Source organism: Hemiscyllium ocellatum, chromosome 11, assembly GCF_020745735.1.
Source record: "Hemiscyllium ocellatum isolate sHemOce1 chromosome 11, sHemOce1.pat.X.cur, whole genome shotgun sequence".
NCBI lineage: Eukaryota > Metazoa > Chordata > Chondrichthyes > Orectolobiformes > Hemiscylliidae > Hemiscyllium > Hemiscyllium ocellatum.
The window spans coordinates 28,584,246-28,656,334 of NC_083411.1; the positions used below are offsets into that span (position 1 = coordinate 28,584,246).

The window sequence follows — 72,089 nt, forward strand, 5'->3', positions numbered from 1 at the left end:
TTATGGAAACATCTTTGTAATTTTCCTTTATGAACTCTCCAGTACAATCACATCTTTCTGTAAAGTGGTAACTAGAACATTATGCACGACTGTACCTGTGACCTAATCGGTGTTTTACTGAGTTCTCAGCTAAGACAGCTGTTCTCTCTATAGTATTATCTTGACCACTTTGTACAATTGACCCATCATTTTCAGTGATCTGTGGACATGCATTCCTAAGTTCCTCTGCACCTCTACATTTTTCAGTGTTCTACCATTTATCGTGGTTTTTTTTTAGCCTTCTCCAAAGCCATTATCTCATGTTTCTCTGTCTGAAACTCTATTGGCCATTTTCCTTTTTGGTGGGTTAATTGATGTCTTCTTATAGTCTACAGCTTTATTTCTTACTTTTAGCCACCTACCTTTTTCCTTATTTCATCTGGAAACATCCTATCTCCTATCTGCAAATTTAAATCATTAAGATACATTACAAAAGTCAAGGAACCTTCACAACACATTAGATCACTGGAAATGGTCTTGGAATCACAAGAACACTTTCCCACAATCATTCTTTGCTTCTTTCTAACTTTAGATGCAACTTGACACATTTCCACAGAATTTTATTATTCTGACCATTACCTCATGTTGTGACTTTTTAAAAAGCCTTGCTAATGTCTATGTATTCTATACAAGATATGCTGTCCTCATTGATGCTCCTTATTAGCTTCTCAAAAAAATTCCTTCAACTATTCAGTAAACCTGCCTTTTACAAGGCTCTGATGGAGTGATCCATGCTCTCCTAAATGCTGATTAATATTATCCCTAATTTTTTCCTGCTTATTTGCCCACCACTGAGGTTAGGCTTATTGCAACTGGCTTTACTGCCATTATAAGTCTGTGTTTTATTTTTAAAAAAATGCCATGAGACTTTGGCGCTGTGAGTAGGCTAGCATTTATTGCCAATCTCTAATTGCCCTTGAGAAGAGGTGATGGTGATGAGCTACTTCCTTTCATATTTCTGTTGAAACACTAGGGGATGTACATGCAGAGATGTCAATTTTTAAAATAACTTTTCAATGCAGATCTGCATTTTGTCACTGAATTAGCTATTTGTTTTTGCAAGATGGTGTTTTACAACTGTAATAACAACAAAATCAGTTGATGGAAAAATAAACTATCAAGAAAGCAACTATTTTAATAGGCAGATTCTTGAAATCCAAAACTTTTTTTTTCCTCAGCATCTTATTAGAATGGGTGAGAATCAGTCTTGGAAATTCCAGATCCCTGTGCAAATCCATCATTGATAAAAATCATCAACTTTAGTGGAGCTCAAAACAATGAATTTGGGAATAAGTTTCTAACACTGAGATGGCTCTGTCAGATCTTGTTGCAGAAAATCTTCCCAACTTGTTAATATAGATTAGACAAAGTGTGTATTCGCAAATATTGATGATGCCTCTTTGGTTGGTGGCTGGAGTTAAGATTTAAAGAATCTTATATTATTAACAAATCTCCACTATTCTAGAAGTACCTGCAAGAAGAAAGAATTGTCAAGGACCTCTGCTGTTTCCTTCCTTGCTTTCCTACACAGCCTGGAATACATTTCATCTGGACCTAGCAACATATCCACTTCTGAAGATGCTAACCCCTAAATATTTTCTATTTATTCTCAGTATTTCTTGTTCCTCTTCTTTAATACAATGCTTAAGCAAGTTGTTCTGATTTTGGACTCTTGTTCTACTTCAGTCACTTTTAAGCAGTCTTTATATCTTGTGCTGTTTATCAGGATAATGCTTCTGGATCGTTAATGCCCCATAATCCCCTTGCATCATATGACTTGGTCAGTGTATTGGAGCTTTCATGTTTGCTTTTATAAATGGACCTTGCCTTGCCATCCGATTTTCATTATCATCGAAGCTTGGGTGAAAGTGATCCAGTTTCTTGAGATGACATAAATATGTTGTTCATGTCCGCAAGTATAATGCTTGATTATAAAATGCTGACCCTCCGTATATCCAATGCATCATCCTTAAACACTTCCACCAACTCCAACTAGACTCCACCACCAAGAATATCTTCCCCTCCCCACCCTTCTCTGCCTTTCACAAGGACCATTCCCTTTGACAGTCCTTGGTTTGCACCACTTTCCCCACCAACCCCCTGAACACCCAAGTACCTTCCCCGGCAACGGGAAAAGATGCAAAACCTGCCGTTTCACCACCCCGCTCACCTCCATCCAGGGCTGCAAACAGTTCTTCCAGGTGAGACGGAGGTTCACCTCCCTCTCTTCCAACCCAGTTTACTGCATCATGTGCTCCCAATGTGGTCTTCTCTACATCGGGGAGACCAAACTTAGGGAATGATTAGCTGAACATCTCAGTCGGGCCTGTGGGGCCGACCGGACCTCCCAGTCACCACCCAGTTTAATTCCCCTTTCCACTCCCTTTCTGACATGACCATCCTTGGTCTCCTCCATTGCCACAATGAACCAAACCGCAAATTGGAGAAAAAACATCTTCCAGCTGGGCAGCCTACATTCCGGAGGACTCAACATTGAGTTCTCCAATTTCAAATAACCTCCCCTCCCATCCCTGACTCCCTTTCCAGCTCCTACCCTTCCCTTCCACTCCTCCCTGCCACCAACCAGATTTATTCCCATTGACCAACCGGGTCACAGCCACTATCTGTCTCCACCTATCCCCACTTCACCACCCTGCTGCCACCACCCCCTTTATCTGCAACTCCCCCTACACACACCCTGAGTCCTGAAGAAGGGCTACTCCAAAAACCTCAACTTCTCCATCTTCTGATGCTGCCTGGCTTGCTATGTTCTTCTCGCCTCCTGCCTGTCTACCCTATATATTTTGAGCTTGCTTAGCAACCTGTTGGTGCTGTTGTACCAGAAGCATAAATGGAAGTTGCCAAAATCAAACTCTGATAATTCTGCAAGCTGCTTCATATGAGTTGTTCAATACATTGCCACAGGCCACATGTAAAAAACTCAGGAATCCCAGTGTGTTCCTCATTAGTGCATTGTCACTGATTTTGTGGGGTGTGATCTCTTAGCATATGCATGTGCACTTTGTCTTTCATTGAACAGTTGCACCAACAAAGTGTTTTTACAATCGTTGAGGGCTTTAATTCTTTGGCCAAAATATCCTGGAAAAATCTTGGTAACAAAGGATCAATATGTGTGGAGTACATTTACCTGGATTGTAGATGTGAGTAAGGTGTTTTTACAAAAACCATGCATGTAGTTAAGGTAGTTTGTAATTTCTGTTGAACAGCCTTAAAGTAGAACTATTAAGTTGAAGGCCTAATATTTCTTTAAAAAAAAACTGAATTGTTTGAATCTTGGTAGATCTTGAAATGAGTAAGGCAATTGTATGATTATGTATTATCAATGTAACCAGTTTCCATAATTTAGATTTACAAATGATTCGATTAGATGTGTTAAAAATTAATACATTCAGCAGGACATTAGATAGTTGTGTGATGACTGAGATCAAAATTAACTAGAATCCTGTTTGCATGAAACACATAGGCAGAGAATGAAAGTTTTTTTTGGGTCCATGCTGCTCCCCTTCCATGCAGTGTAATGCATTACTATGATAGACAATAACTGAATGAACTGTATAGCCTTCATTTGTATCTGTTATATCTTTCAGAATGAACTTGGCAAAGATGCACGTCCCTTTGAAAAGATTTCAAGTCTGCAAACTTTCGATTACCCTATGTACGGGTTTGACTGTTAAAGTTCTAAGCAGTGTCAGTTACATAAATGTTAGCCATCAGTTTATTTTGCTTGATGGTGATTTAATCCATGTCTTACTTTACTAATCTTGCAAGAAAAGGCTGGGTTTTCATTGGACTGGAGCTTGTCAATTTTCACCAAGTGGATCAGCTGTAAGCAGAAACATCAGAGGCAGTTAGTCCCAGTTCAACACACTTTATTTTCTCCCATTGCTTAATGAGTGTGAACGGGAAGTATAATTTTTTTGTGCCAATTGTGATTCAGGAGTAGTACTTTCTGTGATTTCAAGTCACATTGAGAAAACGTCTACCTGACACCCTAGCACAGTTCTGCAGAATATTGTGTTCCAGGTACACATGTAACTAAGGTCTCATCTTCTTTCTTCCTTAGCTGGATATGTAGGTTTTATAACATTGTTTTGAAATCACACCTCGAAATAGATGATCTAGTCACTCTCCCATTGCTGTTTGTAAGATCTTAATGTGTGCAGTTGGCTTTGCATTTCTTACACTGCAACTACAATTCAGAAGTACTTAATTGAAAGTGAAATATTTTGATATACCCTGAGGTTTGGAGGAATACTGCATATAAGAAAATTTTTATCCATCTTTTTCAGGAGAGCTGTGACTTTATAAAAGTTATGGTTAAGGTTGGGTTTGGTATTGTCTTATATAGAAGCCTGTTTCTTCTAGATTAATAAAATAAGAATTTTTGAGATTATGCAGATATATTCAGCCTTGAGAACAATTTTCTGAAACATTCTATCATTTCAGCAATTTTAAAGTTTGAACAGATGAGCTTTACTTAATTTTCAAAATTCATGCTGTAGTTTCCATGCTTTTCACTTTATCATAATTTACTAGTGGTATTTTCATATCTATATTTTTGGAGGACATAACTTTAAAAACTATTTTTAATTGCAAAAGGTGTTTTAAATTTATTTCACCTTGTCAATTATGTGGAAATCAGGGAAGAATGTTCACTGCATTCACTTGCACTGTCAACATCTAGATAAATGCAGGGACTAAATGGTAATGATCAGTCATTAATTATACAATGGTTTACAAACATTAAAATGAAGGGAAACAGTCAGTCAAATACATACGAGATCACAAAATTCAAGAGATTACTGGTTGATCCTATAACCTTATTTTTCTGCACTTTACATTTCTTATTGCTGATATAATTACTATAAGATCATAAGAAACAGACCAGAATTAGGCTACTTGGCCCATCGAATCTGCTCTGCCATTTGATCATGATTGATATGATTCTTAACCTCAATCACCTACCATCTCCCTGTAACCTCTGGTCCCCTGACTAATCAAGAACGTATCTATTTCTGTCTTAAACACACTCAATGGTTTGGCCTCCACAGCCTTCCGCTTTGATAAGTTCCACAGATTAAGCACCCTCTAGCTGACGAAAGTTTCCTCGTCTCACTTGTAACAGGTCATCCATTCATTCTGAGGTTTTGTCCTTTCACTAAGATACAAGCAGGCAATACTACAGATTCAGGTTTAACAATAAGAGATAAGTTTTTAGTCAAAAGAAACAAAAATTAGAATAAACCAACTATTTACACATATCAGATACCTAAAGATCTCTAAACTCAGTAAAAATACAATCCCATTAATTCCAACAATATCCCAATAAGGTATTCAAACACCACAGAGAATGCTTTTCTTGATCCTACATAAGGTTTGACTGAGCTGTTGCTTCAATTCCATGCCATGAGAATCTGGAAGCCTCTTCCTTGATTTGTCATAAAACTGAGCCTAGAATTATTCAGCTTGACATAACCATTTCAAAGCTTTAATCAAATACTCAAATAAAAACAAAATACTATGGATGCTAGAAATCTGAAATAAAACAGAAGTGCTGGAGAAACACAGTCAACCCAGTTGTGAAGACGTCATATTAGACTTGCAATGTTAACTCTGTTTCTCTCTCCATAGTTGCAACCAGATCTGCCAAGTTTCTCTACGACTTCATGTTTTTATTTTAACTAACATTTCTGCTCTGGATATTTTTAAACTAAACGCCTTGACTAAAGTAACCTGTTTTTATCAATTCTAAGCTATCTTCTCCCTTTCTCGGTAGCAATTGTATTACACATTTAGCTTCAGCTAAGTAGCCTGCAGAACTGTTCAACTGAATCAAAAAAACCCTTTTTGTTTCAAGCAATGGGTATTTCCCCCAAAAATCAATTGCTGGCTCTTCTTCTAAATGCCTAATGTATTATATGTTTACCTTGTTCATTTGCAAACTCTCCCAAAGTAAACAAATTCTCATTCTGCTCCAAAACTATCTTTCTCAGACATTTTTAAAAGGACATCACGATGGCTAATAAAATACTTACAAATTAATCATAAACTCCTTCAGGCACACAAAAATATCAAGCCAAAAGTTCAAAGTCAAAACTCCAATATCAGAAATAAACAATATTATAATATATACAAAACACACACTATAGATACGCTATTTCAAAAAAAAAATTGTTTGTTGATAGAGTTCCGGTTGGAATGCCATGCTTCTAGGAATTCTGTTTGGCTTGCACTAGGATGGATGTGTTGCCCCAGTCGAAGTGGTGTCCTTCCTTATCTATATGTAAGGATACTAGTGAGAGAGGGTCATATTGTTTTGTGGCTAGTTGATGTTCATAGATCCTTGTGGCTAGTCTTCTGCCTTTTTGTCCAAGGTAGTATTTGTTACACTTTTGCATGGTATTTTACCACCCCATTACCACCCCCTGAGAAAAAGAAAAGAAAATGACATCACCATTGGAAATGACATCACCAGTCAAAGAAAACCCAAACATATAAACAGAAAGCAGGAAACATCAGCAGTGCTTTGTCTGGAGGCTCACTGAATATATTACCTAGTATGGTGATGAAACATCTGAAAATGAACCTTTCAGCTCAGCGAGCAAACCTACATCCAGAACCTCAATCTGAGCTACAAATCTTCTCAAAACTCACTAGTATTGCACCTTGCTGAATGGGGTTTAACTAGATTTTAGCAATACACAAAATTCATAAGTAGGGTTAAGCAACCTCACTGGCCTTTAAATAGAATATTTTTACATTGGTTGAATGTCAGTTGTCTTTATTATGAAATAAAAGCACTGATTTTTAAAAAATTAGCTTCGATCTCTATTTATATATGTTTGTCCCAGTCATTTCTTTCACTATCAGTAAAATTTTAAAGTTAAAAGTGAAGGGTTCCTTTCATGTATGTGAGAATTCTTCAAAGTGTGGTTGCTTACCCTGCTTGATGTCTTCTACGTTGCTAGATGTCTGCAAGTCCATTTGACTTGGCACAGATGTTAGGAAAGAGAAAGTCAGTACTCGATGATTTGCCCGCTCTTTCATTAGCTTGCTTCGATGTTATCAGCAAGTCCCACTCACTAAAAATCCATCTCAATGTGAGGATGTTAAGTACTTGCTCATCAAGGTTATTAACAGTAACATCTAGCATTTAAAACACTTCGTAGTTTTAAAGATGGAAGATATTTGAAACAGCACATTGACTAGTACCTAAATGAGAATGAGTCAGTTTAATTATTGGAGTCGAGATCAAGGCTAAATGATCCCTCATGCCAGCATGAGTGCTAGATTCTCAACTGGAATCAGCTGCTGAAAAGCCATTTCTTTGTTTTTTTCATTTCCATTATATTTTTTCTTCTCATGTTTGTTGAAATTCCCAATTAGTATTCTGCAACAATGACAAATGGCTCATTACTCAAATAGTTAATGCTCCTTTGCTTCTATGTTGCCAACTCATGGAAGTCTCTTCTGATGTTTATCATTGTTAAACCCTTCAAAACCAACAGCATCTTCCAAATCTGTGATCTATACTACTTGGAAGGATAAGCCAGCAAATTATAGGAATATCACCATCTGTAAAATCCTGTCCAAGCCACAAATCATCTTGACGTAAAACTATATCACTGCTCCTTCACTTTTTTATTAGCTGATGGGATATGGAAAATGCCAGCTAGGTCGGCATATATTGTCCATCCTTAATTATCTTGGGATGGTGGTAGTGAGCTGTCTTCTTGAGCTGCTGCAGTCCCTGGCAGTGTAGGGAGATCCATGTAATCATGTGAGGAAGTGAACCCCAGGATTTTGACCCAGCAACAGTGGGGAAATAGCAAAATAATTCAAAATCATTACTATAGCTTTGAGACTAATTTACAAGTGGTTGTATCTTGGATCTGTGCTCCTTTCATTCTAGGTGGTTGTGGATTCGGAAGTTGGTTTTGGATAAACCTTGATGAGTTACTTTAGTGCATCTTGAAGATGATACATGCTGTTGCCACTGTGTTGGTGCTGAAGGATGTTGTGGGATCAAACTCTTGAAAATTCCCTTCCTAACAGCCCTATGGGTAGATCTAAGCTCAAGGACTTTCATTTATTTAAACATTCATGTGATGGATGTATCGCTGACTGGGCCAGCACTTGCTGTCTCTAGCTCCCCTTGAGAACATATAAACAAGGAAGAAGAGTAGGCTAACATGGCCTTTAAGCCTGTTCTGCCCCATCCAGATAATCTGATTTTATGCCCAACTCTGTTCCTACCTATCTCAGTAATCTGGAATTTATCTATGTCTTAAAAATATTGAAAGATTCTGTAACCACTTCCTTTTGAGGAAGGGAATTCAAAAGACACTCAGTCTTTTGAGGGGGAGAAAAGTTTCTTTGTTTCTGTTTAAAATGAGCACCCCCTTATTTTTAAACACACAAGGGGACATCCTTTCAATATTCACACTGTTAGGTACTCTTTGGATCTTGTGATTCAATTAAATTACCTCTGACTATTCTAACCTCCAGAAGATATTGGCCTAGTCTGTCCAGCCTTTACTTATAAGGCAAACTAATGTCCTTTGGGGAAGGAATCTGCCATCCCTACCCGGTCTGGCCTACATGTGACTCCAGATCCACAGTAATGTTGTTGACTCTGAACTACCTTCTGGACAAATTAGGGATGGCAGTAAATGCTGCCTAGCCAGTGGCACCCACAGCCCGTGAATGAATAAGGAAAACCACTCATTCTATTAGTCTATGGACTTCTCTGGACTGCTTCCAATGCATTAATATACTTCTTAAAGTATGGTGATAAGACTTCAAGTGTGGTCTCTCCAATGCCAGAAAGTGGGAGTAAACCTCTGCCATGCATGCGATGTAGGTTAAGAGAGTTACAGATATTTATTGAAGGAGTAGTGACTTATTTTCAAGAATGTGACTTGGAGAGATACTTGAATGTGGTGATGTTCCCATGTATTTGCTGATCATGTCCTTCTAAATGGAAGTGGTCAAGGGTTTGGAAGACGTTGTCTAAGGATCCTTGTTAAATTTACGCAGTGCCTCTTGTAGATGTTATATACTGTTGTTATTGTGCATTGGTGGTGGAGGGGGTGGATGTTTGTGGTTGTTGTACCAATCATTCACAGTGCTTTGTCCTGGATAGTGTTGGAACTGCACTCATCCAGGCAAATGGAGAGTTTTCCATCACACTTCTGACTCATAAGCCTTTCCACCATCGAAAGGCTTCGGGAATCAGGAGGAGAGTTACTCTCTGCAGGATTCTTAACCTCTGACCTGCTCTTGTAGCCAATATATTTATCTGGAAAGTCCAGTTAAGTTTCTTGTCACTGGTAACCCCCAGGATATTGAAGATGTGGTATTCAGTGATGGTAACACCATTGAATGTCAAGGAGTTTTGGTTAGATTCTCTACTGCTGGAGGTAGTCATTTCCTGGTGTTTGTGTAGCACAAATGTTACTCATCACTTTTTGACTCAAGCCTGGATATTGACCATTTGCTGCATTTGGAGACTGGTTCCTTCAGACTGCAGCAGTTCAAGGAGGCAATTCACGATCATCTTCTCAAGTGCAACGAGCTGAGCCACTTAATGCGAACAAATAAATAACAACCTCACACAATGCTGCTGGATGGACTTCCTTGGTTTTGACTCTGTTTTCTTGTTGCCGCACATTCCACACCATTGTTCCATACACAATTTCCCTTGAGATTTGAAAACCTTCATAATGATGTGCTAGTTTTCAGAAAATTGGTAATAGTCCTATGATATGCAGATAATAAAACATAGACCATGTAACAATCATAGAGTGAAAGACAATTTTGGTATTTGATTCATTTTAGATAAGTAGTGGAAGATGGATGAGCAAATAAAATAGCCCAAACTACTTATGTAGTCTGAAGCTGCTAGGAACTGACCAGTATTATTTTAATTTACTCAATTGAGCAAGTACTAAGGACAATAGTTCATTGTCAATAGTTCTCTTTTATACATATATATCAGGTGCCAATGATGTCATGGACCTAACTGTTATCTTTGTTAAAATAAGAGCAAAATATTGTGGAGACTGGAAACCTGAAATAACAACAGAAAATGCTGGAGGAATTTGGCAGCATTTGTGGAGAGAGAGAAACAGAGATAATCAAAAGTTTGAATAAAAAGACTCTTCGTAGAATAGAAATTTTAGAATCCCCACAGTGTGGAAACAGGCCATTCAGCCCAACAACTCCAAACTGACTCACCAAAGAACATCTCATCCAGACCCACGCTGTCACTGTAACCCTGCATTTCCCAATGCCAATCCACCAAACCTTACACACCCCTGGACACTATGGGCAATTTAGCATGGCCAGTCCACCTAACCTGCGCATCTTTGGACTGTGAGAGGAAACCTGAGCACCCAAAAAAAACCCCACACAGACATGGGGAGAATGTGAAAACTTCAAACAGACAGTCACCCGAGGCAGAAACTAAACCCAGGCTCCTGGCACTGAGCCAATACTGGTAACCACTGAGCCACCATGCTGAAATGGGATAGTGTGCTTTGTTTGCAAAGTGAGGACTTTGTGTTTTGATGTATGTTGTGCCATACTATGAGCTAAAGTGATGATCCTAATTCGACATCCAGCGTAATTCTTTGCAGTTCAGGATTATATAGTGGATGTTATGCAATTACAGAATTGCATCTAATGTTGGTTCCTATATTGTAAACTTTACAAGTGCAAATGTACAAAGAATTACACATTTTCTGTTTTTTCTTACAATCCAGATTGGGAAATGGCAGAGAGTTTCTAATCAGACCAACCCAGTAAAGTGGCTGATTCTTGCCTGAGGAGGCCCATAAAGGCAACATTTAATTAGCTGTATTTGATATTTCTCTGTGGGGGTCAGCTGGCACAGTCTCATCTGCAAACCTCTGCACCTTTCCCCAGTCACCACAACAGGATGTAGTTGCTATCACAATGTAACTGCTATTTGAGGGCCTCCTCTGGGATGCATGATTTTCTGTCATATCCAGGATAGGTTGGAAGTTGATGAAGGGATGAGGTCAATTCATACAATTTAGCTAGATTTCTTTCTGTTTGGACTGCTGTGAAATTAATCTTGATGGCATTTTGTCCTGCTGGAAATTTACAAGAAGTTGAAATCGGGCCTTCTGAGAAATTTCATTTTTCAATTTGTAAATACTCCTAATATTTAAGAATAGGCTTTATGTATTTCTAAACTGTGTACTTCAAAATAATTGTGTTCCATTCTCTATCCAACAGTTCTACTAACTTGTATTTACTGGACAAAACCATGGAGATAAAATTAGTGGTCCTCAGCCTGCTACTTGCTGTGGTAACAGCAGATCCTACAATGTTGAAAGGACATGGCTCCATTCTGGCAGACAGCACTATAAACCTGGCCCTTAATCTTTACAAGACAATAGCCAAAGATCGGAAGTTATCATCTCAGAACATCCTCTTTTCACCTGTGGTGGTGGCTTCCTCTTTGGGGGTGATGTCTCTGGGTGCCAAAGACAAAACAGCCAACCAGGTGAAGTCCCTTCTCAACATTAACATGCATGATGATGTCTTTCATCCGGGATTCTCAGAATTGTTTAATGAGGTCAGCAATGAAACAACCCGCAACACCACTTGGAAGATCGGCAGTCGCCTTTATGGACCAAGTTCAGTTAAATTCAGGGATGACTTTGTTCAGAAAAGCAAGACGCACTACAGACATGATCATTCCAAGATAAACTTCAGGGATAAGAGGAGTACAATCCAATCCATCAATGAATGGGCCTCTCAGACAACAGATGGAAAGCTAGGAGAAATCATAAAGGATATGTCTAATGTTGATGGTGCCTTATTTGTTAACGCCATGTACTTTAAACGTAAGTATTATATTTGGTATTAAAGATTTTGTATTAAATGGTGACAGTGTTTATATATAAATATTCAGTGACTGTGTACTTGACTACAAACTTACTTGTAATTAATTTTTTTTTCAGCACACTGGGACGAGAGGTTTCATGACACCTTGGTTGATAAAAGAGGTTTTATGGTGACTAGAACCCATACTATTTCTGTACCTATGATGCACCGTACAGGCAAGTGCTAGAAATTTGAAACATGTTTCTGAATCTCACAGCCTAGGACAGTCCTGGATTTGATCCATAAAGATTTCGTAACCTTGGTGACTTTATGGGTGTTTCATTTAGTACCACTGCTGTGAGTTAGAAACATTTCTCAGGGTCTTAGTGAGAGCAATTTCAACTAAAAATGTGCTTGTTTAGACAATAAAGGAGAAAAGGTGAAGCTTGACAGATATTCTTTAAAGTCTGATAGCTTTGGAATATTAGCTGAGAAAACTGACGTATGAATGATGGCTACCTGGGCAAGATATCAAAGTACACCAGACAGCTTTACCACCTCCAGTGACGTAACTGCTTGCAGTAAAGTGGAGAATACTTGCAAAATTAAAAAGATATGTGTATATTTGTGGAGAAGAAGTTTTGTATTTTCCATTAAATTTTTATATCAAGATACTCTAAAGTGCAACGAAATAGAGCATTAATCCAAATTATTCCAACTACTTTGTGTTAAAACCTGTCTTTTGTTTGGAATTGTAGATCTTATGTTATTTATCTACTGTGGTCTTTAATTACAATGATAATTTAGAGCTCTGCTTGTCATTTTTGATTCATGACTACCAATTAATTTTTCAGGTCTGTATAATTACTATGAAGATGAGGTGAATAAAATACAAATTCTTGAGATGCCTCTGGCTCACAAGTTTTCCAGCATGATTTTAATACTGTCTCGTCATGTGGAACCTCTGGAAAGAATAGAGAAGTTACTAACAAAGGAACAACTCAACAATTGGTTTAGCAAGATGCAGAAACGTGCTATTGGTGTCTCTCTTCCCAAAGTCAACGTTGAAGTCAGCCATGAGCTACAGGTAATATCTGTAAATTAATAGCTTTTGCATAACTAACTAAATTAATGAAAATTTGACTTTTGTAGATAATTTACGATTTTAAAAATATCATGTAAACTTAACATAAGAAATTAACATATTCAATTAAGGACAAATTTTACTCTCTAAATATCAACAATTCATCGCTAGGTGTATTTGTAAAATACTATGGGGCCTTGCTCACTGCTCAAAGATTATTCTGGAGAACAAGTTTCTTTTTTCCTTGAAACCCCCCCCCCCCCCCTTTTTTTAAATCTGTTTATGCCTTCTACACCCTCACTCACTTGCAGAAGGAGCTAATTGATGTCTTTATCACTAAGAATTATACATCTATTCAGCTACCTTTGCCACATGCTTCCTTCCCCTTGACAATTCTAAACTTTCAAGGTTCATTCTTTTATGTCTTATCTGAAAATTCTGTTCTATATTGCCTCATGACCTCTCCAAACTCAAGCTATTCAAGAAATTATTCCATAATCCTTCGTATAGTAAACTGGAGACCACAAGATGCTTCTTTCTGAACCTTAGACTAGCTAACATTTCAATTTTCCTTCTCAAAACTGACAAATAATTTCCCAAATCAAAAATAACTTGCTCTGTCTCGTCAAATCTTGTCTTTTCAAAGTTTGTGGACTGTTATCAAATCCATAAAATACCACCATTTCTGACAAATCCATGTTATATCTTCCAGTTGTACTTCACACTTTACTACAGATTAAAATGGCCCATATAAAAGTCATTAAGTGCATGCTGTTTCCTTGTTCTTCGTAACTTTAATGCTGCCTTTGATGTAGCAGCATCTTTGACCGACATGCCTCTTCTGTTGTCCAGCTCATTGCGACTGCTTTTACATGGTTCAACTCTTGTCTGTTCTGTCATAGACTGGGAATACAAAATATTTTTATTGCTTCCAGACTTTAATCACTGGAATTTCTAAAATATTTAGCAAAAAATATTCTGCCTTTTGGCAAAATTATCTGAAGAGAAATATGGTGACCTTTCTGAATCTCTTCATTATTTATGTGTTTTCAGATTACTTGTACAACATGCAGCCATGAATAAGTTGCAATTTCTTTCAATTAAAATTTTGAAACCCCAGAGTCACAGGCGCTGGCTCTAGCCACAAAGTATTTTTCTGGCAACTCAAAAACCTGTCATCTCCATTGCCCTCTTCCTTTTTATATCCTCCTTAAATCAACCTCGTTGGTCAAGAATTTAAACTGGCCAGAAATGGGAGTAAAATAAAATTAATAAACTATGGATAACATGATTAACAGAAAAGGATGATTTGAGGGATCCAATGGCCTAGCTTTTTCCTCATGTTCCAGTTATCCTACAAGGTAGTTTAGATTGACAATCAGGTCCACAGCATAAATTTGGTACTATGTTTATAATAAATTAGAATATCACTTTTTAAACACATTTTTAATAGAAAGCCTTGCAGCTATCAGATGTTGAGATCTATTTTGTTTATTTTAACTGGATAGTTAGTATACTTAATATTGGACGTATAGTTAGTATGTTTGCACTTGACACAATAATTGGAGTGTAGTGGACAGTGAAGAAGGTTACCTGAGAGTACAATGAGATCTTGATCAGATGGACCAATGGGCTGAGGGGTGGCAGATGGAGTTTAATTTAGATAAACTGTGAGGTGCTGCATTTTGGAAAAGCAAATCAGAGTAGAACTTAGACACTTTTTAGTAAGGTCATGGGGAGTGTTGCTGAACAAAGAGACCTTGGAATGCAGGTTCATAATTCCTTGAAAGTGAAATCACAGCTAGATAGGATAGTGAAGAAGACGTTTAGCGTGTTTGCTTTTATTGGTCAGAGCACTGAGTATAGGAGTTGGGAGGTTGTGTTGTGGCTGCATAGGACGTTGGTTAGGCAACCTTTGGAATATTGAGTGTAATTCTAGTCTCAAGGATGTTGTGAAACTTGAAAGGGTTCAGAAAAGATTAACAAGGATGTTGCCAGAGTTGGAGGGTTTGGACTATAGGGAAAGGATGAAAAGGCTCGGCTGTTTAACCTGGAGTGTTGGAGGCTGACAGGTGATCTTACAGAGGTTTATAAAATCATGAGGGGCATGAATATGGTAAATAGACAATGTCCTCTCCCTGGAGTGTGGGAGTCCAGACTAGAGGGCATTGGTTTTGGGTGGGAGGAGAAAGGTGTAAAAGGGACCTAATGGTAACTTTTTCACACAGTGGGTGTTACATGTATGGAATGAGTTGTCTGAGGAAGTGGTGGAAGCTGGTACAATTGTACCATTTAAAAGGATGGGTATATAAAAAGGAAGTGTTCAGAGGGATATGGGTCAAGTACTGGCAAATGGGACTAGATTAGTTTGGGATATCTGGTAGGCATGGATGAGTTGGACTGAAGGGTCTGTTTCCATGTTGTGCGTCTCTATGACTCTGTGGACTGAACTTTAGATTATTGATATGAAAAGTGAGTCTGCACATTCTAGCTTTTGTTCTTGAAGTCACTGACATAAATACATTTTTGTTATTATTAACTCAATGATATAGCTACCCCCATCTCTTCATTCAGCAACACTCCCAGGAGCCTACCATTAAGTGTATAAGTCCTGCTCTGATTTGCTTTTCCAAAATGCAGCAACTCGCATTTATCTGAATTCAACCCCATCTGTCACTCCTCAATCCATTGCCCCATCTAATCAAGATCCCATTGTACTCTGAGATAACCTCTGCTGTCCACTATACCTCCAATTTTGGTGTAATCTGCAAATGTACTAACTATACCTCCTATGTTCACATCTAAATCATTTATATAAATGATGAAAAGCAGTGGACCAGCACTGATTCTTGTGGCACACCACTGGTCACAGGCCTTCAGTCTGAAAAGCAACCCTCCACCATCACCCTCAGTCTTCTACATTTGAGCCAGTTCTGTATCCAAATGGCTAGTTCTCCCTGCATTCCATGAGATCTAACCTTTCTAACCAGTCTTCCATGAGGAACCTGGTCAAATGCCTTACTGAAGTCTATAGTAATCATGTCTACCACTCTACCCTCATCAATCCTCTTTGTTACCTCTTTAAAAAAACTCAGTCAAGTTTGTGAGACATGATTTTCCACACACAAAGCCCTGACAATCCCTAATCAGTCCTTGCCTTTCCAAATACATGTACATGCTGTCCCTCAAGATACCCTCCAACAACTGATGTGAGGCTCACCGGTCTATAGTTCCTTGGTTTTTCTTTATCACCTTTTTTTAACTAGTGGCATCATGTTAGTCAACCTCAGTCTTCCAGCACCTCATCTCTGACAATCGATAATACAAATATCTCAGCTTCCCACAGAGTTTGAGGGTACACCTGATAAGGTCCTGGGGATTTATCCACTTTTAGGCTTTTCAAGACATCCAGCACCTACTCTGTAATATGGACATTTTTGAAGATGTCACCATCTATTTAATGCTTCCTACGTTCAGTTTAATTACAGATATGTCGAGAACATAACCCGCTGGTTGACTGAATGCTTGCAGTGGAATAAAGTGAAGATTTTTAAAAAAGCATGTATGAATAAGATATTGTTCAGATAATGCTTTTACTTTATTTTCTAGTGACAAATTTATTTGTTTATTTGCAGCATAACTAGTTTTGCTTTGCTTATGGTTGTTTTTAATTTTTTGAAAATCTTCTTTCTTTGTTTCTTAGAAACATCTGCAAGAGCTTGGTCTGACTGAAGCTGTAGATAAGAACAAAGCTGATTTCTCTGGTATCACAGGGAAGAGGGATCTACACTTGTCCAACATGCTCCATGCTACTGCTATTGAATGGAATATTGAAGGAAATCCTTATGATACAGGCATACATTCCCATGAGGCAATGAAATCACCCAAGCTCTTCTATGCAGATCATCCCTACATCTTCCTAGTCCAAGACAAGAAAACCAACTCCATACTCCTTATTGGAAAGTTAGTTAAACCAAAAGGCAATGACCATGATGAGTTATAAACTTCAATTGAATAAGTACAGCAATATTCTGTATGTGTATTAATGACCTCACATTTAGATTACTTATGACATGGGGGTGGTGTAAGAATCATTCCTGTTATTGTGGTTCCACAATGTTGACCCTGTGGGGTAAAAAAGTGTTGATTGTGTTGAATTCTAATGCCTGTGATTATGGCAGTAGACAAACTGTCCCAACAAATGCATTTTGTTTTACAAAAAATAAGAATATTTAAAATCAAGACTACTAAATGCATCTTAGTGGCATCAGAGTTTAAGGAATTTACCAACTTATAATGATATATGATAAACCTATTTTCATAGGATCAATCATTGCACACATAATTCTATTACCTGTTCCTGTCATTTTGTTTTCATTTGAACAGCTTTGTAGATCCCTAAATATACTATTTGTAAGATCAAGAGAACCAAACATTATAATCTATATGATTCATATCTTCATTTCATGTAAATTAATTCATGAATATTTTAGTCATTCTCTTCTTCAACAACAGATACTACCTACGTGTGCATGAGTTTGTTTAGGAAGTGAGGTTGTTAATATCACCGTGGAAAGAATATTTTCCTTCTGTGGAACATAGTCTGTTTGTAAGTGAATACAATTCTTCAGCAGACAGTGTTACATCTATTTTTCCACATATTTTGGTAGGCTGGATCATTCAGAATAACCTTGTCTCATTTTTACCATTCTTAATAAAAGGAACAAAAAAGTTACTGGCCTGCCGTGTCTTTTCAAATTATAGAAATTGAATGCACCCTGTATATACCTTGGTTTAAGATAAGATAATTTAACATTCTAAGTAAAAGCTTTAAAGATATCAAGAAAGGGTGAAGTTTAATGGTCAGTGGCACTACTGTACACGGATGGAATGAGTTTTATTTCAGGAGCAGTGCATGCCCTAAGTGAACTTGTGGGAATTTTCAAAAGTATTGAATATATATAGAACTATAGAAACTTTATAGCATTGAAAGAGACAATTCAGCCCACTCTGTCCACATCAGTTGAAAAAGAGAAAAGAAAGACCTAGCTGCTTGTTTTAATTCCACCACCTGGTTCATTGCCTTACAGTTTATTACACATCAGGTGTAGATCTCATGATCTTTTAATTGAGTTAGGGTTTCTGCCTCAACGACCAAGCCAGACAATGAATTACAGATACAAAAACAAATTGCTGGGAAAAACTCAGCAGGTCTGGCAGCATTTGTGGAGAGGAATCAGAGTTAACATTTCCGGTTGAGCAAGGTTTCCTCAGAACGACAGATGCTCACTAACTTGTTCTTTGTGTCCATCAATTCCTTAACCATCACGTCAAATCTACACAATCTGGTAACTGACCTCTCATAGAGTCATAGAGATGTTCAGCACAGAAACAGATCCTTCAGTCCAACTCGTCCATGCAGACCAGATATTCCAACCCAATCTAGTCCCACCTGCCAGTACCCGTCCCATATCCCTCCAAACCCTTCCTATTCATGTACCTTTCAACCTCTCCCTATAGCTCAAACCTTCCAACCCTGGCAACATCCTTACAAATCTCCTCTGAACCCTTTCAAGCTTCACAACATCCTTCTGATAGGAAGGAGACCCAAATTGCATGCAACACTCCAAAAGTGGCCCAACCAATACATCTGCAACATGACCTCCCAACTCCTGTAGCCAATACTCTGACCAATTAGTGGAAATCAGTATTTCCTGCCAACTGTGTTTTGGCCCCTCATAATTTTGTACAATTTACTTGTCACCCCTCGGCCTATTTTGTTCTGAGGAAAACAACCATAGCTTATCCAATCTCTTAGCTGCAATTTTCAAATCCTGGCAACACTGTTGTAGATCTCCTCTGTCCTCTCTCTGGAGCAATTCTGCTCTTCCTGTGATGTGAAATTCTAGCTGTTGCTTAACCAGTATTTAATATAATCCCAACATTAGAGCCAGATTTTGTACTCTATACCCTTTTCAATAAAGCATTTCATTTTTTTAACCATATTAAGCACTTGCACTGTCACTGTCAGGGACCTGAAGACATTTCTACCAAGGTTGCTCATTTCCTCTAACCATCTCAATATTCTTTATTTGATTTGTATGCTTTATTTATCTTCACCAATTGCATAATCTCCCAAATTCTCCAGATTGAATTCCATTTGCCACTTTACTATCCACCCAACCAAACCATTGACATCATCCTACAGTCAACAGCCATCCTTTTCACCATGGCCAGTTTCTGCATCATCTGCAAATTTCCCAGTCATGTTTTCCATCTTTAAGTATATACCACAAATAGCAAGGATCTAACTTGTGGACTGCCACTGGAAACCACTTTCCATTTGTATAAGCGTTTTGCAATCATTACCCTTTGTTTCCTGTTGCTGACTCAATTTTGCATCCAATTCACCATATTCCTGTACCCCAAAGGATTTTATTTTTGTGACCAGTCTACCACATGTAACTAATATCTACAGCAATACTATCATCAATTCTCCTTGTTATTTTTTCAGAAATGTCAGCAGTCACAATTTTTCCCTATTAAAGCTTCACTATCCTGAAGTTGCTATCCATAGTAACTACACTGATGAGCCTGTAATTATTTTACTTAGCACTTGCACTCTTTTTAAGTAATAGTATAGCATTGCATCCTTCCAATCTTCAACACATCCGCACTGAGTGACGATCTTCCTTAAATCCTTCACTATTTCCTGAATTGCTTCCTTTAACAGCCTAGGATACAATCCATTTGGCTCTGGTAATTTATCCACTTTCATGGATATCTCTCCCTCTAGTATTTCCTCTCTCATACTCATTGTATTAAATATTTTACTCTCCTCAAACTAGAATGCCTGCATCATTGTCTCTGTCTTCAGCAAGGAGAGGAAATTACTCACTGAGAACCCTGCATAGATCTTCTGCATCAGTGATTACCACGTGCAACTTTGATAGACATACCCTTTCCTCAGTTTTTTTTATGCTTTTAAACAATAAAACATCTTTGGATTTTCATAGGTTTTACCTGCCAATGTTTTTTCACATCCTATCTTTGCTTCCTAATTTTTCTCTTTTAATTTCCCGCTAATGTTTTCATTACTCCCCAGATATTTCTTAATGAATTCAGAGGATGACGACTTCCTTGGCTGGATCAGTATGCACTGACCATCTCTAAATGCTCTTGAGAATGTGGTAGCTGTTTTCTTCAACTGCTGGACTCCACTTGGGTGAAGGTATCCAATAGTTCTGTGAGGGAGGATGTTTCAGGATTTTGACCCAGTGATTGACTTGGAGAGGAACTTTGAGGCTATGATGCTCCTATGTGTCTCCTTCCAAATGTAAGGATTGTGGGTTTGGAAGCTACAATCAAAAGAACATTAATAATTTCTGCAGTATATCTTGTAGATGGTACACCCTGCTGCTGTTAAGCAAAAGTAGGGGATTGAATGCATGTGGGTGTGTCAACCAAGTGGTTTCCTTTGCGCTGGATGATGTTGAGTTTCTTGTGTGGAGATGCACTGATCCCGGCCATTAGGAAGCATTCCATCATATTCCTGACTTGTATTTTATAAATGGTAGACCAGGTTTTGGGATTTAGGTGACTTACCACATAATTCTTAGCCTCTGACCAGCTCTTATAGCTGCAGTATTTATATTGGTAATCCAGTTCGGATTGCAGTCAATGGTGACTTCCAGGATGTTGATATGGCCGAATCCTACGCTGGGTTTGAATTCCATCACAGTATTGAATTTAAATTCAGTTTTAATAAATCTGGAATTACAAGTCTAATGATGATTATTTGACAATTGTTGGAAAAAATATCTGACTTTTCTGGAAGGAAACTTACCTGGTTTCGCCTACATGTGACTCCAGCTCCCTGAAACAGCCCAGCAAGCCATTCAGTTGCATCAACTAGAAAGGAAAAGAAAACCTGGATGCATCACCTGACACCAAGTAAGGTAATAGAAATGAGAACAGCGAACACAGATTTGGTAACCCTGCAAATTCTCCTTTGTGCTAAAATTGGATGAATGGTCTCACAGACTAGTCAGGCAACACCCTGACATAGTTAGACTAACCTGCATACAACAATCCAGGCAACACCATCATCATGTCTTGTTCCAGCAGGATGGACTCAGCAGAGGTGGGAGCAATGGTATACAGTCAGAAGGGAGCTGCTGTATGAGTTCTCTACATTGACTCTGGATCCCATGAAGTCTTATGGCATCAAATCAAACACAAGCAATGAAACCGCCTATTGATTGCCATGTACCATTTCCCATAATTAACAAGTCAGTACTCTTCCACATTATACAGCTTCTTTCAGGACACACTGGGGGTGGTAAAGATCTAATGTACTCTGGGTGCGGGACCCAGAGAGCTTGGAAGCACTATCAGAGATTGAGCTGGATGAGTTGTCAAAGACACATCTGCTAGATTGGGTCTGCAGCAGGTGGTGAGGGAAACAAATAAGAGGGAAAACATACTTGACTTCATCCTCACCAATCTGCCTGTCTCAGATGGATCTATCCAGTCAGTATTGCTGAGAGTGACCAGTGCAGAGTTATGGAGAAAATGATCTGCCTTCCCATTGAAAATACTCTCCAACATGTGTGGCTCTATCACCATACTAAATTGGACAGACTTCAAGCAGATCCAGCAACTCAATACTGGGCATCCATGAGTCAAATAGCACTCCAACACAATCTGCAATTACATAGCCCAGCACATTCCCCACTCTATCATCATGATGGCAGGTTTCAATATCAGTTCAAAGGAAAGACTACAGAAAGGCAGTAGAGTGCAGCAGTACCAGGCACACCTAAAAATATGACATCAAGCTGGTAAACTGACAAACTGGGATTAATTGTATGCCAAACAGGATAAGAAGTGATAGAGTCAAGTGATTCCTCAATCGCTCAGACTTCAACTGGTCAGTGCTGCTATATCCAGTCATGAATGGTTATGGCCTGGAGGACAAGAAATATCTCCACCCTCAGTGGTAGCCAACCACCAACCCAGTCTACTTTTGATCATCAGCAAAGTGATGGAACGTGTCACAATAGTGCTATCAAAAGCACTTGCTTAGCAATAACCAACTTACTGATGTTCAGTTCAGGTTCCAACAGGACAACTTCACTCCTGACCTCATTACAGTTTTGGGTAAAACATGGTCAAACTGCAGATTCCAAAAATTGAGAGATGAGAGTGACAAGCCTTTTCATCAATGCCGCATCTGACCACATGTGGCATCAAGGAACCCTACCAATCATAGAATCAATGGGAATTGGAGCAAAACTCAGCTGGTTAGAGTCACACCTTGCACAAATGAAGCTGGTTGTACAGCTTGAAGGTCAGACATCTCTGCAAGAATTCTTAGGGTACTACTCTCAGCCCAAAGATCTTCAGCTACTCCAGAAATGATCTTTCCTCAACCATAAGGTCACAAGTGGATATGTTCACTGACGACTACATTATCTCCAGCACCATTCACAACACATTCAGGCGGCACGGTGGCACAGTGGTTAGCACTGCTGCCTCACAGCACCAGGGACCTGGGTTCAATTCCCGCCTCAGGCGACTGACTGTGTGGAGTTTGCACGTTCTCCCCGTGTTTGCGTGGGTTTCCTCCGGGTGCTCCGGTTTCCTCCCACAATCCAAAGATGTGCGGGTCAGGTGAATTGGCCATGCTAAATTGCCCGTAGTGTTAGGTAAGGGGTATATGTAGGGGTATGGGTGGGTTGCGCTTCGGCGGGTCGGTGTGGACTTGTTGGGCCGAAGGGCCTGTTTCCACACTGTAAGTAATCTAATCTAAAACATCAGATGCTGAGGAACTTCATGCCCAAATGCAACAAGACCTGGACAATTTCCAGGCTTGGACCAACAAATGGCAGGTAATATTTGAACCATGTAAGTGCCAGGCAATGGCCATTTCCAATGAGAAAATCTAACCATTGCACCTTGAAATTCAATAGCATCATTATCACTTAATCCCCACTAACAACATCCTGGTGGTTACCACTGCAGTGAGTCACTCAATTCCTGACTCCCCAAAGCCTGTGTACCATCTACAAGGCAAAAATCAAGAGTGTCATGGGATACTCCTCACTTGGCTGGAGGACTGCAGTTCCAAAAACACTCAAGAAGCTTGATACCATTCAACTTAGTTGATTGCTTTGTTTGTAGATATGGTGGCATTCAGCCGCTCCATATCCAACATTCAGTAGCAGTAATGTGTACCATTTGCAAGGTACATTGTAGAGATTTGCCAAGATTCTTTATGCAGCACCTTCCAAACCCATGACCACTTCCATCTAGAAGGACAAGGCATTAGGTACACATGAACAGCACCACCTGCAAATTTTCTCTTCAAGCTACTGACCATCCAAATTTGGAAATACATCACTGTTCCTTCAGTGTCATTGGGTCAAAATCCTGGAACTCTCTCCCCAAAAGTATTAGGGTATACCTACACCAACTGGAACTCAGTAGTTCATGACAGCTCACCACCACATTCTCAAAGGTAACTGTGTTTGGGCAATGATTTCTGGCTCAACCTGTGACCTCCCCCACATTCCAAGCATGAATTCAGAAAAAAAGAATATTGCTATCACAAGCCACTTAATATTGGCACACTGTCCATTTGTGCTCTGGGTCAGTGAACTGTTGTAGATTGCATACTTTGCCTATTTACTTAGCTCATGTACCTTATATAAACTGGCCTTAATTAATTACCTTTTTAATTTGTGCATTAGATAGATGTTATGCACGAGGCCAGACCCTCTCAGACCAATGCAAGAAAGTAGTCTGGACCCTGGCTTTGCTAATTGTTTTAAGCAGGTGTAAAGTGGATATTCCAGGAGAAAATCAACTGGTCAAACCATTTAGTTTTAAACAAAACAGATTTTATTTACAAGGCTACTGAATGAAACACGAAGAACAGAAAACAGAATACTGAATAGCTTAATCTATCCGAAAGCCCAACAGATTGTCCCAACTTAATAATGCTGTTCCAAATACTTGTAACAATCCCCATAAACACCCATTGGCACAAAAGGTAAAATCAAACACAAGTTCTTACAGGAAAGACATCAGAGAGAGGGTACCAACCTGGACCTGCTTCTGGATCCGGCAGATTTTCCACACTACTGCTAAAAAGAAAACCAAAACCAGAGAAAGGCTGAGCTGGGAGAACTGGCCATTCCCTTTTCATTGTATAAGTGTTTTTTTTAGCTTGAAAGTCTTCTGCCTGTGGCAGACTCTGTAAGTTATTATCAAGTTGGTCCTAAAATACTTCAACCTCCAGACTTTTCAGAGTCTGTGTCATTTACAACCTCTCTGAAAAAAACAAGGGCTGCATAACTTTGTTAAAGGAACAGCTTTGTCACACCTCCCACTATCCAAAGATGGCTTCATTTTAAAACCCCATAAAAGGTTTTGTTAGTACTCTGAAACACACATACTTGCATTGACCAAATGCATGACTACATTCCATTTCAGTCTGTTGTACTCCTGCCATCGAACGCTTCCATACCTCATTCGAAATTTGACAATGCATCGGCAATCACGTTTTCTCGTCCTGCCACATGCACAATTTCAAATTGAATGACTGTAACAACAAGCCCCATTTTTGTCCTGATATTTCTCCACAAACATCAATGGGTTATGATTAGTGTATATGATTGTCTCAGATACTTTACTGGCAACAAACACTGATATGTTGCAATGCCAACACCAAACTCAAAGTCTCCTTCTCAACTATCAAATATTTCTGCTGATGAATGTTCAACTTCCTGGAGAAATACCCAATAGGTCTTTCTATCTTCTTGTCATCTTCTTGCAAGAGCACAGCACCAATACCCACATCACTTGCATCGATAGCCACCTTGAATGGCTTTGCATAATTAGACATGATTACTACCAGAGCAGTGGTGAACACAGTTTTCAGGCTGTCAAATGCCTTCTGATGGTCTGCTGTCCACTGAAATGTCCTCTCTCTCTTCAGCAATTCAGTAATTGAAGCAACCACACTGCTAAAATTTGGTATGAATTTTTCATAAAATCTACTCAATCCCAGGAACCTGAGTACTGCTCTTTTTGTTGATGGTATGAATATGGGAAACTCCCCAAATTATCTTTGTTTTTGCACCCTGTGGGTCCATTTGTTCATGTCTAATCCCATAGCCCAAGAAGGTGACTTGGGCTTTGGCAAATTCACTTTTAGCCAGGTTTATCACCAAGCCTGATGTTGATCGAAAAAGTCTGGTAAGTATTGCAAATGTTTATTCCATGCATGACTAAAAATCACCAGGTCATCAATATATATGGTACAGTTGAGTAATCCGACAATGACCTTATAGGTTAGTCTCTGAAATGTGGCTGGTGCATTTTTCATGCCAAATGGCATGAGTTTAAAATGATACAGTCCATGCGGTGTTAGGGAAGCCAAAATTGCCTTTGCTCTTTCTGACAAAAGTACCTGCCACTATCCTCTAAGCAAGTCCAATTTAGAAATTGAAGTTGCTTGACCCACCTTCTCAAGTCTTCCAAATATGGAATCGGATATGCATCAGTCTTTGTAACTGCCTTGATTTTGTGAAAATCCACACATAACTACTGGGTGCCATCTGGTTACTAAGGGTGAGCTCCAGTCACTGTAACTCACTTTGGCTATGTCGTCTTGGAACATGTGTTCAATCTCCTTTTGAAGCTGTGCCAAATTTAGACAATTATGCCTAGAAGGATGTTGCTTAATCAGAACAGCATCGCCTACACCTACATCATGCATAATTAAGTTAGTACTTCCCAGCTTATTTCCACTTATCTCCTTATGTGATAGTAACAGCTCTATCAGGTCATTTTGATTTTCCTCTGGAAGGTAACTCAATAATTTAACCCAATTTTTGACAACTTTCTAATTCTCCAAGTTAATTTGAGGAATGTCCAATTCAGAATCCTCTGAACTTGGTTCTTCCCTCTGTGCTGTAATCAATAACACATTTTCCTCTTCTCCTTCGCTGTCAAAATACCTTTTGAGCATTTTCACATGGCATACACTGTCAGATTTCTTTTTGTCTGGAGTCCCTGTCAAATAGTTCACCTCACTCAATTTCCTTTCAACTTGGTGAGGTCCATTAAACCTTGCTTTTGCAGGTTCACCTATCACTGGAATTAACCTTATCCCCAAAGCAAAATTGCAAATTTTTGGTTTTGTCTGCTTCCTTTTCATTTGTATGCTGTGATACTCTTAAATGCTATCTAGCCAACTCCTCAGCTCTGTTTAATCATTCCCTAAAATTTAACAAATAGTCCAAATATGTGGTCTCTGAATTCTGACTTACCAATTTCTTCTTAATCAGTCCTCTCACTTCATGCCCAAAAACTAATTCAAATGGACTGAATTTGGTGGATTCATTTGGTGCACCTCCGATTGTAAAAAACACAAATGGAATTTCCTTATCCCAATCACATGGATAGTTTTAAATACAAGCCCTCAACATGGTTTTGAATGTCTGATGCTACGTTTCTAGTGCTCCCTGCAATTATGAATGGAACGCAGTAGCTTTGAATTGTTTTGTTCCTAAGCTGTCCATAACTTCCTTGAATAATTTTGATGTGAAGTTGGACCCTTGATCTAACTGTATCTCTGCCAGTAGTCTGTATCTAGTGAAAAAATTTGTTAATCCTCTACAATCATTTTAGCTGTAATATTGTGTAACGAAAGTGCCATTGGAAATCTAGTTGACACATCTATAATTGTTAACAAGTACTGATTCCCACTTTTTGTTTGAGGTAGAGGACCTATGTAATCAATTAAAACACTTGAAAAAGGCTCAAATTCAGATATAGGTATTAAAGGTGCAGCTTTATTACTGCCTGTGGTTTTCCAATTACCTGACATGCAAATGTTAACTACATCCTTGTGCAGTCCAGGCCAGTAAAAATGTTTTTGCATTTTGGCTTGTGTTTTCCTCATTCCTAAATGACCCCAAGTGATAAGTAGCTCATGTGCTACTCACAACACCTCCTTCCTATATCCACTGGCAAAATGACTTGACAAATTTCTGCTCATTTCTCATCTGCCTGAATGTGAGATGATCTCCATTTCCTCATTTAGACATCATTTTAAAGATAATATTCAGGGATACATTCAGGTTCCTTTTTTGTGTATGGCTTTTGATACAATTGCTTCACCTTTTCATCTTGCCATTGTAACTCAGTTAATTTATCAGAGTTAAAGATGTCTGCATTGGCATCAATCTGCTCCTGGTTTGTGCCAACCATCTGATCAAACCAGCTCTCTGCTAATTCCACTTCAACTTTCTTATCTGTACTCTTTGATCTCTCCTGTTTCAGCTGGTGACTTTGTGACCTCGTTATCACAGTCAGGAAAAAGTCCTGCAATAATTCGGTTGCTCGATTGTATTCCTGGAGCTGAGTGTTTATCCAGTACTCCTACCACAAACTCTCCACTCTTCTTGGACACTGTAACCTCACTTCACATAATTGAGCGCATTTTGTCTCATTGTAAATTCCCATTACTAGTACCTGTTCTGGCAATAATCCTTCACAAGTACATCTCTCCTCATCTTTCAGCATCACAGACTGAGAAAATCCTGTCTCTCTTAATATTGTAACCTTTTTACCTGCTGCTCCTGTCCTATGTAAATAATCTTCACCATTGCAATCAGGTGGTTTAAGATCTGGCACTTCCTCCTTAACCAACCTCCAGCCAGCTTGTACATTCTGGTACAGCTGTTTAATCTCTACTGTGCTTTGTTATCACTCCAACAAAATTTACTGGCTTATCCTGTTTTCCTATATCTAGCTCCCCAGTGCTTCTCTTAACCCATCACTGATTTCATTTGGCCTACGTTATTGCATTGAAAATATCAGAGCTTTTTATCTTCTCTGTCCCCTTCAAGGGTTTCCTTTTTACTCAGTGATAAGTTATCTTTATGATTTTCATGACGACCTACCTTACCCTTTCCAAGTGAGGATTTTTCTTTTCCCCAATTTCTATTCCCTCACAAATTGAAATGGATTCTGGAAACCAAATTTGCTTTATGGATCTACTCATGATCATCAGCCATTTCAGCTGCTAGTCTTGCTGCTTTAACTCTCTGCTCTTACATGAGTTCTCATTACATCTGACAGTAAATTTTTGAACTCCTGTCTAAGTGCCAATTTCCAAAGTTCGAACTCTCTTCTGCTTTTAAGCATAATTCATTGTCTTTTGTCTCTAACTCAAGCTGCTTTATTTTCAACTGAATTTTAGCCATCTAAAGATTCTGATGGCGTTTCCAGTAAATTTAAATGCTGAGCTACTGCTATAACTATCTCTCCTTTCCTCATGCAAGGAGGCAACTCCAACTCCAGCTTGTCTGCTAATTCCAACAGCCTAGCCTTAATCACCTTTGGTAAAACCCCCAAGGTCAATTCTTCCACCTCCATAAAACTCTTGGTGACTGAAAGAACCATTGCTATCCCAAGTACTATTTAAACCAACCAAATTCAACCCCGGAACAAAAGACACCAATATCCACCACTGCCAGTTTAGAGTCCAGAAACTCTAATCCCAATTTGGAATTACACAACAAATTTCACAAAGAGCCCTCAATCTGTTATGGACTAGGCCAGACCCCCTCAAGACACTGCAAGAAAGTAGCCCAAACCCTAACTTTACTAGTTGTTTTAAGGAGGCATAAAGTGATTATTCCAGGAGAGAATCAGCTAGTCAAACCATTTAGTTTCAAACAAAACAGAATTTATTGGGCAGCACGGTGGTTAGCACTGCTGCCTCAAGGCGCCAGAGACCCGGGTTCAATTCCCGCCTCAGGTGACTGACTGTGTGGAGTTTGCACGTTCTCCCCGTGTCTGTGTGGGTTTCCTCCGGGTGCTCCAGTTTCCTCCCACAGTCCAAAGATGTGCAGGTCAGGTGAATTTGCCATGCTAAATTGCCCGTAGTGTTAGATATGGGGTAAATTTATGGGTGGGTTGCACTTCGGCGGGTTGGTATGGACTTGGTGGGCCGAAGGACCTGTTTCTACACTGTAAGTAATCTATTTACAAGATGACTGAATGAAACACAAACAACAAATAACTCAAGCAACCGAAAAACAACAGCAAACCATCCCAACATAGCGAAGCTGTTCCAAGCACTTGCAACAATCCCCATAAACACCTTTAGCACGAAAGGTAAAATCAAACTCAAGTTCTTACAGGATAGAAGTCAGAGAGAGTACCAGCCTGGATGTGATTCTGGGTCCAGCAGCATTTCCACACTACTGCATAAACAAAAGCCAAAACCAAAACCAAAGGAGAGCTGAGCTGGGAGAAATGGCCGCTCCCCTTTCATTGCACTAGTGTTTTTATTTCTTGAAAGCCTTTTGCCTGAGGCAGTCACTGTTAGCTATTATCAAACTGGCCCTAAAACCAGTCAACCTCCAGACTTTTCGGAATCTGTGTCACTTACAACCTCTCTGAAAAAAAACACCCAAGGACTGCATAACTTTGTTAAGGAGCAGATTTGTCGCATAGGCAATGATAAATTGTCAATGACTAAAGAAATCAACCATTCAGAACAGCAGGGTTTGTTTTTGATGTAGGAAAAGTTCAATAACTGATGAAGAGAGTGAATTTTCTTTTATTTTGCAATATTTGGTTTTCAACATAGGATTTTTTAAAATTAAGTCAATTCCAAGGACTCTGAAAGAGCAGTAAAACATTTTCTACAAATGCTAAATTGAATACAGACAAGTTACATGAATTCATGTGACAAAAAAACTAATCAAATCAGGGATTAATTATAGCTTGAGAATTCATCTGGTGCATCTAGTTTTTTTTAAAACACCACTCAGGAAAGTTGCCAAAGAGATCTGAACTCCTAATTTGGAGAATGAAAACAGTTAGGAGCTATAGATTAAAATGTATTCAATGTTGTTAATATTACATTTAGCAATTGTACTGTATTTATATAATTGCAACTCAGAAGAACTCCACTAAGGCAATTACTTATGTAAACATCTCAATAAGTGGCAATGAGACATCTGTGCAGTATACACATTTCTCCCACCCAAAGCCATTCCTCCATTTATCTTTCCATACACTGAGAAAATGCACGTTTTAAATGGCATAAAGCAACAAGTGCCTGACTGTTAAAGTTAAGCATCACAATACGGTCACCGAATTTTTTTAAAAGCAGCAACAACATAATTGCTGACAACTCAGAAACCAGTGACATTCTCAGACAAGAGACAGAGGAATATACTCTGCATGGTTGCCAAATCCATTTGAGCATTGGTGCAGCATCCGACTCTCAGTGCAATTTCACAAGCACCTAAGAAAGCAGTGTTATCTGAGTAGAAAGGCTAGCCCATGTTCTGCCTGTTGCCATATCCACGCCTATGTGTGTCCTTCCAGTCATCCTTGTCACGTGCGATTTTCAAGGCCTGTTCATCATCACTCTCGTTATCATTCTCTGCCTCTTGATCTTGATTGCCCTCTTCACCTGGAACAAGAAAGTTTCCAATATCAATTTGACATCTATCAACTACACCAACAAAAGTTAAATGAACCATACGACGTGGTTCAAATAAGTATAAAGTTGCAAAGTTTAGAATTCCATTGATGATCTGGACTGAGATAACTAAGCCAAGCCCACGTGCCTCTTGATAAGGGAAGACTTTCTAGAATTGGAATAATATCAAAAAGGCTCAGAAGAACTAGAACCTTGAAAGCAGAAGTGTGAGGAAGGTGACCCCAATATCCAGCAAAACTCTGGAAGTATCTCAACAGTGCTGGAAACAGCTGCACCCAACACATTTGTGGGAAAGGGTTGCAAGCATTACCAATTTAAGTGTTATTGGCTCCTGTTAAACTTCTGTCCTCTAATTCCTGAATGGCTCAATCACTACTTTGCCCAACATTGGCTGTTCCATATTCCTATGCTTCAGTGCAAGAATTTAATGTTCTCCTCAAAATAACATATCTAAATTCTTTGCTGCATGTTTTCAATTTCCTAATGTACACACACATGCCAAATGCTAAGAGCACACTAGTGAGGGTGCTGATCTATATGACTTATAATGGATATAATCTTACATAAATGGAAAAAATCCATAAACTTCAATGAATATTTGAATAATTAGGTTTGACCAAAAGAAATCATAGGATCTTTCACAAACACTGCCTCCTGTGCCAGAGGAGTCTCTCGGGTATGGTGAATTCAAAGCAGCAGTTGGTTGGCTAAAACATCCAATTTCTCAATCAATCAAAATATCAGGATGCAACCAGTGGGGTTCCAAGAGGATCTGTGTTAGAGAATCAATTATTCACATTCTTTATTAATAACTTGGATAATGGGTTAGAAACTCATAAAGCCAAATTTGCTGATGACAAGTTAGGTGGCACTATGTGCATATAGAATCATAGAGGATGGAAACAGACTCTTTGGTCCAACAGTCCACACCATGTTCCCAAATTAAACTAGTCTCACTTAAAATTACTAAGGCACATTGATAGATTAAGTGAACAGGTTAAATTGTGGCAAATGGAGTTCAATGGAAGCAAGTAAGAGGTTATCCACTTTGTACTGATAAAAGTACAAATACAAGACGAAGTTCAGAAGCGTAGATCTTTAAAATATCACAAACAGAAAATAATCAAAAAAATTAAAGGAATGCTGGCTTTTATATCTCAAGGATAGGGATACAAGGATGCAGAAGTTATGCTGTGGCTTTAAAACACCCTGCTAAACCCCACTTGGTGTACTGAACAGATCGGGGCACCACAATTTGCAAAGGATACACCGGCCTTGAAGGGAGTACAACATAGGTTTACAGACTATGTAAATTAGGCCCGTTTTCTCTGGAATTCAGAAGGGTAAGGGGGATCTGATTGAGCTACAGGGCTGAGAACTTTAAGATTTTGTGAAAAAGTGAGATTTTCAAGAAAAACGGAATAATTAAAGGTAATGCTACAAATATTGTTTCCTTGTAACAAGTAATTTTTAAACTTTATCTTCTAAGTTTCTGCTACTCATTTTAAAGTTAGATAGATTAAATTTATTCTGCTTAAAAGTACTTAGAGCAAGTTAACAGAAAATCTTGTGGTTAGATTGTAGTCACATTAGAAGTTTCCCTGGATAACACTCACTAGTATTGTGGACGCTTGTCTTTACAGAAGGAGCATGAAACAGACAGACCATTATGTTGAACTTGAAGAAGAAAATCTTGTTAAGAGATTAGGAAGTGTACACAGATATAAAATTTTGCAACACAAATATGCAAGGGCAAGAAAGGTGTAAGGAGAATGGGCATGTGGTGGGGAAAGAGTCTTGACGGAGGGGGAGATGTAAGGGATGTCTGCAGCTGGCAGACCTTGGTGTGGAGGCATATTATGGAATGTGGGCTCTTTAGAGAGGCACCTCTGACCCTCTTTCTGCCCAAGAATGGTAACTGCTAGGTTTCTCTTTGCTATGAATCTTTCCTGTCAGCCTCAAATGTAAAGTCACTCTTAAGTTGTTAATAACTGGTCACTTAAAGGCCTTAACTAATGTGAGGATGGGCATGCCATTCTGGACCTCAACCGCTTCACATAAAATCATGGACAGGCTTGGGACGCATGGAATTGCATCAGGAAAGACAACTGGGAAATTTTACCGCTCACTCCATCTGCAAATTTGCCAATGGGACACAATGAAATTCTAGCCAGAGGTTTTGATGTTACTATTCAACATGAAAGTCAGAAATCAATTGTGAAATGCAAAACTGTTAAATTACAGACTATTGAAATTTTTGGTTAATATATCTGTTGCATAATTAGGATCTAGTTGATAATTTTAACATTAACATTAAGACTAATTTTTTCAACTCAACTTTTGTTTCATTCTTAGGTGATAAAGAAGAAAAAAAACCTTGAATATGCAGTGTTACTGCATTATCACAAGGTAAATTGCGCAGAATCATTTGCAGGTCTTCAATATTTGTGGTTCTATAATATTTGAGATCAATAAAGCTCAACTGCTGGCATTTTAGAAAAGGCATTGCACCAAAAATTATGCATCAAAATGGAATGGATCAAATTATTCCGTATCAAAACACATGACAGGACTATTCCTACCTGGACAGCTTCTTGGAATACCCTGATCAGGCAGAGCACCCTGCTTCTTATGTTGTTCATACCAATCATCAACAGTCATAGTAGGAAGACTTGGGTAACCAGCACCAAACACCCTGGAGACAAATCAGAATATTTATGAATAACAATTATGAAAATACAGGTTCAACTGGAATTGTCATTAAGTGTACATCATTTTAAGTGGGCCTTTTTCAGCTGAAAGCCTTGTTCACACTAATGTGCAATATCCACTATATCTATTTGTGCAATATTGAAAATAAAATAAAACAAACAATGAACAAATATCACGACTTAGAGTTAATGCTTCCATATAGAATACTGCTGATTTGGTGGCCCTTAGCAGATTTCATACTTTACTATGCAACCCTGAATGTTTACCTTTTGCCACCAAAACTAAATAAAAATTTGAGTTATATTACATAGCATGTTAAAATTTCAAAGAAACAACTTTCAACCAAGAAAACTAGTTTGGAGGTGTGATATCAGATGCATTAGTCTATCATTATGCGGTTCCTTCCATTCTGTAGCAACTATTATCCAAAAGTAATTTTACATTGGTGTAATTGGGTAATAAACACTGGTTTAAGCCAGTGATGCCTACACTCCATGAATGAATTAAAAAAAACTTTATGAGCTGCGGTGTCTAGTATGCGTTAAGCAAACATTCATATTTCATCAATGTATACTGCACAGAAAGATGTCCTTTATGGCCTTTAAAAAAAAATCACTCATTTGTGGAAATTGCAAGTCCCTTGTTACACCAACACTGGGAACAAGGGACTTGCAATCAATGTTAAGAGGGCAGGCATTAAGAGTCACTCACATTGTACAGCTTTCGAGTTACTTGACTGGCCAGTTAAGGATGGCAGATTTCCTTTCCAAAAGGACAGGAGTTTTTTCAATAGTGGTTTCATGGTTAGCTTTTTATTCTAGTTTTGTTTTATTGAATTCAATTTCCCCATCTACAATGGTTGGATACAAACAATGTCTTCCAAACATGAGCCTCTTGCGTACCTGTTCAGTGACATTCGCTAGAATAATCCAAACACTCCTGTAGAGTATACTACTTTAAAAATTTATTTCATCTTCCCTTAAAAGATTAAATGGCCACAACCACTCCTGTGGTAAAGCATTAAAATTTCCATTTATCCTTTGCATAAATGAGGTTCTAATGTTTACCCCTTTGTGCAGAACACCATGGACCAGGTTAATAGGGGTGAATAGATTGATGTTAGGAAAGTGGATGTGCTGGAAATTTCGAGAAGCATCAAGATAGGTAAGTCCCCAGGGCCTGATCAAATATATTCAAGGTTACTACAGGAAGCGAGGAATGAGATTTCTGCGCCTTTGGCAATGATCACTTTTGCATCCTCACTTTCCACGGGAGTAGTACCGGATAATTGGAGGGAGGTGAATGTTGTTCCTCTGTTCACGAAAGGGAAAAGGAAAATTCCTGAGGATTACAGACTAGCCAGTCTTAGTCTGTGGTAAGGTACTGGAAAGGATTTAGGACTATTTGGAAAAACATAGTCTGCTTAAAAATAATCAGCACTGCTCTGAGAGGGGCAGGGTATGTCTCACAAATCGTTTTGAGTTCTTTGAAGATATGATAAGACAGTTGACAAAGGTGGAGTAGTGGATGTGGTGCATATGGATTTCAGTAAGGTATTTGATAAAGCTCCCTATGGTAGGCTTATTCATAAAGTTAGGAGGTATGGGATACAGGGAAATTTGGTTGTTTGGATACAGAATTGGTTGGCTGAAAGAAGACAGTGAGTGGCAGTGGATGGAAAGTATTCCGCCTGAGGTCGGTGACCAGTGGTGTCCTGCAGGGATCTGCTCTATGTAACTTTTATAAATGACTTGGATGAAGAAGTGGAAGGATGGGTTAATAAGTTTCTTGATGACACAAAGGTTGATAGTGTTGTAGATAGCCTCGAGGGCTGTTGCAGGCTACAACAAGACTGACAGGATGCAGAGCTGGGCTGAGAAGTGGCAGATGGAGTTCATCCTGGATAAATGCAAAGTGATTCATTTCGGAAAGTCGGATTTGAATGCTGAATACAGGGTTGAAGACAGGATTCTTGACAATGTGAAGGAACAGCAGGATCTTGGGGGCAACATACATAGATCCCGCAAAGTTGCCAACCAAGTTAAGAGGGTTGTTAAGACGGCAGATGGTGTTTTGGATTTCATTAACATGGGGGATTGAGTTTAAGAGCCGCAGGGTTTTGCTGCACCTCCATATGACCCTGGTTAGGTCACATTTGGAATATTGTGCCCAGTTCTGGTCGCCTCATTATAGATGCTTTACAGAGGGTACAGAGGACATTTATCAGGATGCTGCCTGGATTGCCGGCTTGTCTTTGAAGAAAGGTTGAGTGAGCTAGGGCTTTTCACACTGGAGAGGAGTAAGAAACAGGGGTGACTTGATAGAAGTGTACATGGTAGTAAGAGGCATAGAGAGAGTAGATAGGGTCATAATTTAAGATGATTGAAGGAAGGTATGGGGAGATGCCAGAGGAAGGTTCTTTACGCAGAGAGTAGTGGGTACGTGGAATGCAATGCCAATGGTGGTAGTAGAGTCAGAAATATTAGGGACATTTAAGTGACTGCTGGACATGCATATTGACGGCAGTAAATTGAGGGCTGTGTAGCTTAGGTTGATCTTGGATTAAGATAAATGCTCAACACAACATGGTGGGCTGAAGGGCCTGTACTGTGCTGCTCTATGTTTATGACACCTTGCCAATGATTGCTAAAAGTTAAGGAAGAGATCTTTTCAATGATTTAAAAAATATCCATCCTATATTTTCCTTAGCTATCTCCAGTCTCAAGAATGTAGCCCTGGCTGTTTAGTCTCTCTTTATAGTTTCCCATTCTGGCATCATCTTGTTAAACATATCATAAATGCTCACTTTGCCTTCTATGTCCTTAAAATGGAGTACCAAAAACTGCACTTGATATTTCAATTATGGTTTAACCAATCCATTGGCAAAATTAGGATTACATCCTTTTATTGGAATACTTTTAGGATCTATGCTCCTTTAAAAAGCAATCCAAAATACTGCTGGCTTGTTTTATTTAGTTATGTCTTAGAATCCCAATGTCTCTGCACGTTTGCATCTATTGACCACATGCTCACTTTTTGTTTTACCTCCCAAATTAAATTACCTGACATTAAATTATATCTGCCACATGTCTAAAAACCAAAAGAACTGTGGATGCTGTAAATCCGAAACAAAAACAAAAAGCTTAGTAAGCCTGGCAGCATCTGTGAAAAGAAATCAGAGTTAATGTTTTGGGTCTGGCAATGCTTCCTCAGAACTACCTCCTGAATTTCTGAGCCCTATTAAGCCAATTGATTTAGCCATGAACTGTTTGGAGGAGGGGTCACTGGAACTGCAACGTTAACTTTGATTTTTCTCCACAGATGCTGCCAGACCTGCTGAGCTTTTCCAGCAATTTCTATTTTTGCTCCTGCTGCATGTTTGCTCATTTTGCTAACTTGTACACCCTTGAGGTGCATTTTACAGTTCTCTTTACATTTCTTTTAAGATTCTTGCTTGACTTGGTCTGGACAAATATAGAAAACATAAAATTCAACACATGTATGTGAATGTCAATTCAGAACAAGACTGAGTTTGACTCTGCTGTCTCCTTTTAAGCAAGGAGGAAAAGGGAGGACTGCAGATGCTGGAGAACAGAGTCGAAGAGTGTATTAGTGTATTCACCCCATCCAAATTTTCTTCCTAAAAGAATAGTGCACATTACCATAACTCCAATATCCAACCCCACCCCCCACCCCCACTCCAAAGCGGCCATTCTTCACATTCTGAAGAGCAGGAGAATCAATGTTTCAGGCATTAGCCCTTCATCAGGAATGGTTTATGCCCGAAACATCGATTCTCCGGCTCCTGGGATTCTGCTTGACAGCTGTGGTTTTCTAGCACTACACTCAGTCTCCTTTCAAACAAATCTGATGGTGAATTCCTAATCACTTGTGAAGAACTGCTGCTTTGCTGAGATAAAGTAGCCGGTGGTGAGGGGAGGTGAGCGGACATTGAAGTTATGGTAATGTGTACTATTCTTTTAGGAATAAAATTTGTATGGGGTGAATAAAATGACAAGAAAAGAAAAAGCTATTCACAAAATTGTAAGCTTTTTGGTCACAGAATTTAGAGTAGAGATTAGATTTTCAATAGCACTCTGGTTTAGCACTTACTTGGCTTGGACTGCATCTTGAGTAAGGATAAACGGTTTCATGGGAGGTCTTTGTGGTCGAGTGGCCTGAGGCTGAAAAAGACCATTAGTTTTATGTGGGTAATCAGAATTGTCTATAAGTATCGTAAAATAAAATTTCAAATCCAAAGTCATTGCAAATACTCAAGTTCACAACTGTACTTATTTATAGCATGAAAGTAAGAAACTGCCTGTTAAAAATACTCTCAAAACACCAAAGTTTTGCCATTAAATTTTAAATGTCAAGTTTCCATTTTGTTAAAGAATGCTTAAGGATGCTTCCAGAAAGTGTAACGTTTGCAATGAATTTATTTTTCATTACAGTAAAACATACACCAACAGTTTCAAAAGCTTAGGTACATAAGAAATACATGCACGAGTGGGCCATTCCATCCTTCAAAACAAATTGGAGACAGTGCAGAAGCACCCTACAGGAGGGATGAGAAACATCAGTTACGAGGATAGACTGAAGAAATTGAGACTGTTCTCCTTACAGAAAAGGAGATCTGATAGAGCTTTTCAAAATTAAGAATGGGCTGGATACTGTAGATCAATCCATATAACAGAAACAATAATGAGAGAGCACAGACTTTAAGTGATTTGCAAAAGCAGCAAGATTAATACCAAAAAAAAGTTTTCATTCAGCAAGTATTTAGGATTTGAAAGGTATTACCTGGAAGTGTGGTGGAGACATGTTCAATTGAGGCATTCAATACAGCATTGGATGATTATTTAAATAATTGATAGGTTTGGAGAATGCAAGCTGTAAATACATTGCAAGGTTCTTTTATGGTCAAATAGACATAGTAAGTTGAAAGTTTACATCCATATGTTTTTAAACTTTGTGACATATATTACAAATAGGCAACCATGAACTCATTTCACGAATTCTGCATTTTCAGCTTTGTCACTGTGATACTGAGTAAATGACATATTATGCAATTGCCTATTTTGCATTAATCCTGACAGCCGTTATGCTCATGGAAATCTAGGAGAAGTTACAAGTGATAAATAAGATCATCTCAGAAAGAGAAAAACAAAACTAAAAAAAAACTAAGCCATCGACATAACATAGAATTAGTTTGCGGGGGGAAGGAGAGTACTTGAGTTCTTGTCACTACCAGTGCAAACAAATAGGCTAGCTTATAACCAGCCTAGCAGTGCAACTGGAACTTCGATATCTATGAGCTGTACCTATAGACACAATCCAAGATTCTGTTTCAGATCTTCTTTTCAAGGGCAACTACTTAAAGACAGGGAACTTTTAATTAAAAGCACCAATATCACAAAAACAGTTCCAGATCAGAATCACTCGTGTTATTGTCTTTAAAAAAAAGTCATATTTCGTCCTTTCGCAAGTCACTTTAAATATATGTTGTCTCATTCTTGATCCTTTCATAAGCAGACTCCCTAGCTATTTATTCCAGACCACTCATTTCTGAAAAGAGCTACTGGACAGTCCAGTAGAAGTTATGTCACTAAAGAAAATAGTTTCAACCTCTCCAATCTATCAAACTACCAGATTAAATGGAAGAAAGCCTTGTGACTCAAACAAATGGTGTAAAATATATTGCAAGAGCTACTACTTCTAGTCTTTGTTATGTAACATTTATTTACAAATAACCTTTAACACAATAGAATGTTTCAATGCACTTCATGAGAGGATTATCAGGCCAATAACCTGATACTGAGCCACATAAACTGATACTAAAATAGTCAAGCATCTGAAAGAAGCAAGTTAGACAGAAGGTTAGGCAGTTGAAAGTGTGACAGTTGCCCTTAGTAGTGTGATAGAAAGCAAGGATGCTCAAGAGAATGGAATTAGAGGAAAACAGATGTTATGAGATTGTTGGACTAGAGGAAGTCAGAGATGAGGTGGAGTAAGGCTCCTATTAGAAATAGGAGAAAGATTAAGTCACTTGGCACACACAGCTGGTTTGCCATGTAAAGTAACACTGACAGCAAGGATTCAATTCCCGCACTTGCCGAAGTTACGTTGAAGAACTTGCCTTCCCAAACTCATTGCGGGTGTGATGTCCCTCAGATTAAACTCACCATCTGTTGTCTCTCTAATGACAGAACAGCCCTATGGTCCTCTGGGACTAGTGACTTTACCTTTACCTACCCTGCCATTCAACAAGATCGTGGCTGATTTGTCCCAAGTCTCAACGTTTTTGTGCCATCTCATCATACAATTTGTAGTAGAGTAGAGGTGAAGACTATTTAGCCCTTCTCTAAATACTTTGTAATCTAGCCTTCACAATTTTATGGGGAGTACTGAATTGCAGATATTCATCCCCTCCAGAACAAATTCCTTCACACCTTAGTTTTAAATGAGTATACTCAATGCTTCACACTTATGCCAACCTCTTCTCCATCCACTCTGTCAAGCTCTCTCAGAATCTTTCATGTTTCAATACGATCACCTCTCATTACTCTAACTCTAATGAATAAAGGCCTAATTAGCTTAGATGATCTTGATAAGTTAGCCCTTCATCCCTGGAATCAGTCTTGTGAATCTGGCTTTCAACTACCAGAATATCCTTGCTTAAATACAGGAACCAGAACTTACAAAGCACTCCATGTGCAACCTCACTATCAGCCTGTGCAATTAGAGTCATCAAGTCATACAGCACAGAAACAAACCCTTTGGTCTAACTTGTCCACGCTGACCAGGCACCCTAACCTGAACTAGTTCTATTTGCCAGCATTTCACCCATATTCCTCTAAATCGCTCCTATTCATATGCCCATCTAGACCCCTTTTAAATGTTGTAATTGTATCCACCTCCACCACTTTCTTTGGCAAATTGTTCCACCCTCTGCATGAAAAGGTTACGCCTCAAGTCTTTTCTAATCTTTTACTCCTCACCTTAAACCTATGCCCTCTAGTTATGGACTCCCCCAGCCTAGGAAAAAGACCCAGGCAATTCACCCTATCTATGTCCCTCATAATTTTATTGCCTCTGTAAAGGTCACCCCTCAGCCCCCGTCACCCCTCAGCCCTCTACATCACAGGGAAACTGACCCAATAACTCAAACATCAGTCCCGGCAACCACAAGATGATTGGGTTCAAATAGTGGATTTCCTATCTGCTGGAAACATAATACAATCCAGAGACTTCTAGAATATTTCAAACAATGCCTCCACTATTTCTGCAGCCACTTTCTTTAAAATCCTCTCTGTTTCTTGTGATATAGACTCTTACTAGATATTTCCTCCCACTAGCAATCTTTGGCATGTTTACAGTGTCCATCTCTGTCCTAAAAGGCCTACCTCTTAGTCTTCGATTGGTGATTTGTGGTTCTGGTATCTCCAATCATCGAGAGCATTCTTTCTACATCTACTGTCTAATCTGTTGGAATATTACATATTTCTATGACATTCCCCTCCACTATTCTAAACTACAGTGATAGTCCTAAACTATCAATGATGTGGAGGTGTTAGCGTTAGACAGGGGTGGACAAAGTCAAAAATCACACGACACTGGGTTATAATCCAACTTGTCTGAGGAACAAGCAAGGGGTACGAAAGCTTGCAGTTTCAAAGAAACCTTTTGGACTTTAACCTGAGGTTGTATTATTTTTGGCTAAACAATCCAGTCTCTGTCCAGCATTTCAGTCCTGCCATCCCAGGGTTCAGTTGCACTTCCCAACAGCCAGAATATCCTTCCTCAAATATGGAGACCAAAGCAGGACACAATACTCCAGGTGTAGTCTTCCCAATACAGTTGGAGCAAGTCAACCCTGCTTGAATCATTTTGCTATGAAGGTCAACATACTATTTGCCTTGCACTTTCAACAAATGGTGTACTTGGACACAGAGGTCTCGTTGCATAACTTTTCCAAATCATCACCATTTAGCTATTAATCCATTACCAAAGTGGATAACCTCATACTTATCCATGTTATACTCCATCTATCATGTATTTGTCCACTAACCTAACTTGTTCAAATAACACTGAGGCTTCTTTGCATCTTCCTCTCAGAACATTTTCCCAGCCAGCTTTGCCATCTTCAAACAAACATCGAGCGATGACACATAGTTCCCCCATCTATTTAGTATATTATCAATAACCGGAGTTCAAGCACTGATCTCTATGATACCTCATTAGTCCCTGCCTGCCACTCAGCAAAAGACCTGCTTTTTCCTACTGTTTCCTGTCTCCCTGGTTCTCAGTCCATTTCAGTAACGAGCTACAAGCCCATTTGTTTTAATTTTGCAAGTTAATCTCTTATGTGGAACTTTTGATAACCTTCTGAAAAATTCAACTAAACGACATCTACAGGCTCCCACTTATCCACTCTACTAGTTACATCCTCAAAACATTCTAGCAGATTTGTTAAGACTTCCCCTTCATAGATTCACGCTGACTCTATTGCATGCCATCATTATTTTCCAAGAGCTTACATCTTTTACAACGGACTCAACATTTTTCCCACTACCAATGTCAAGCTAACCAATCTATAATTTGCTGTTTTCTTTCTGCCATCCTTCTTAAATAGTGGGGTCACATTAGCTGCCCTCCAACCCACAGGAATTATCCTAGAATCTTGGATGACCATTAGCACATTGCCTATTTCTAGGGACATTTCCTCAAGTATCCTGGCAGTTTCAGGCTATGGGCATTCATCGGTCTTTTATCCTCAATTCCAGTTTCAATTCCTGCTACCCCCGCCGACACCACAACCATGTGCTCCTCCATATTTTGGAAAGTTATTTGTGTCTTCCTCTGTGAATGCAAAACTATAGTATATAGTTAACTGGTTTGCCATCTTTGTTTCCCACTATAAATTCCTGTCTTTAAAAAAGCTGTAGGGGTCATATGCTTTTTAAAAAAATTTTCATATATTTATAGAAGCTTTTATTATTGGTCTGTCTATTCCCTGCAAGCTTACTCTTGTAGCATTTTCCACCTCTTAATCGGTTTCTTTGTTTCCTTTTGCTGGAATCTAAAATTGTCCTCAGGGCTGTGTTTTGGCTTATTTATGTGCGTCTTCCTTAGATTTAATATTAAGCCTAATTTTCTTTGTTAGCCATGGGCTGCTAAACTGAGATGAATAACTGTTGCACACCTTAAATGATCTTCATTGTTTGTCTATTTGTATTAGCTAAAATAAAAGTCGATGAATAATGACCCCCAACTTGTCATAGCGACTTTGCAAGTAACACCATCATAATTGCCTTTATTTAAATTCAAGACCTTATTGTCAGAAACAAGTCGCTCTTCATCTTAATGAAGAATTCTATCCTATTGTGGTCACTCTTCCCAAAGGCCCACACACAACTGAATTGTCAAGGATTTCTTCCTTCTTACAAAATACCCAGACAAGGAGAACTTCTTCTCTAATTGGTTTCTCTAAATATAGATTTATAAAACTATCCTGTACATATTCCAAGAATTCCTCCTCTACAATATTGCTACTCATTTGATTTATCTAACCTACATGCAGACTGAAGTCACTAAATTACAACCATATCTTTATTACTTGCATTTCTATTTCCTTCTTAATGTTTCCGCAATAGATTGGGAATCAAAATCCAACTCCTGTCATTTCTGCCCCTTGGTGTTTCTAAGGTCAACCCAGAGATTCTATTTCTCTGGAGTTAACATCCTTGCTCATAATCACATTAAATTTTCTTTTTAAATCAGCAATGCTACCCCACCTTTCCCTTTTGTCTCCTTTCTGGAAACTGCAAACTCCTGGATACTCAGTTCCCATTCCCTGTTACCCTAGAGTGACATCTCTGCAATTCCTACTATACTGTATCTAATTAGATCTATTTGTGACACTAATTCATCCATTTCATTGCAAACATCTGTGCATTAAGGCCTTGATCTTCCCTGGAATTATCTGCCTGTCACCTTATTTCTAATTCAGTGTTTTATTTTAGACCTTACTGTACATGCTAGAGCAAAAGTTGATCTCATGTAAAAGTTCTTCGCAGATCAAGATTTGAGAGTCAAGGTATTATCTGTACATAAACGTTATGATGAGAAAATGAATTTTTCTCATGCTATTATGTTTTGATGTACAATTCACACCAACGTTATGCTACGGACTTCTTAAAATTATTGTCGAATGAGCACTGTAATTAGTATAAACAGTGTGCTACAAAGTTTATCACACTATTTCCTATATGAGATAGGCCTATATGCATTTACTTCGCTACAATTACAGTGCAGTTGTTGACAATTTTTCATGGCTACAATGATCGGTGAGACTGTACGAGAATCAAATGTCTGACAATTTTATCAGAAATAAAAGCTTAACATATTAGTTTGAAAAACTAATACAACAGTAGACGAGAGAAAATGGTGGTAAATGGAAGAATTTGTCGTGCAAGTCAGAGTCAGGTGACAACCTTCCAATGCGTGCAGCTCAGTTCCCCTGTAGCATTGTGGAATTATTGTAATTCATACTGTTTCTCTTCTTTATTCGTTTAGAGATTACTTGGCTTCTGGTAATGAAACGGTACTTTGGACTGTAGCACGACTTTCAGCTCCTCAAAAGTAATATCCATGCAATAGTTGACCCCATAATTTTAACCTTAAAAAAGTCCAAAAATTCGACTTTTACATGAGTATGTACAGCATTTCTTGTCATCTGTCTCCTGAGGCTCCCACCCTTGCCATTTTAATTTAAACCCTTCCCAACCATACTCAGTTCCAGTCCTGGATAGGTACTACTCATCCAGCTTGTACTGATGTTACTTCTGTGAGAAACGGTCCCAATGTCTCAGAAATCTGAAATGCTCACCTTGCACCATCTCTCCGGCCACATATTCATTCAACATATTCTACTATTTCTATTCTAACTAGTACGTACAGTGACTGCAATCCTGAAATACTCTTTGAAGTCCCTTTTCTTAAAAAAATTAAGGCATCATCAATTGGATCCACCCCGTGAACTCCAAGTTCCTTGCCACTCTAGAACAGACGTTCTGAAATCTAGCATTAGGCAGGCAAAATAACCTTTAGGAATCTTTGTTTTTGTTTCAGCATCTACTATTGCAGAACAGTGAGGGCTAGCATCCCCAAACTATGCTAGCCTTAATACTATTTTTTCTTTTCTCCCAGGCACTTAATTAGTGTTTTTGGCCACGATGCCATGGTCAGTTAACTTATCCTTCCTGGTCTATGCCCTCATCCACACTGGGAGTAACAACACAAGAATTAACCATGTTATACTTGAGAAGATCCAAGTCTGTTCAGTAACATTCCTGTTACCTCAGTTCTTCTACACACAATGTCCGTAGTTGTGAAGTGTATAAAATGCAGAGATTAAAATAAATCACATACCCGTTTTGTTCCCTCCATTCTTTTCAAAATTTGAATTTCTTGCTCTATACTCTCAATCTCTTCTAGACTTGTGCTTATCCAATGCTGCAAATTCAGTAGATAGAATTTTCTCGTTTGCTCATCATCTGCCTTTCCACTGCAGATAACAGATTTAATCTCCTTCAATTGGGCTTCAGTTTCCTTCTTCATATTATACCTGTTTGGAATGCATTACAAAAACTTTCAAAGCACTGCTGGATAATCTGCTTTCAAGCCTCATTTATTCCAAAGTTGTTCCGTTAAGCATAAAGAAATGTATGAAACTCTCACCTTTCAATTTTAGCCTGTCTTTTACTTGCCATGGAGAGTAAACTGGATTGACTGCAGACACCAGGACTACTGGTAACATTTGACTCATTATGTTCTTCGTTGTTCTCTACTTTTTGAGGGATTTCAAATTTCATAATATTGTAATCTTTGCAACGCTTTAAGAAGTCCATGTAATAGACCTGGGCTTTCTGTACATGTTCCAGTCGCTTAGCAGAATTTCCTAATTTCATTGTGAGCGCTCCCAGGAGCACAGGCAATAACAGATATTTAACATCTGCAGTGGCTATTTCTTCCAGCTCTTCATTTCGACTGCAATTCAATGAAAGAAAATCTAAACATAAATTCAAATGCATTAAGCAAAAACTTTCAATTTTGATATTAAGTCAAAACTAAAAAAGTTAACTGATAATTTACCTTAGTGCTGAATGTAGAAATTTGCTGTGGTTGCCCACAAATAAGAAACTACATTTAAAGTTATCAATGGTGTTGAATCTGAATTGATGAGATCAGAGACCTAAATATCAGCTCTGTTTCTCTCTGTAGATTTTGCCTGACTTGCTGAGTGTTTTCATCATTTTTGTACTTCCCTACGATCTGGTTTAAAGGAACACTGACAAGATGTGTTTAGGAAGCTTCACATTTATATTTGACAGCGTTGCTGATGAAGACAATGCAAAAGTAAAAAAGCAATGCTGCTTCAGTGACCCAAATGGGAATTTTTGTTCCAAACTTAAATTGACAGAACTATTGCCAGGAATTGGAAGCCTCCTAAATTTGAAACTAATAAGCCAATTGATTTAGCCATGACCTTCTGAAGAAAGGTCACTGGACTCGAAGTGCTAACTCTACTTTCTCTCCACATGTACTGCCAGACCTGCTGAGCTTTCCCAGCAATTTCTAGTTTTCTTTCTCTACAAAGCCCTTCTCATCAAAATCTGTGACTGATGTCCAAGTTGAAAGGTGCTGCCCCAAAGATTAAATGTGATATAGTTATACTCAAAATGTTAAACTCAACCGCCAACATTGCCAGGCATGCTCTGCTCCAGGCAAAATTGATCCAGCGGTGGAGACACTATTAAAAGTAGCCCTGTGAGTTCTCAATTTAGATTTTGGATTACTCAAACATGGAAACAAAAGTAGTCATTCAGCCCATCAAGTCTGCCCCGGCATTCAATACAAATGCTCCTGATTGAACACTAATGCTTTTTATCCATTCCATCCCCATTACCCTGTAGGCCACTGAAAAGCATATCTCTTCTTCTCTGCTTTAAACATACTTAAAAGTCTGAGCGTTCACAGCCCACTGTGGTAGAGAATGCCAAAGGTTCTGGTAAAATAAATTCTCATCAGATGCAATGGCATCACATTTTTTTATATTGCGCCTTCCAGATCTAGAGTCCCCATCCAAAGGAAACATCTGACCTGCATGAATCCTGTTTACCCATTAGATACTTCCTAAATTTTAATTAGATCATCTTTCATTCTTCAAAACCTTAGACAATACAGGCCCAGTTTTCCCAATCTTTCTTTTGATAGTTTTGCCATCCTGGAACAAGTCTGGTGAACCTATGCTGCGCTCACTCTATGGCAATAAAAAATCTTACTTGAGATAAGGTGACCAAAACTGCTCACTACACACCAGGTGGGGTCTGACCAAGATCCTATATAATTGAAGCAAGACTACACTACTCCTGTTCTCAAATCCTCTTGCAATAAAAGGTCAACGTTCAAATTGTCTTTTGCTGCATTTGCATGTTTATTCCAGTAACTTATCAATAACAAACATTTACAACCTCTTATCATTTAGAAAATATTCTGTCCATCTGTTGCTCCAAAATGGGTAAGCTCACATTTCACAAAATTATATTCCATCTGCCATGTTTTGCCCATTACGCCTGTCCAAATCCTCCTGGAGTCAGTTACACTTTCCTCAAAACTTAAATTCACACTTAGCTATGTGTCATCCATAAAAGTGAAAATATTAATTTAGTCTCCAAGTAATTGATATATAGTGATCAATTGGGGCACAGGTATTGATGCACGCCCTACATCATAGGCTGCCAATGTGAGAATGAACGATTTATTCCTACTCTTTGGTTTTTCTCTATTAGCCAATTATAAATCCACGTTAATAAATCATCTCCCATCACAGGTGCTTTAATCTTTCAAACCAGCTTCCAGTGGGCAATTTTATCAAAAGCCTTCTGAAAATCCAAGTATAAATGCACATTGACCCTACTTTATAAATTATTTTAGAAACATCTTCAAAATCAAAACTCTAAGCTCAAACGCTATTTCCTATTTGCAAAACCATATCAATGATGCCCAATCAGATAATGATCATTAATTATCTTTTCATCATATTCCTTTATAATAGGTTCCAGTACTTTTTTCATTGGGCACCTGTGGTGCAGCAGTAGTGTTCCTTCTTCGTACCCAGGAGTCTGTGGTTCTAGTACCACCTGCTCCAGAGATGCGCAATAACATCATTGATCAGGTTAATTAGAAAATAACTAGATTCTAATATTTTTCCCTATTAGTGATGCAAGGCCAACAGATCTGTAGTTGCCTGTTTTTCATCTCACTCACTTCTTAAAAAGTGTAGTGATATTTGCTGTCTTCCAAACTGCAGGAAATGATTCTAGAATCTAAAGAATTTTGGGAGATAATCCCAATCAATTGACCACCTCAATAGCCACCTCCTTCAGTATTGTAGGATTATAGAAATCCTTGGAATTTATCAACTTTCAGACCTATTAAATTCTTCAGTACCATTTTTGTATTAACACTAATTTATTTTAACTTCTCGTTCTTCTTAGCCACTTGGATCTCTAGTTCTAGGAGATTTATTGTATCTTCATGAATGAAAACACTCAAAAGTAATGATTTAGCTTCTCCATTGTTTCTCTATTCTTCCAAAATGAATCCTCCTATCTGTTATAGACTCATTGCATTTTAGCCAATTTTTTTCCTTTTTTTAAACATACCAATAGGAGCTTTTTCAGACAATTTGTTTTTTTGCTAGATTCCATTCCTATTTTATTCACCCTTTCCTTATCAATTTCTTGGTCTTCTTTTGCTGTATTCTCAAAACTTCCCAAAATTATTGAAATTCTGACAATTTTGTAGGCCTTTTCTTTTGATCTTATACAATTCTGAACTTAATTTGTTAGCGACAGTTGACTTTCTTTGAGTTTGCGTGCCTTCAAGGAACATGTCTGCTGTCTGCCATGTAACAGTACTTTGACGACTGATGAAGGAGTGAGGCTCCAAAAGCTAGTGTACTTCCAATTAAACCTGTTGGACTATAACCTGGTATTGTGTGATTTTTAACTTTGTACACCCCAGTCCAACACTGACATCTCCAAATCATTGTCTCTGGCATTTTATGTGCGTTCCCAAACAGGAGGTAAAGGTGGCCATGTAATTTGAAGTCAAAAATCACTTTTGAAACCTTACCAACAAAAAAAACCAACTTCTTTTTCCACAAATGCTTCCTGATGAACTGAAATTTTTCATCAATTCCTGCTTTTACTTCCCTTTTCTACTATCTTCTCTCATGGAATGGTTACCCCCAAGTAGGCCAAATTAAGATCAGATTAACAGAAACTGAGAAACTATTGAGTTTATACACCATAATAATCTATAATTTTACATCTGGTAATAACCTTCAACCTTGATTATGAAGTCAGGAAATAAACCTTGATTCAATGCAGAGTATAGAACGGTATGCCACTAGATCAGATGTGTGAATATTAGCGTTTAGTGCAATGTTTGGCTGATTCAGAACCCCTCTGATTTCATGTCTGCTCACAAGGCAGGAATAACACAGACTGACAAGTTAGCTCTTTCCAAAAAGGAAGACAGCCGTTTCGACGTGTCTGTGGACTCGGAACTTTATTTCTCTGCGTAGATGGCACCACACCTGCTGAGTTTCTCCAGCATTTTCAGTTATTGAAACAACACCCCCTCGTCCAGACAACAGGCTGCAGGGCGACCTGTGTAACTGTAGTCTACTCGAGTCAATGATTAAAGATGGAAAAACGTGAGTAACATGAAAGCACTTAAGAGTGATACATGTTGTAATAAGGCATTGCTTGAACAGCCCAGGCTCCCATACTGCAGGCTCCTGCTGTTAATCTCTGGTTACCTGAAAAGGTCCAGTTGGTTGACCATTCGGGTGGCCTGCTCCAACAGCTCCACCCCTCGCCGCACTTTGCGTTGGTAGGTGTCCGAGTTGGACGGCTCGTTGCTGCTCTCGGCCTCCTCGTGCAGTTTCCAACCGCTCTCGAAGATGTCGGACAGTTTTCGGGACTCGGCCGGCTCTGCCTTAGAACACGTCGCGGACGCCTCTCCCTCTTTCTCAGACTCTGACATCCCCACCGCCGCCATCACTCAGAGACAGAAACGCTCCGCCGCGTCAGCCCGCTCTGTCCGGGGGAGGGAAAGAGAGCGGGGAAACGCCGCCACGCCACCCTGGCGGTGGGAGGACCGCCTTCACGTCTTCCAACCAACAGTGCCGAGCGACTGTGGCGCTGCCCTGGCGGTGGGAGGACCGCGTTCACTGTTTCCGTCTGAACGCGCCTCTCGCCCTCCGAAACTGGTTACCTGACCGCCACCAAGCGGTAGGAGGATGGCATTTCGATAATCTTCATTCCTGTCCCTTCCGTGCAGTTGCAGCGCTATCTCCTGGTCCAGCTTTGAGCATGAGTTCAGCAGACATTTGTTCGTCTCTTCTTGAGCGAGGGGGAAAAAGTCACCTTGAAAACACGTGTGAACAACAAATTTGGAAATGCTGGTGCATGCATTTATGAGAGAAAAATGAGCAACACGTAGGATGAATACTTCATCAGAAAAATAAATGTAAAACTGTGTTTCTGATTAACATTGGAATGCTTTTTAACTTTACGGCTAGCACGTTTATAACTTAAAATATATTATATTAATATCTGGAAACACATAAATTGAAGACTAAACTTAAATGCTAGCACGCTATTATCCCTTCCTCCGTGTTGTATGGCCCAGAATCGTAATTCTACTATGGAAAATGCGTCAAATTCACCCGAGGACTCCCATGAAAATTCAACAGTTAAAGAAATTCACTAACAACAAAATATCCTCTATTGTGTTGTGTTCAACAGCACAGAGACCATTCAATTTAGATGGCCAAACGCGCTTCCACATGGAATATTGCAGAATCCTAAAACCACTCTTCTGTAAAAAGACAGTTGTGTAGTGGTAATGTCATTGCACTGATAATTCAGTGCCCACAGGCTAATGTTCTTGGTTCAAATCCCACAAGGACAACTGGTGTTCAGTAAAATATTGAAAATGATTGAGTATATAATTAAAGATGTGTTGTTGCATTTGTAATAGAGCCTTGGCAAGCCCTCACCCAGAGTATTGAGTAGTTTTAGTCTTCTAATGAAGAGTGTACTTCTTATGGAGGGAATACATTAATATCCTAATTTGGAAAGAGGAACAGAGTTAACTAATCCCTGGAATGCCAGGATTATTTTAAGAGAACCATTTGAGGAAACTGGGCCTGTATTTTTTTAGACTTTCAAAGGATCTCATTGAAACTTACAAAATTCATGGAGGGTGTGACAGAATGAATGTGGTTAAGATGTTCCCTAGCTGGTGAGTCCAGCTTTAGGGTCACAGACTGGATTTTACTGACCCCTGTCAGGTGTATTTTCAATTGTTGGGGGGATGCGTTTCAATGGAATGGGTGCCTAGCCTGCCATCTTTCCAGTGCAACCAAATTCACCCTCCGTAACCGAGGGAGAATGTGAATATGGTTGAAAATAAGTGTGGCACCTATTTTATATTCACCAACTGCACCATGTTAATGTGAATGAAATAGATTTAAAATATATTTTTAGTTACACTTGATTTTGTTTGCTTGATAGGTTTCTGATTTAAACTATGGTGGAAAGAGACAAAATTTATTTTCCAGTTTGTTTTGGCACAATACATGACAAATTCACGAATCTCCAGCATCAAATTACTATTGCCATGTTTAAGAAATGAAAACTGCAAAAGGGAGAAAGAGAGAGAGAGAGAGAGCATAATTTGTTATGATGTGATTGCTAGTATGATTGCTGTGGTATATGTATCAGGCAGCCTTTGCTCCCTAGGCATTTCACTATATGTTGTGGTTCTGTTCGCCGAGCTGGGAATTTGTGTTGCAGACGTTTCGTCCCCTGTCTAGGTGACATCCTCAGTGCTTGGGAGCCTCCTGTGAAGTGCTTCTGTGATCTTTCCTCCGGCATTTGTAGTGGTTTGAATCTGCCGCTTCAGGTTGTAAGGTCAGTTAGGATGGCTAGGAATGTCTTATCTAGTGTAGTTATTTCTATACTGTAAAGGAAGCATTGTTTGCTAATTTTTGTTGAGGCACACTACAGCTAGTTCAGGAATTCAGCTTTTAGCTGGATTAAAAGCTAATTTATGCAGCTTTTAAGCAGAATTGTCAATTTGCCGCCTAGAAGCCATTTTGTTACATTATTTGCATTAAGAAAACATTTTATTGCTGCCTATGTTAGTAAGGACATGTATTAAATGGTTGTTTCAGACTACAACTAGTTACTTCAGCCTGTATTCAGATTTCAGATCCTTATCTCCCCCACGTTGGTCATTCCATGACCACACCAGAGGATGGGAGGGCATAGATTAGATCAGTCCAATTGAATGGATGCTAGAGACTTCCAGACTTCCTTCTCCTCTTGGGAGGAAGTAGGGGTAGGCAATCGCACCTCCTCATCTTCATTTGGATAGATTTGGGGGTGCATTGGGGAGGGGGGAACCAATGCTGTCAACAGAAGCTATTAACTTAGCAATAGTACATTTAACAATAGTAATACCAGCAAAGACACAAACTAAAATAATACCAATAAAGATGGTCAGATTTATCAACCAGTTTTACCATGTGCCAAAGCCCCAATCTCCCCTTCACACGCCTTCTGTCATTTGACTGATGAAGGTGCAGGTGTTATCTACATGTCTGGTAATATTCTCAATGACCTCAATCATGCATTTGTCTTTAACTATGGTGCAAACCCCATCCTCTTTTGTAAGAAGGTAATCGAGGGCGTACCGGTTTTGTTGGGAAAATAGGTGTAATTCTGAAAGAATGTCCTTAACTCCCGCTAAGGCCGAGGCCTTCTCGTTGTCCAAGAGGGTGAGACTGGAAATAAGATAATTTTGGGTTTGATGGCTAAAAATTCCTGCAGACCCTCCTAAGGAAAAAGTACTAAGAAATGCGTACCCCACAGACTGAGCTTTAGTGGTGTCTAAAGCCTGAGCCTCCAATGTGTGAAGAATTCAGGTGAAACTGAACATTTTGCAGGGAAATCCCATTCCCCAGGTAACTGGACAGGGAATAGTAGTTGGGAAAGGTGTCCTACAGATACAGCATGGGGAGTACTTATTTCATCAAGGGCAAGGAAGTTAGTTGCTTTGCCTTGGCTGAAAAAGTAATAACCAGGTTTAGTATAGATAATGGAGGGAGCTTCTCAATAAGAAGCAGGTCTGTCGTTGTGACTTCCCCGAACATATGGGTAGTCTATTGCTACAAAATATGGTTGGCCTGAGTGCTTAGGGTGAAAGCTGCTCAATAGAAAGAGGTGGGTTTTTTGGTAGAGATATGGTTATTTTGCCAGAATGGTTCTTTCCATCCCTCAATTGGGAATGGAGGTCCCGTTAGGGGTTTCATAGTGCAGGTGGGTGCCATTACCCATTCCACGAAGGACCTGAGTACCAGCAATAGCAGAGCCACACTCCTCCATGATATGCGAGGTCCTACAGGGGAGCAGTGGCAACTGTACATTTGATCATAGCGCAGGGAATAGTCTTAGTCATATTCATATTCACCATTGTAACAATTAGAATAGGCTACTCCAGACTTATTAGAGGAAGTCCATAAGCAGCTAGCAGGTGGGGATAAATAATAGTCAAAAGAAATATTATGTCCAATAAATGCCTTAGAAGCGTTCCATACCTCTTCGTTGGGATTTAGGAGGGGGAAAGGGGTCAAAGTGTCTTTTGCTGATGTAAGGACATAACAGACCACTTCATCCCGAACCAATATTTTATTATGACTCTGAAGAAAAAGATTGTTAATGAAAGGTAACATTTCTCCCTTTTCTCTTTTATGGCATGCAGATTTAGACCTATTTGAACGGGGGCAAGGCTTACCAGGACTGCCCATACCACAACTGAAATCAAACTGGTACACAACACCCTGACAGAGTAAGGACCATTTAGACTTGTTCTGTAACTGAACTGTCTGACAATCTTGATGCAGTTGACTATTGTGACAATCATTCTTGGTGATGTTCCATGCATCGAAGGAATCAGTCTCTTGGCACACAAGGACATTTTTCTGGCATAAATGATACACAGTCTCTGGTTGCTCAGGATCACACGGGTAAACAGTCCCTTCTTGATTACCAATGCTGGCGATGACAAGTCATTATAGCAGGGTAAGTTCGATCTTGATCCTAGTGGTCATTTCTGGAGCAAGGATTAGGATATCTAAAACAGAAGAAGAATTACTATTCAAAACGTGCAGCTATATCTTAGTAGACTGATTCCGGTTCCTCCCTCAGTTCCCCATCGTCTTCATCTCCATCATCTCCCCCTTGGAAGGGGCTCGTACGAAGACCTTGCAATGATGGAGATGTACCCATGCAGAGCGCCTGGTGACCTTAACAGCAGTTGTGGTGGTGAGGAGGGTCTAGAAGGGTCCTTCCCATTGAGGTTGGAAGCCGTGGCAATTCCAATTCTTGATGAGAACGGAAGAGCCTGTTTCAACAATGGGAACACTGTTGAGGGAGGGGATTTTCTTGTGAGCAGCACGACTTGGGAGTGAAGACCTGGCAAAATTTTAGTAAAGGAAAGGACAGAGGCGGACATGTCCTCAGTCATGTGGGGGAAGTGAATAGGGGAGGAAGCATCATTCCAAGGTGTGCGGAAAGCTCGACCATAGTTGATTTTGGCTGGGGACAAGCGAGTTTTACCATAAGGAGTGCAGCATAGGTGGAACAATACCAGAGGCAATAATCTAAAGACCTGTCTCAGAAGTCAATTTGGCAAGTTTAGTTTTCAGAGTCTGAATACAAAGCTCCATGAGCCCTGCAGCATGTGGGCGATAAGCACAATGAAGTTGGTGGCGGATGCCACCAACAGTTTTGGCAGTAGCATTAGAAGTGGCGTAACCTTCAACCCATCGAGAAAAAACATCAACAATGACCAAAACATAGTGTTGACGCTTTTGTAACTCAATGAAGTCGAGTTGGAGGGTTTGGAAGGGCCCTTCAGGGAGGAGTGTCTGGCCCACCAGGGAAGGCACACCATTGCCCGAGTTGTGTTCTTAGCAGGTGAGGCATCGAGCACTGACACTACGGACCATCTGCTGGAGGCGAGGTTACCACCAAGTGGTCAGAAGGAGGTCAGATATCGAGCGATCACCACAGTGTGTTGCATTGTGGAGGCAATCGACTACCCATGAAACAAGAGCATCAGACATATACGTCTGTCCAGCTGGAGTGGTCCATAGTTTAGTAACAGGATTACAATAACAGCCAGCTTTGGACCACAACTGTCTTTCACAATCAGAGGTGTCCTCTTGTAAGGTAACAACATCTTTAACGGTTAGTTTGTCCAAGGTTGACCCACTCTTGTCGGAGCTTTCAGTCTGGCTCATCATTATAGGCACAATCATAAGACGGTCATGACAGGCTTCGTTTGTAGTGTCATCAGCAGCGCAGTTACCAATGTCAACAGGGGATTGGCCAGTAGTATGGGCGGCATATTTGATAACAGAAACCGGTTTTGGGAGCAGGAGCGTGGTTAAAAGATCTGAGACAAGTTGGCGGTGGGAAATGGGAGTACCATATGATATCAAAATTCCTCTGCTTCTCCAGAGTTGTCCAAAATCATGCATGACCCCAAAAGCATATCGGGAGTCAGTGTAAATGTTAACACGAGATCCGTCCTGAGGATGCAGGCACGGATGAGGACAAAAAGCTCAGCTTGTTGGGTGGAAAAGGGAGTCTCAAAGGTAGCAGACTCCAGGACAGAGCTATGGTCATTAACTATCGCATAGCCTGAAAGGCGAGTACCTGTATGGTCAGTAGAGGAACTACCATCAGTGAACATATTAATATTGGGGTCTGAGATAGGGGTGTCAGAAAGATCCGGATGAATTTGGATGTCCTCATTGATGAGAAGAAAGCAATCATGGTCGGGAGTGAATAAGGGTGAAGGGGGATGTGGAAGGAAATCGGCAGGATTAATGGTGGTGCAGTACTTTGTCAGTTTGGGATTGTTCAGGAAGTAAACCTCATAAAGGTTTTGGCGAGCTGCAGTCAAATGCTGACTTCGCAATTGTCCTAACAGGGCGATCACCACATGAGAATTGTAGATAACAATGTCCTGTTGAGGTGTGAGGTTTTCTACAGACTGCAAACTAAGATAAATAGTGGTTAGGATTTGGGCGGAACGGGGATGTCCTAAAGCAACAGAGTCAAGTTTAGTAGAGAAATAAGCAACTGGGTGGTGTCAATCTCCTTGTAGTTGAGTGAGAACTGAGGAAGCACGGTCATCTAGAATGGTGCAGCATAGTTGGAAGGGTTTGTCATTGAGGGGTCTTCCCAAAGCTGGAGCTTGTGACAAGGCTTGCTTAAGTTCATTGAAGGCTTGCTTTGCCTCTGAGGAGAGGTCGAGGGTACCTTCATGGGTGGTAAATGGGGTTGACATCTTAACAAGGAGAACAGCATTGGGGATCCATTGTCGGCAGACATTGACCATGCGCAGCCACCAGCGTACCATTTTTATGGTTGTTTGGACTGGAAAGTTGACAATAGGAGTGATGCACTCTGTTCAAGAGAGCATGAGTCAGCAGACAGAATGAAACCTAGAAATTTTACTTGACATTGTACAATGGAAAGCTTATTGGGGAGACTACATGGCCCAAGGGTTTCTGATAGTTGAGGAGGAGGACGACGTAAGAGTGGTTGGATTCTTCATCCAGACTGGCAATAAGGAGGACAACTACATATTGTATCATTGCAGATCCACCTTGAGGGTTAGAGATCGCAATTGTTTCTACAAGGTCTGAGAGACAAGGTTGGAGTCTTGACATAGTCGAGTTCACGAGGCTGGTGTCCATTAAAGGTAGAGGCGAACAGGTGCTGACTACTATGAAGACGTAGAGAGTAAAAGGCATGTTGCAGGTCAACAACAGCGAAAAAATTAGCACATGTCTTGAAACAGTTAAAGGTGGATAAATCCCCAGGACCTGATCAAGTGTATCCGAGAACTCTGTGGGAAGCTAGAGAAGTGATTGCTGGACCTCCTGTATCATCAATAGTCACAGGTGAGGTGCCGGAACACTGGAGGTTGGCAAACATGGTGCCACTGTTTAAGAAGGGCGGTAAAGACAATCCAGGGAACTATAGACCAGTGAGCCTGACCTCAGTGGTGGGCAAGTTGTTGGAGGGAATCCTGAGGCACGTGATGTACATGTATTTGGAAAGGCAAGGACTGATTAGGGATAGTCAACATGGCTTTGTGAGTGGGAAATCATGTCTCACAAACTTGATTGAGTTTTTTGAAGAAGTAACAAAGAAGATTGATGAGGGCAGAGCAGTAGATGTGATCTATATGGACTTCACTAAGGCGTTCAACAAGGTTCCCCATGGGAGACTGATTAGCAAAGTTAGATCTCATGGAATGTAGGGAGAACTAACCAGTTGGATGCAGAACTGGCTCAAAGGTAGAAGACAGAGGGTAATGGTGCAGGGTTATTTTTCAGGCTGGAGGCCTGTGACCAGTGGAGTGCCACAAAGATCGGTGCTGGGTCCTCTACGTTTTGTCATTTACATAAATGATTTGGACGCAAGCATAAGAGGTACAGTCAGTAAGTTTGCAGATGACACCAAAATTGGAGATGTAGTGGACAGCGAAGAAGGTTACCTCAGATTACAACCGGATCTGGACCAGATGGGCCAATGGACTGAGAAGTGGCAGATGGAGTTTAATTCAGATAAATGCGAGGTGCTGCATTTTGGGAAAGCAAATCTCAGCAGGACTTATACACTTAATGGTAAGGTCCTAGGGAGTGTTGCTGAACAAAGAGACTTTGGAGTACAGGTTCATAGCTCCTTGAAAGTGGAGTCGCAGGTAGATAGGATAGTGAAGAAGGCATTTGGCATGCTTTCCTTTATTGGTCAGAGTATTGAGTACAGGAGTTGGGAGGTCATGTTGCGGCTGTACAGGGCATTGGTTAGGCCACTGTTGGAATATTGTGTGCAATTCTGGTCTCCTTCCTATTGGAAAGATGTTGTGAAACTTGAAAGGGTTCAGAAAAGTTTTAGAAGGACGTTGCCAGAGTTGGAGGATTTGAGCTACAGGGAGAGGCTGAACAGGCTGGAGCTGTTTTCCCTGGAGCATCGGAGGCTGAGGGGTGACCTTATAGAGGTTTACAAAATTATGTGGGGCATGGATAGGACAAATAGACAAAGTCCTTTCCCTGGGGTTGGGGAGTCCAGAACTAGAGGGCATAGGTTTAGGGTGAGAGGGGAAAGATATAAAAGACACCTAAGGGGCAACTTTTTCACACAGAAGGTGGTACGTGTATGGAATGAGCTGCCAGAGGATGTGGTGGAGGCTGGTGCAACTGCAACATTTAAGAGGCATTTGGATCGGTATATGAATAGGAAGGTTTTGGAGGGATATTGGCCAGGTGCTGGCAGGTGGGACTAGATTGGGTTGGGATATCTGGTTGGCATGGACAGGTTGGACTGAAGGGTCTGTTTCCATGCTGTACATCTCTATGACTCTATGATGGCACCGAGGTTAGAATATGAGCTGGATTTGGGACCAGGACATGAAGAGGCTGCACACTGGCTTTTAAGTCTTGAACCAGTCTATACTGATCTGGTTTGCCAGGTTTTGAGACAGCCATAATTGGAGTGTTACAGGGTGACTGGCAAGGGACCAGAATGCCTTGATGGAGAAAGTTAGAAATCACATAACACCAGGTTATAGTCCAATAGGTGGTTATGTCAATTTAGCTGATGAAGGAGCAGTGCTCTGAAAGCTAGTGCTTCCAAATGAACCTGTTGGACTACAACCTGGTGTTCTGTGATTTCTAACTTTGTACACCATAGTCCAACACTGGCATCTCCAAACCTTGATGGTGAAAGTCATTAATTAGAGCAGTAAGGCTCAGTATCGCTTATTGTTTCAGCAGGTATTGGCATTTGGATGGTAAATTAACATTTGGTTTTAGGGCAACCTGAATAGGTTCACAGTTTGTGAGTCCAATGTGGGAGGATGTTTCGGCCCATACATCAGGGTAGATTAAATCAAGGATATCCCAACTTTCATGGTGGCACAGTGTGGCATAGTGAGAGATATGAGTTAGATAGTAGAGGGTAGTCATCCCTCCTTGGAAGGTTTGCAGCTGATAACAGAGTGGATCAGCCCTTGTGACTACATGGTGGACCAAGGGGCCCAGGTCCTTAGCATAATGAGGTGGATTAACCTTCCGAGTGATGTGAGAGTCTGAGGTGTCTGCTTGTAACTACAGATGAGAGGTATTTGAATGAAATCTGCTTTGCTTTCTGGGCCGGTGACCCAAGCCAAGATCTGTATAGTCCATTCAATACCAATCAAGTCTCTAAAGAAGTCTTCAAGGGATTTATCTTGGCCTGTCCGATCATAAGCAAGGGTGATACAAGTTCCAGACCTTGGGGGTCAAGGACAAGTGATCACCATTGGGGTTCAGTGGACACATACAGTTGGCATTCAACTGAGTCAGAATCAAGTTGAACACCATCAGGGGAGCAGGTGAGTTTAACGTGGAAGGCACACAGCAGGTCTCATCCCTTAGATTGCAGGATAATGTGGTAGTGATCATAACGTGGTGGTCCAGGGAACAGCCTGGAAATAGACAGGGACTGGATAAGAAAGTGGATATTTGTGAGTTTCTCCTTGAAAGCCAGATAATGTCTTTGCCTCTTTGGAGATTGGGAGGTTCAGGTTGATTTCACAGAAGACATTGAGGCCTCTCTGTCACCTGTTTTCAACTTTAAGTAAGACTGTGGATTCCTGCTTCTAAGACACAGACTGAAAAGGAAAGTTACTTAATCATTGGGGAAAGGGGGCTATTTTGCGAAACATACTGACTCATCCTCTGCCTCTCGCTTGTGGCCTCTCTATTATTAGAGAGTCTCCCCCAGTTCTCAATGGGGTCCTGAGGGTAATTTCCATAAGTGCTTCCTTGGTTCCCCCCGTCGCCCCTTTAGGGCAGTTAGAGAACCAATGAAGAGGGTGCCCACAATTAAAGCAGCCTTGGGTTGGGCAGTCACAAGCCCAGTGATGTGGGTTGCCACAATTAAAACAGCTCTGAGGGAGCTGCCTGAGAGGGGCCCCTTGGCCACACCCACGACCGAGACCATGAATGGGTGCAGGGCCGCCACTGAAATGCACAGGTAGTTGTTAGAAGTCTCCTCCTAGTCAGCAAATCCTGACTTTATGCAGGTTGGAGCCTTGTCTTCGCTGTGATGTTTCCACAAAGCCTTAACAGAACGGTGGAGTTGATCAGGATTAGTGTCAACCCAGTCCAGGTTGTTTGTCTTGACTGCTGTGGCGACACAGGATGGCAAACAGTTTTGATAACATGAAGTTATGTTTAGCATTGACAGCATGGAACTTCCAAGCTCGATCCCCAGAATAAGACACATAGCATTCTAGAAAATTTTCAAGGAAATCTTCAGCAGACTCCTTACTATTAGTGTGAAGTTCGAGGATACGGGACAGATCAATAGGTTTTGCCAGTATGGTGGATGCAGCATCAAGGATATCATCCTGTCACTGCTGATCCTGAGCTACAGCATTGGAGAGGGCAGCGAAATCATTGTAACCAATGTGTTCAGTGAACCAGGCAGATTCAGTACAGGTAAGGATTTTTTTGAATACAGGCCAAAATGTCCTAGGCAGTGCCATCATAAACTTTAATTGTGGTGTTTAGAAAATCAACAAACCATTGAGGAGCCTTGTGACAGGGGTCTGGCGCATTACTGAGAATGGACATAATTTCATGGGGCTTCCAGGGACAATAGACAAGGGTGGTGGCATTTTGACTGGAAGCGTCAGCCTGTGGATTCAGCAGTTCTCTCATAGGGAACATATCTGGAGCGGGTATTTCATCTTCTGAGACCTTGGAAGAGGAGCTCAATGGGTTTTCTGATCGTTGAACAAGTTTTTTCTTAAAAGCTGGCGAGATTTTTTAAAATAAATATTTTATTGAAAACCTTTTTAAATCTTTTACAAAACATTTATATAAAAAAGAATAACACCATCAAAACAGAAAAAAAGACAGTACAATAAAGCCATAACACAGTGCTATTATTAATGAACAACCTACTGTTCTACTGGAAAAACATATCTACTTAATTTAAACTGAACTTCAAACATCTTAAAAAATGCTAACTTAAACTAAATTCAAATAAATTAAAAAATATCTCACTACTTTATTTTATCTCACTCATCACACCCAACAGAGGCTCCCATCCTTGGGAGCACCATCTACAGTACCTGTATTCTTTATCCCCAAATCTCCTCTTCCCGGGGCCCTATAGATACCCATACTGATTCCCACGGCTATACCACGGCCGTAATTAATGTTGCTGATAAGTCAGCATCAATTTAATTTAAAAAGGGCCGCCATATCTTGTAAAACCATTCTGTTTTGTGGTGCTCCATATTTGTGAGGTGGTCTTGGGGGAGATGTTCCAACACCAGCCTGTGCCACCCCATAGGACCTGGTGGTTTTTCTGACGTCCAATTCAGTAGAATGTTCTTCCTTGCACAATGTGCAAATTTCTTACCCAATCTCTTCCTGTGTTCCCCCAGAGAGGGCAAATTTGGCAACCCCAAAAGAAGAATTACCGGATCCACGTTAATTTCAATCCCCATGATGTCCTTTAGCTTCCTTACTATAGCACTCCAGTATCTCTGGATCCTACAACATGACCAGTAGCAGTGTGTGAGAGTGCTTATTCTAATGTTACATTTGGGGCACCTTGATGACACTCCACTCTTGAACTTAGCTAACCTCTCTGGTGCCATATGAGCCCTGTGTAAGATCTTTAATTGCTTGGCCTGCGCTCTGTTACATACTGAGATTTTTCTTACATTCCCCCAGATGTCTTCCCATACCTCCATGAAATATCCTCTCCTAACTCTCGATTCCATGTCCTACAGAGCCCTTCCATGTCCACCAGGGTGCGATCTTTCTGTAAATGCTATAAAGTACTGAGTGAAAGAGCACCAGTACACCAGAGTACTCTTTTCTCCATGTCTGATTTGTAACACTGGACCAGGAGCGTGGTCCTCCTTTGTATATAGTCCCTTATCTGGAAGTATCGGATTCAGTCCCTATTAGACAGTCCATATTTCTGACTTAACTGATTAAGTGACATCAGGACCTCCCGCTTGAATAAATCTCCCAGATAGAAGATACCCTTACTCTCCCATGCCTTAAAGCTGGAGTCCATTGCCCCAGGTTCAAATCCTTGGGCTCCCACCAATGGGGTAAATGGTGAAGTCATAGACCAATTGCCCTTGTCTTGCCTCATTATTCTACAGGTTGTCACCGTATTTAAAATAATTGGACTTTTACACTGCTGGGTCACGGATTTCATCTTGTCTATGAATAATAAATTAATTAAAGGACATCTCGACTGCGAGGCTTCAATGTCAAGCCAAATCGACTCTGAATTCCCCCTTACCCAGTCACCAACATATGTAAACAGGGCACTTATTTGGTATTTCTTCAAATCTGGAAGATCCACCCTTCCCTCAGCCTGCAGTTTAGTGAATTTTGTTAGAGGACTCCTGTGGCATCAAATAACGGTCCCTAGCCAACCATTAAGCCTCTGTAACACTTGTCTGGGTAACAACGGGAGTATTCTCATGGGGTACAGCAGTCGAGGAAGAACATTCATCTTATTTGGCCCAACCATGATAACGGTAACCGCTCCCACTGCTGCAAATCCTGTTTGATCCTCTCTAGTAGTTGTACATAGTTAGCTTTATATAGCTGGTTGAAGGAAGGGGTAATAAAAATTCCCAAATACAAAACATCTTTTGATGACCATCTAAAAGGGAATTGCATTCCATCCTTCAGATTAGGCACCTCCACTAATCCCTCCACCGGATGGCTTCCAATTTTGTAAAATTGATCTTGTAACCCGAGAAACCACCATATGAATCAATTGTTTGAATCAGTCGAGGAACAGACTTCTCTGGATTGGCCAAAAATAAAAGGATGTTGTCAGCATATAGGGTGATCTTATGCTCCCCCATTCCCACCTTAGGAGCTACTATTTCAGCATTCCTTCTGATAGCTTTGGCTAATGGTTCAAGCGCCAAGGTAAATAATAGTGGTGATAGAGGACCCCTGTCGACTACCTCTTCCAACATTAAAGTTATTTGACTTAATATTGTTTGTAATGACTGCCACCTTAGGATCATGATACATCTGGCAAAGGATCCCCCCAGACTAAAGCACTCTAGGACCTTAAATAGATATGGCCATTCTATCTGATCAAATGCCTTTTCTGCGTCTAGGGAGACCACCTAATCTGGAAACAATCTTTGCTGGCATACTGCACTGTGTTCAGGACTCTCCTGATATTGTTGGAGTAGCTACGGCCCATAATAAAGCCTGTCTGGTCTTCTTTTATAATATTGGGCAGGACCTTCTCCAACCTTAGAGACAGCATCTTAGATAAAATTTTGAAATCTACATTCAGCAGTGAAATTGGTCTGTACGAAGTCCATTCTTCGGGGTCTTTCCCCTTCTTTAAAATGAGGGAGATATCAGCCTTCTTAAGAGAAGGTGGCAGACAGTCCTATGTGTAAGAATAGTTACACATCCCCGGAAGTGGCTCCACTAACATGTTTATGAATTCATTATAGAATTCAATTGGGAATCCATTTGGCCCCGGTACTTTGCCACCCTGGAGATGCCTTGTTGCTTCCTGCACTGATATAGGGGCGTTCAATTTATATTGGGGAGGTCCAGATTTTCAAAAAAGGACTGAATTCCCATTGTTCACTCCACCCTCCGACCGATATAGCTCTGCAAAGTATTCCCTAAACCTAACATTGATCTTCTTCAATTCATGGCTAATCGTACCAGCCATCTCCCTGACAGACATAATAGATTGGAAAGCTTTTTTTCCTCCTAGTCAAATAAGCCAGATATCTACCAGGCTTATCTCAAATTCAAACAATCTTTGTTTGGCAAAGGAGACCTCTTTTTTAGCGACTTATGTGTGCAATCAGTCAAGAGCAGCCCAGAGAGCTGTGACCCACTGCAGCTTAACCAATGATTGCCATTCTAATATGTTTTCTCAGCTACCTTCAGCTGGGCATCCAGCATCAATCGCTGCTCCTCCCTCTGCCTCTATCTAGTCGTCGAATATGAATGATCAGGCCTTGTAAATATACCTTAGTGGCCTCCCAAAGGCCGGATAACTTGCCGTACCTGAGTTGATATCCCAAAAGGTCTTGAACTCTCTTGTAATATACTCGACAAATTTGCTATCCCCTAATAAAAATGGATCCATGCACCAGTGACGTACATCCATTCCACTAACCTTGATTTTAACATCTAAATACACTGGCGCATGATTTGAAACAACTATATTCCCAATTTTGCACACCAATGTTCTGTCCAAACCGTCAGTTGGCATAAAAAAAACGCCAATTCGTGTATGGTACTTGTGTGGGTTGGAATAGAACATGAAGTCTCTTCCATTGGGGAGGAGGTACCTCCACACATCCACTAGTCCCAACTCATCACACATTTCCACCAACTGTTTAGACTGCGCAGGCATACCTGCCAGGCCTTTCGGCACCCTGTCAATCTCTGGCTCTATTAGACAAGTAAAATCCTCCTATAATTTTTTTAAAATTAGATTAGATTCCCTACAGTGTGGAAACATGCCCTTCGGCCCAGCAAGTCCACACCGACCCTCTGAAGAGTAACCCACCCAGTCCCATTTCCCTCTGACTAATGCACCTAACACTATGGGCAATTTAGCATAGCCAATTTTACCTGACCTGCACATCTTTGGACTGTGGGAGGAAACTGGAGCACCCAGAGAAAACCGACATAGACATGGGGAGAAGGTGCAAACTCCACACAGACAGTCACCGAGGCTAGAATCGAATGTGGGACCTTGGTGCTGTGAGGCAGCAGTGCCAACCACTGAGCCACTGTGCCACCCCAAATAATTATATGGTGTACCCCAAGATTGATTAATTTAGCCACTGCATCAATTAGAAATTTAAGAGGGTGTGCTGGGGGACAATATACATTCAAAACGCCATACTCTTCTCCATGTATTAGGGCTTTAAGAATGATAAACGGTCCATGTTAATCCTTAATCTGCTCCATTACCTGGAAAGGAAGGTTCCTTCTTCCCAGTATAACCACTCCTCTACTCTTAGAGCTGAAGGATGAGAACAATACCTTGTCGTCGTTTGTTCTTGAGGAATCTGCGCACAGACGAACTTCGAAAAACAGAGGAGAACCATCTATACAATGTATTCAAGAAGAACGGATACTCAAAAAACACAGTGCACAGATTTCTCAAGAACAAACCACGACAAGCAGACAAAACACAGCCAGAAACCCTAACCACCTTACCATATATCAAAGAAGTTTCAGAAATGACAGCCAGACTACTGAGAGCCCTCGGAATCCTAGTAGCACACAAACCCACCAACACTCTCAAACAAAAACTAACAAACTTAAAATACCCAGTACAACCCATGCACAAAATCAATGTCGTCTATAAAATTCCATGCAAGGACTGCCACAAACACTACATAGGACAAACAGGATGAAAGTTAGCCACCAGGATACATGAACGCCAGTTAGCTACAAAAAGACACGACCCCTCTACCTCATAGCCCTACACACAGATGAAAAAACCCACCATTTCGACTGGGACAACACATCTATCCTGGGACAGGCTAAGCAAAGACATGCCAGAGAATTCCTAGGGGCCTGCCACTCCAATCACAACGCTATAAACAAGCACATAGATCTAGATGCCATCTATTTTCTGCCATCAGAAAACGAACAGGAAATGACATCACCACAAACCTCAGGAACCCCATCCAGGAGAAAGATATAAATAGAAAGCAGGAGACAACAGCTTCGCATGACTTGGAGGTTGCCACTGATGATGTTACCTAGCCAGGTAATGAAATGTCTGGATATCAAACCTACAGCTCAGCGAGCAAACCTACACCCTAAACCTCAACCTGAGGTACAAAGCTTCACAAACCTTGGGATTATTTTAGATATCGGTCGGTTGGGTATTATCTAGGGCTCCTTATTTTTACTGCTGTCCCTTTGATTTTGTATTGGGGTGGCTATATCTGTGGTTAAGATGGGGGGGAATGGGTATCATTGTTAGCTTTCAGAATGTAAATAACAGATTTTCCTCATTTGTGAATTGCCTGGGACTAGGAACCAGCCTCAGCTAGAGGAAGTTAAGATGGTAGTAAGGATTGGGAGGAGTGCCCCGTATGGGCAAAGGGAAAGATCTCGAGCAAATTGGGGGATATTTGGTAGTTTGCTTCAGTTAAGTGTAGTTTTTTTTAGTTGTAGTTGTTTTTATAGGAGTAGCTTTTAGTTCTCATAGAGTTAATATCTTTATAGCTCATCACACCTCAGATAAGCTCCCTCCTCCTGGGAAATCACAGGCTGCTCTGGACGACAATTGCTAGTGATTTGTTTAGGTGGACCACCTGGAATTAAAAAAGGGAGCCATTTTCCTGTTTAAAGAAAGTCTTATCAAGCCTTAGGAAGGAAAGGGTGGACATTGCCCTGCTGCAGGAGATGCATTTAACTGATAAGGAACATCTGAAACTGCAGCCGGGGCAGTGGTGGTGGGGAGGGGAGGAGTGGGGGGTTATGACAAGGTATTTTTCTCATCCTTCAGCTCTAAGAGTAGAGGAGTGGTTATACTGGGAAGAAGGAACCTTCCTTTCCAGGTAATGGAGCAGATTAAGGATTAACATGGACCGTTTATCATTCTTAAAGCCCTAATACATGGAGAAGAGTATGACGTTTTGAATGTATATTGTCCCCCAGCACACCCTCTTAAATTTCTAATTGATGCAGTGGCTAAATTAATCAATCTTGGGGTACACCATATAATTATTTGGGGTGGCACAGTGGCTCAGTGGATATCAAACCTACAGCTCAGCGAGCAAACCTACACCCTAAAATAATCCCAATTTTACAATTTTACAACAAAACTGTACATATAAAACCAATAATCACAAAAAAAAAGCAGAAGAGGGAAATAAAAAAGGGGGTAAGAAAAAAAATCCTCCAAGCCATTGTCCGCAATGATGCCCCATCCCACCCTGACTCAGGTCTTTCAATTCGAAGACTTCACAAAGTCCTTCGCTTTTTCTGCGGAGTCCAAGTTATATATTGTCCCCCCCATGGGCGAATCGCAACACGGCGGAGTACCTCAAGGAGTACTGAATATTCAGGTCCCTTTATTCTTTCTTGAGATCGTCAGATGTCCTTCTCTTCTTAATTAGGGCTTCTGAAAAGTCCTGAAAAAACATTATATTTGAACCTTTATACTTTAAAGCTTGTGAATTCATTCCCAGTCTTCTTGCTGTTTCAACTAATAATTGTTTGTCCTTACAACATAGGAACTGCACTTGGACCACGCGGGGGCACGGATCCGGCCCTGACCTGGGCGTTGAGATCCGGTGGGCCCGCTCCAAAGGTGCTGCTCTGGGAGCTTGAACACTGGCTGCAGGCACCCCCGATGCAGTAGGGGAGTGCCCTGTCTTCTGTACTCCTTTAGGCCCCTTTCCTTCATTCAACTTCATCCTGGCCTTAAAGCTGTCCCACACGATTCCAGCAGCTCCAAATAGTCAGTAAGTTTAAGTTAATACTTTTTACTCCTGGGAGTGGTAAAGGTCCACCTTGCCTGGGGGTATGGCACAGAGCCCAGCACAGCAGACCACTCAGACTGCCGCCATCTTGGATGTCCCCAATTGGTGAGATTTTGATTTTTGTCGACTGCGAGTGTTCTAAGCAACAGAGTTAGTAAACTGAGGAGGAGGCGGGGGAGCAACCGTGGCTATGGCAGCAGCATATGTCTGAGGACGAGGTGCAGCTACCGAGCTAACAGGAACCTGAGGAATTGGAAAAAGAGCGGCATTAGCGGGGGACAAATCCAGGTGGGAAAAATACAGGAGTCGGTGGCAGAGGAACAAGGGGAATTTGAGGGTTTAGGTGGAACAGCAGTTTGATAAGCAGGAGGTCGGACAGTCCATGGGGGAAGGGTGAGGGCAGGAGGTGTTTGGGGCTTTGGATTTGCTGATCCAGCAGGGCCTTGAATAACAGGGGATGCATTCAGGTTCACTTGATAGGTGGGGTTGGGGCAGGCGATGGCGGTGTGAGGCACAGATAGGAACATCAATCATAGGTCCAGGCAGCAGGTGTGGAGGGAGTCGTTAGGGCCGACTGCCTGCCCCTCTTCCGCGGTTACGTTAGAGCCCAGGTGTCTCTGGAAAAGGGCACGTGGTCTCCACCAACACCCTGGAGTTGTTCAGGGAGAGGTGGGCACCGCAGGGAGACGAGGGTAAAGCGGTAGATGTGGTGTATATGGATTTTAGTAAGACGTTTGATAAGGTTCCCCATGGTAGGCTACTGCAAAAAAATACGGAGGTATGGCATTGAGGGTGAGTTGGAGGTTTGGATTAGAAATTGGCTGGCTGGAAGAAGACAGAGGGTAGTAGTTGATGGTAAAGGTACATCTTGGAGTGCAGTTACTAGCGGTGTTCCGCAAGGATCTGTTTTGGGACCATTGCTGTTTGTCATTTTTATAAATGACCTGGAGGAGGGGCTAGAAGGTTGGGTGAGCAAGTTTGCGGATGATACGAAAGCCGGTGGAGTTGTTGACAGTGAGGAAGGATGTGGCAGGTTACAGCGGGATATAGATAAGCTGCAGAGCTGGGCAGAAAGGTGGCAAATGGAGTTCAATGTAGGCAAGTGTGAAGTGATTCACTTTGGTAAGAGTAACAAGAAGATGGGGTACTGGGCTAATGGTCAGATACTTGGTAGTGTGGATGAGCAGAGGAATCTTGGTGTCCATGTACACAGATCTCTGAAAGTTGCCACCCAGGTAAATAGTGCTGTGAAGAAGGCATATGGCGTACTGGCATTTATTGGTAGAGGAATTGAGTTCCGGAGTCCTGAGGTCATGTTGCAGTTGTATTGACTCTGGTGCGGCTGCATCTGGAGTATTGTGTGCAGTTTTGGTCGCCATACTATAGGAAGGATGTGGAGGCACTGGAACGGGTGCAGAGGAGGTTTACCAGGATGTTGCCTGGTATGGTAGGAAGATCCTATGAGGAAAGGCTGAGGCACTTGGGGCTGTTTTCACTGGAGAAAAGAAGGTTTAGGGGTACCTTGATAGAGGTGTACAAGATGATCAGTGATTTAGATAGGGTTGACCATGAGAACCTTTTTCCACATATGGAGTCAGCTATTACGAGGGGGCATAGCTTTAAATTAAGGGGTGGTAGGTATAGGACAGATGTTAGGGGTAGATTCTTTACTCAGCGAGTCGTGAGTTCATGGAATGCCCTGCCAGTAGCAGTGGTGGACTCTCCCTCTTTATGAGCATTGGATAGGTATATGGAGGTTAGTGGGCTAGTGTAAGTTAGGTGGGCTTAGATCGGCGCAACATCGAGGGCCAAAGGGCCTGTACTGCGCTGTATTTTTCTATATTCTATGTTCTAACTCCACAAATCTTTATATCATCTGTAAACTTACTAATTAGAACAGCTACATTTATGTAGATCAAAATCAGCAGAGGTCCCAGCACTGATCCCTGTGGAACATCACTAGTCACAGCCCTCCATTCTGAAAAGCATCCTTCCACCACCACCCTCTGTAACATACTAAGCAGTCTTGTCAGCTCGCCCCGATACCATGTGACTTCATCTTTTTTACCAGTCTGCCATGAGGGACCATGTCAAAGAATTTACTGAAGTCCATATAGACAACATCAACTGCTTTTCCCTCATCAATGATTTACATTACCTCCTCAAAAAATTCAATCAATCAGTGAAACATGACCTCCCAATGTTGTCTATCGCTAATATGCCCATTACTTCTAAATGCATAAAGATCTTGATTCTGAGAATCTTTTCCAATAATTTCCCTACCACCAATGTGAGACTCACAGGCCTGTAATTTCCATGATTATGCTTGCTGCACTTCTTAAACAATGGGACAAAATTGGCTATTCTCCAATGGCTGACTTCTCAAGTAAAGTTGACTTACCCCAAATGAAGCTGCTCTTTTGATGGAACAATGCCACTTATAAAGAAAAATGGGCAAACTTTTATCATGTTTCTAAAAAGCAGATATTGTACTCAATAGTGTGATGTCAATAAAAGGCAGTGAACATTAATTAGAACGGAAAGGGTGGAGTAAAAACTGGAAGGGAATTACATTTTGTGTGGAGTGTCATGCACTGTTGTGATCATTGGTTATAGAATGGCAGTGACAGAGCCTAGAGGAAAGTTCTTCTCAGCTCTCTGAATTAGCAATGGTGTATAATACACAACCTAACTGCAATTGTATAGTGTCTTGGTGAGATTTAAATTTGATTAATGTGCACTGTTTTCTTCTTCTTATCTAATGAAGTGTATACTTCCCATTGAGGGAATTCAAGAAAGGTTCACCAGTCTAATTCCTGGATGGCAGGATTGCCATATTAGCTAAGACTGGAAAACCAGATTTGTATTCTCTGAAGTGTAATTGAAAAGTTCTTTCAGATAGGTTGGATAAAAACATTTCTCTTAGGTATTGAGTTTAAAATAATGGGACATCATCTCAGACTAATGGTAAATCATTTAAGATCATGTGGAGCAATATCTTCACTCAGACTATGGTGAATCTTTGGAATTCTTTACCACAGAGGGATGTGGTAACTCATTCACTGAATGTGTTCAAGTCAGAAATTGATAGATTTCTGTAGACTAATGACATCAAGGGATTTGGAAATAGATACACAATGTGATGTTGAGATTGGTAATCAACCATGATCAAATTGAATAATGGATCAGGCTTATACGCCTGAAAGACTTACTCCTGTTCCTATGTTTCTTGATTTTGGACACACCGTTGGAATAAGTCTTGTGTGTGCAGAAAATGATAGCAAGCTTCACTTTCCTCCAAGTAAAGCGAATGATTACAGAGTATCAGAGCCAGATTAGATACTATAAAAATTCACCAAGGTTGAGAACTAATTTTTTAGGTATGCCTGATGCTGCCTTGTGATGCCTTCCTGTTCAATGTCCCTACCCTAGCTTGAGGGTAATTGTAAGGTGTGGGATTTGCCAGCTATGAGACTACAGATTATGATCAAACACAATTCTGCTGCTGCTGATGGCCCACAGCACATCATGGAACCCAATTATGAGTACCAGATTTGTTCAAAATCTATCTGATTTAGCACGGCAGTTGTGTACATGACATGATGGAGGCTTTCCTCAGTGTGATGACAAGACTTTAGATGGTTGCTCCTAATGTCATGTTAATGAGGCTGAACGTCCAAATACTAAATTACTAATTACATTTTTACTTACAATGTTTTCTTTAAAAAAGGAACATACAAGCTAGAAGATATTTCTGATGTAAATTTAGTACCTATCCAGGGGTAGAGGGCAAAGGAGAGAGAGAGAGAGAGAGAGAGAGACAGACAGACAGAGAGAGAGAGACAGAGGGAGAGAGAGAGACTGGATTGATACACCTGATGAGGTCAAGGAAGCTTCAAAATGTTGGAATTAAAATAGAAAAATGCATTACAAATGGAATTATAATCTTCTGGGAGTTATCACAGACTCTGAATATGGTATGAAAACAGATAGCAGTCTGATTGAAAGATATATTTTATGTCATCTATTTTCAACAGTACTCAAGGCCAGATATTAAAAATTAGTTCAGATCTGCTGCCCTTGTCCTTTCAGCTGGTAGAGATTATGAATTTGGGGAGTGCTTTGAAGGAGCCTTGCTGTGATACTGCAATGAAATTTGTAGATGGTATACACTGTTGTGTCAGTGTGTCAGTGGTGTAAATTGTGATTATTAACCATAGGGATTAATCAAACAGCCCACTTTATCCAGGATAATGTTGAACTTCTTAAGTGTTGTTGGAGTTGAACTCATCCATGTAAATCATACACTTGATTTGTAGTGGACAGTAGTGGATAGTCAGAAGGTGAGTCACTCATGGTAGAATTTCTAGACTTTGACCTGTTCATAGCTGTATGGTTAAATGACCTTGCTATAGCTTTGTCTTGTTGCCAGTCCTCATACTGCCTGCCCACCTATAAGCTACAGCATCAGATTCTGACCTTTACCTCAGAATCCAAGACCTCTTCTTGAAATGAACTCTTTTGATTGTTCAGGGATCTAACAGCCTGAACCCCATGTTATATTCTGAAACCAGATTTAATTCCAGCCAGTTATGTTAATTTTACTAAGTGACCTTTTTAATAAGATCAGTTACCTTCCTGCAGCTTCTATGAGATGCTACTATTTGAGTCAGATCTATGTTTTGTGTGTCAGTCCTGACATGTGGAGGTAATGCATTTGGGCAAGGCTAACAAGACAAGGGAATATATAACATATGGTGGAATAATGAAGGGTAAATGAAGAGAGGGATCTTGCTGTCCATGTATACAGAACACAAACGGTGTCTGGAAAGGCATTATCCAAAGGCTGGTTAGTGGGATTAGGCTGGATAGCTACCTTGCAGGCCATATTGGCAGGATAGGCTGAATGCCACCTTTCCTTGCAATAAATTTATGCTATTTTTATGATACTCTGACTTTTCTTTGAGTATGTAGGAGTGAAGTCATTAGGGGAGAGACAGAGGGAGAGGAGAGAGGAAGTTGTAGATAATATAAGAAAAGTGACATTTTGAAAGGACACTAGGTATTTTGCATTTA

At 40.3% G+C, this 72,089-nt stretch overlaps 2 protein-coding genes across 5 annotated transcripts in view; one reads left to right on the forward strand and one right to left on the reverse strand.

Moving 5' to 3' along the window:
• Positions 1–17,738, forward strand: part of LOC132820148 (serpin H1-like) — a 20,550-nt gene extending 2,812 nt beyond the window's left edge. For 2 of the 4 annotated variants that reach the window (XM_060832094.1, XM_060832093.1), the window contains exons 2-6: positions 3,648–3,715; positions 11,326–11,939; positions 12,057–12,155; positions 12,774–13,006; positions 16,707–17,738. In XM_060832094.1, the coding sequence (XP_060688077.1) occupies positions 11,357–11,939; positions 12,057–12,155; positions 12,774–13,006; positions 16,707–17,006 (1,215 nt within the window). In that variant the 5' untranslated portion in view covers positions 3,648–3,715; positions 11,326–11,356 and the 3' untranslated portion in view covers positions 17,007–17,738. The remainder of the gene's footprint in view (positions 1–3,647; positions 3,716–11,325; positions 11,940–12,056; positions 12,156–12,773; positions 13,007–16,706) is intronic. The other 2 variants (XM_060832096.1, XM_060832095.1) reach the window with 1 other exon arrangement.
• Positions 17,739–29,683: 11,945 nt separating this feature from the next.
• igbp1 (immunoglobulin (CD79A) binding protein 1) lies at positions 29,684–49,452 on the reverse strand. Its single transcript, XM_060832097.1, has 6 exons — positions 49,147–49,452; positions 44,997–45,305; positions 44,688–44,883; positions 37,368–37,438; positions 33,125–33,237; positions 29,684–30,512 (listed from the first exon to the last, which is right to left on the reverse strand). Exons 1-6 carry the CDS (start codon positions 49,386–49,388, stop codon positions 30,373–30,375), a joined length of 1,071 nt encoding a protein of 356 aa, XP_060688080.1. The 5' UTR covers positions 49,389–49,452; the 3' UTR covers positions 29,684–30,372.
• Between the last annotated feature and the right edge of the window lie 22,637 nt (positions 49,453–72,089).

What these genes read in the sequence shown, in the direction of transcription:
- igbp1 (XM_060832097.1), bottom strand. Translation starts at nt 49,388, where the DNA reads ATGGCGGCGGTGGGGATGTCAGAGTCTGAGAAAGAGGGAGAGGCGTCC. An exon ending in GAATGGAGGGAACAAAACGG is followed by an intron (nt 37,439 to 44,687) that starts GTATGTGATTTA and finishes GGTCTTTTTCAG; the next exon opens with CCTCAGGCCACTCGACCACA. An exon ending in CAAGATGCAGTCCAAGCCAA is followed by an intron (nt 33,238 to 37,367) that starts GTAAGTGCTAAA and finishes ATTTGTCTCCAG; the next exon opens with GGTGTTTGGTGCTGGTTACC.